Raw genomic sequence first — 68,991 nt, 5'->3', positions numbered from 1 at the left:
TGACACACCCCCCCCCCACACCCAGATTTCTGATTGGGCTCCCGGGGGAAGGAAGGAGGAGGGAAGGAGACGGGCTCCCTTCTCCCACTGCACCTGCCCCCTGGCATGCTGGGCCCTGGCAGGGAGCAGACGGGGTGGCCCCACCTGTCCGGTTGGGGTCTCTCTTTGGCAGCCGCTGCGCAGCCCGTCAGAGACCCAGAGCAGCCGGCATGAGAACTGGCTCCCTCCGGCCCCCAGCTGCCAGGGAGCGCGGCCAAGCGAGCTGGGGGGAGGCACGGCAGGAGAAGGACAGAGACACCCCCCCCGGGCAGGAAACTCTGGTGTGGGGAGCACAGCAGCCCCCACACTGGGCGCAGGGCAGGGGGTCACTGAGCTGGAGGAGGGGCCCTGCCCACCCCCACCCCACACTGCGGTGTCAGACACCTCTGGGTAGACACTGGGGCTGTGAATCCCCCAGGGCCAGGGCTGGCCCCAGACAGGCCCAGAGGCACCTGCACCCCCCCCCCCGTGGCCCCAGCCCCCCAGGAGCCGGGGGGGGGGATTGGCTGCCCTAGCGCAGGGAGGTGGGGCTGGAAGTTCCTCACAGAGGCGACACGTGGGGCGGTCACATGTCCCCCCTTTACACTGTGCCCCCAGAATCAGGAGGGGCGAGTCGTCTGCAGCCGGGGGCTCAGTCTGTAGAGACACACACCCCCAGCCCCACAGCCCCTGGGGTGCCCCTGTCCCCTCCACCCCCCCCCAGACTCCCTGCTCCCTCTGGGGCCACACAGCGCCCCACCCCCGCCACTGGCCGATGGCGCCGTCCCCCGTTACCTTCCCGCCTCTTCCTCCAGCAGTAAATGGCTATTGCGGCCGCAGCTCCCCCTGCGACCAGGATCCCCAGGGTCGCCCCGATCGCGGCGCTGGTGTGATCCGCTCCTGCTCCGGGACGGGAAAGGGAGGGAAAGTCAGACCCGGCTCACGGCAGCTCCCCGTGGGGTGTGGTGCCCTCCCCGCGCTGCCCCCACCCGCCAGGGGGTGCAGGACGGAGGCGCAGGGCTGCCCGGGCTCACTGGGCCTGGCCCTTTATGGTACATTTTGTCAGGCAGAATCGCAGCCTTGTTCTGTCCCAGCCTGGGGCCTGCGCAGAGTGTGTGTGTGGGGGGGGGGGGGGGGAGCTGGAGGTCAGGGGTGCCGGCTGCCCTGGCATTTCTGTTATAAAGCCACAGTCAGACCTGAGCCCTCCTCCGGCCTCCCGCTGCCCCCACTACTGTACTGGGCCCCTTCAGCCCTGGGGGTGCCAGCATCCCACCCCCCACCCCCAATATTACCCCATGTACCAGCATGGGTCTCTGCCGGGGTCCCATGTCAGACTCAGCTGAGTGCCCCCGTCAGCACATAACATCCAGCTGGGAGCCCAACATCCCTCACCTGTGACAGCCAGGGGGAACTCCTCCCTCAGGGGCTGGGCCAGAGCCGCGTGGGTCACGCGGCAGGAGAAGATGCTGCCGGAGTCGCTCGTGGTGGGGGTGAAGGTGTAGGTCAGGGTGAGGTTAAAGGTCCCGTCCGGGTTCCTCTGGGGGGCAGAGCGGGTGGCGTTGGTCAGAACCCGCCCGTCTCTCAGCCACGTGACGGTGACGTCCTGGGGGTAGAATCCCCACACGTGGCAGGGGAAGGAGGTCGCTGTGTCTGTCCCAGCCGCTCGCTCAGGGATGGAGAGTCGGGGAGCAGCTGGAATGAGAGAGACAAGATAAGATAATTGGAGATATACCAATCTCCTAGAACTGGAAGGGACCTTGAAAGGTCATTGAGTCCAGACCCCTGCCTTCACTAGCAGGACCAATTGTTGCCCCAGATCCCTAAGTGGCCCCCTCAAGGATTGAGCTCACAACCCTGGGTTTAGCAGGCCAATGCTCAAACCACTGAGCTATTCCAGATGCATAATTATGGGATACCCCCATGAACAAATCTGAGTGCAAGTTACACAAATATCCCCAATTCAGGACTGTGGGGCACGAAACAGCCTGGGTCACCTGTGAGGTTTTACCCCAGTAGGATGTAGGAAGGCGCGTCAGACACGGTGACTGAGACTAGGGTGACCAGGTGTCCTGATTTTATAAGGACAGTCCCGATTTTTGTGTCTTTTTCTTATATAGGCTCCCATTCCCCCCCACCCTGGTCCCAATTTTTCACATTTGCCATATGGTCACCCTAACTGAAGGTCCAGAGTACAGAAGGTGTCAGTGCCAGACAGGTCAGGAGGGCGCTGGGTTACGATTTCCTTGGCTCACATCTATTAGGAGCAGGACGAGAGTGGGCAGGAGAACCCGGCACTCAGCTGTGTGAGTGCACCTCATGTACCTGCTGGGCAGCTGGATTCCCCTGAAGGAATTACATCTGGGGGCAGGAGTCATTGATTTTACGTCCAGAAGGGACCATTATGATCATCTCGTCTGACCTCCCACATACACAGAGCTGAGAGTGCCCCCGTCATTCCTGCCGCCAGCCCAGCACGTCTGGCGGAGCTAGAGAGTGTCTGTTAGAAAGACGTCCAGTCGGGAGTTAGAGACTCGGGAGAACCCACCACTTCCCCAGGTGAGTTGTTCCAGCCATTGATTCTCCGCCCTGGGAAAGACGTGCACAGGGACTCTAGTCTCCAAGGAGAAACTGCTGAGCTTGAATTAATGTGCAAACTAGATCCCATTAACTTGGGTTTGAATAGAAGCTGGGAGTGGCTGGGTCATTACAATATTGAATCTATTTCCCCATGTTAAGTATCCTCACGCCTTCTTGTCAACTGTCTGAAATGGTGTCATCTTGATTATCACTACAAAATTTTTTTTTCCTCCTGATGATAATAGCTCATCTTAATTAATTAGCCTCTGAGAGTTGGTGTGGCTACTCCCACCTTTTCATGCTCTCTGTATGTGTATATATTACTTCTCCTCACTATATGTTCCGGTCTATGCATCCGAAGCAGTGGGTTGTAGCCCACGAAAGCTTATGCTCACTCTCAGGTGCCACAAGGACTCCTCATTGATTTTGCTCATACAGACTAACGTGGCTGCTATTCTGAAGTCTAGTCTGAATGTGTCTTGCTTCAACTTCCAGCCCCTCGATCCCATTCTGCCTTTGCCTGCGGGACTTAACAGCCATCTGCTCTCAGACATCGGGTCCCCAGTCACTCAGGTCCATGTGGCCTGTGATCACCTCCCCTCTGACCCGGCTCCCGGTCACACCGGTCGGCTGTGCACACAGGATACGGCCAGCGGTCAGTGCCGCCAGGGTGCCCGTGGTGAGACCTCTGTGGGTCTGACGTGCGCAGGGGGGCGCCTGGCCTGAGGAACGCAGGCCTCAGAAACTTGCTTATGGTGATAATTCCTGGGACAGGTACCCGTGTAGCTAACACTGCTCCTGAGTGATTAACCTGTGCACCCCCCGCCAGCTCCGCTCTGTGCTGACTGGCTCCTGTGTTCACACCCGCCGGGCGCTGTCACCAGTTCTGGGGCGCCCTGTGCTGGGCAGGTCACTCCCCACGGCTCTGCTTGCAGAACAGCTCCGGTGCCTGTGGCCTCGCACCCTGGCTGAAGCGTTTGTTACACACGTCCCTCAGTTCCCAGCCGTCAGGGCCCGGACAGATCCGGGGGGTGTGGAGGGTCCTGCTGACGGTTCTGCCCCTTCCTTTTGAGTCCCTGCTGAGGGCTGTTTGCCTTCTCTGGAGCGTCTTTTGTGCCCACTTGACCTCCCCAAGGATTTGGCTGAGAATCCATCCCCCAGCGTGTCCTGGTGGGACCCTGGTTCCTTTGCCAGAGCTCAGATTTCCACGACGTTCTTCTCACCTGCTGCACTGAGCACCTGACAACAACTGGACACGTCTCTGCGCTTTGAGTTTCTCCCTGTTCTCTCTCCTCTGGTGTCACACCTGGGTCTGCTTCTGGCTCTGTGGAGTGTCTCCTCTCCCCCCCGTGGTCACAATCTGCAGATTCTCCTCTTGGTTTTCCACCCTCCCCGCACCCTGGGAATCGATTCCTGTGTGTGGTGCGACGTGCAGCGATGCAGCCCGGCTGCCCAAGGACTCTGGTGGCTCTGATGTGACACGGGGCTGGTGGCGTCCATCAGCACCAGGAATCTTTCCCTGCACTCGGGCCAGCAACCTGCACGTCGTGCACAGGAAGAGTCGGTCGTCAGGCAGGAAACAGACCATGGCACATCCCTCGCATGTCACGACAGCTGTTCCAGCGCTGGCCACCACCGGTTACATAGAACTGAGCCGGAGAAAGAGCTCGTCCCTCCCCCCCGCCTCCTGCAAACTCCCTCCCTGCCCAACGCGGAGTGAGAATTAAATCCCAGACGGAGGCACAGAATTTCCACACCTCGTCCCAGGAAGGAACCAACCAGCTGCACCAAGTGCAAACCCCTCAGCACATTAACAGCCTTGAACGGAGTCACAGGCGGTCTCCTGGGACACTCAGATTCTCCCATCGCTGTAGTTAACCCACCTCCCCTAAAGGTGGTCGCTAGGTGGAGAGAAGAATTTGTCTGTTGACCTAGCGCTGCCTACACCGGGCATTATCTCAGCTTAACTCCGTCACTTGGCGGGTGGGTTTGTCACACCCCGGGTGACGGAGCTGGGTCAGTCTAACGTTTTAGTGTAGCCCAGGCCTCAGTTCCTTCAGTTTGGGGGGTTTATCCCCCTCCTGCCCTGTGCTCTGAGCTGCAAACTCCACTGATGGGAGGAGTCCACTCGCCTGACGCATCTTCACGGGGCGGGAGCAGAAACACAGGAAGCGTCATGAGCCCTTTTGTGGACGGTTTCTCAGTCCAGGTGTCAGGAGTTTCCAGCTGCGAGATCCAACCCTGCCCTGGCTGGTATCGGGGGGTCTCCTCTTTCGGGGTGGGAGGGGGCGTGCCAATGTCAGTGTGAAAGCAGCTTTTCCACTAACGTCCCTCTCTGGCAATTCCTACAGCCACAGAGGCTCCCACACTGCCCCCGCTCCAGTGTCACATCACAACACGGGACACTTGCAAGAGAGATTCATGCAGGCTGTGAGTTCACACCCCGCACACCAGCACAATAATCTCTGTACAGCCTGGGGAGGCATAGGTGCCGACGTCGTGGGTGCTCTGGGGCTGGAGCACCCGCAGGGCAAAAACCGGTGGGTGCTCTGCACCCCCCGGCAGCCAAGCTCCCCGCCCCCCCGCCCCAGCTCACCTCCACCCCCGCCTCCTCCCGAGCGCGCCACGTCCCTGCTTCTCCTCCCAGCTCTTGCCACTACGAAACAGCTGTTTCACGGTGTAACAAGCTGTAAGAGGGAGGGGGGGAGCATGGAGCACTCAGGGGAGGAGGCGGGGAAGAGGCAGGGCTGGGGCAGGGATTTGGGAAGGGGGTGGAATGGGGGCACAGGGGTGGGAGGGGGCGGGGCAGGGGTGGACTCGGGGCGGGCACAGGGGGGTGCGAGCACCCACCGACTCCAGGAGAAGTTGGCACCTGTGTGGGGAGGGGTCATTTGAAAACTAAGAACTCACTGGTCAGTAACATCCTGGTGAAACGTGTGTAGCAACATGACATGTCAAGCTCTGGATCCCCCCGAATAACGCTGGCTGCCACGTTGCAGCCCACGTAGCACCGGTTACACAGGCCTGGACAGGCAGGGCTCTAACAAAGGACTGTGAGTTTACCTCCATTTACATGTAAATTGTAAACAGGGGCCTCAGACAGCGCGAGGGGGAAGCCAGAGACAAGGAAAATCTGCAAACAGAGGTGAGAAGAAACAGCACGCAGCCCTCCCCCCGCCCCCAAGACACGGCACCTTCTTCACTGTCTGACTTTAACCAGGAGTGACCCTCAGGAAAGTGCCTTTCAAAGGGTGACTGAACTATACACGTGAGGGGCACAAACACCCCAAGCTCTCTTGTCAGAGTACATTCAGGCCTGTCTGCGAAGGCCTAGACTTTAAGAATGTAGGTGTATTCTTATCACTTAGCTAGTTATAGAGATATCAAAGAAAGAATCAAAAATCCCTGTCTGTCTGTGTAGTGGCCTTCTCTTACTGTGACAGCCTGAGGCCTGGTTCTTCGGCTAAGCAGCAGGGGCATCCACACATTCCAAACTAGTCCCATTGAAATAAGGTGCTATTGGGCTCTTAGGAATACAGTCCTGTCCTGATATTCCTGTCACCTCCAGAGAAAGGGAAGAGCCTAGACGATGGAAAAGGAAACTTAGTCTGATAGCAGCCTGTCTGGCAAGAACTCACTGATCAATAGCTGGGGTGTGAAACCCTAATTTCTGTATTGTTCTATCCCTGCCGTCTCCACGTCCCTATTGTCTGTCTGTATAATCTCTGTCTGGTTCTGTGAGTGTTTCTGTCGCTGTATAATTAATGTTGTTGGGTGTAAACCAATGAAGGTGGTGGGATATAACTGGTTAAATAACCATGGTACAGTATGTTAGGATTGGTTAGTTACATTTCAGTAAAATGACTGGTTAGGTCTAGCTAAGCAGAACTCAGGTTTTACTATATAGTCTGCAGTCAGTCAGGAAGTTGGGGCGGGGGGAATGGGAACAGGGACTGGGGGTGGGGGAATTGGGATCATGTTTTGCTAAGGGGGGAAATGGGAACAGGAACAGGGACACAGGCCAGGCTCTGTGGTGTCAGAGCTGGGAAGGGGACACTGAGGAAGGAAGCTGGAATCGTGCTTGCTGGAAGTTCACCCCAATAAACATCGAATTGTTTGCGCCTTCAGACTTCGGGTGTTGCTCTCTGCTCATGCGAGAAGGCCCAGGGAAGTGAGAGGGGGAAGGAATAAGCCCCCTAACATCTCTCCCTACCCAGCTCGCTCTGTCTGACATAGGCAGACAAAAGAAACAGTCTTTGGACACTGGGGCAGATCCTGGCCTGGGAATTTGGGCAGCTGAGTTACCAGGAGCCTGTGGGGAGAACCTCACCTTGAACCAAGTCTAGTTCGTTACATTCAGAAAACGTTTTATCTTCATTTCTCCTGTAGCCATTTCTGACTTTAGCGCCTCAGACTTGTGCTCACTTAACATCTCTCTCGCTGCAGTTAAATAAACTTGTTCACTCTCTAGTTAAAACGAATCCAGGGCTGTGAATTGCTGGGGTAATTCCCTGCCCGGCAGCAGACTGTTGTAGTCTGATCCCTGCAGAGGGTAACGGCCTGAGCTGTCTGGACTGCGCAGGAGAGGGCTGGACCGTGCAGAACACGGACTCTCGGGGGAACGTCTGGGACAGGGAGCGCGTTGTCAGTAACCACGTCTGGTGGAAGCCAGAGCGTGGCTGGGGTTTGCTGACAGGCTGCGGGGTCAGAGCTGCCGGCCCAGGGCTGTGGCTACACACACACACACAGGGTGGGAGCTGCAGGCTGTTGGTCTGGCTCTCAGGAGCCCAGGGTAGAAGCTGCAGCAGGAAGCACTGGGAGGCACCCCAGGGTGCAGGGCAGGAGGTGACACAGCTGCTGACCGGTCTGGACTCACGGTCCCAGCAATATTGACCCACAGGTGAGCCATGCCGATCCCAGCTCCGTCTCTGCCAGTGTTCAGCTGAGACGCGGGGACCCTGGCATGAGCTGGCACCTGCTCTGCCAGTGTCACTGTCACACCTTCAGGTGGGAGAGCGGCTGTGTGTGAAACCCGTCACTGCCTCCTCTGCCCGGGCCAGTGTTCGCACCCTCGCCTGCCCCGTCCACACACCCTGTCACTGGTTTAACTTTCGCTGTTTCACTTTCCCTTACACCCAACACTGATCAGCTCACCGTGCACGGCTGTACACCGGTCACAGCTGCCAGTAACAGCATCCACTGGGGGGTTGTGCTGGGTAACTGAACTCGGTTTCAATTCACGCCTTTATTTAAACCACAGCAAACCTGTGCAGAGAAGTCCTCAGCCCTCCCCTGAACCTCTCCTCCCACCTGCTGGATTGTGGGACTAACCCAGCACCAGCCAGCCCCGAGTTCCCAGCCAGGGAACGTCCGAGCTCGTCTCCTGTCCTTACCGAGCACATGGAGGGTCGTCTCTCCCTGCAGCTGCTCCGTACCGTAGCCAACGACGCATTTATACGGCCCCTCATCCGACACCGTCACACTGGATAGCAAGAGAGAGGCATCCCCCGTCTTCAACTCCTGCTCTGACACGCTCGCTCTGACCTGGGATTCTGCCCTGCCCTGGTCGTACTGCGCGATCCTCTCCTCAAACAGATACCACTGAACCCGCAGGGCGCTCAGATCGACCGGCCCCCCGACGTCGAACCGACATTTCAGCAGCGCCCCAGAGCCCAGCAGGGCCCGGGAGGAGGGATCTGTGACTAGCTGCAGCCGGGAACCTGCACAGGGAGAGAGAAAATCAGGCTCTGGGGCTCTGTGCAGGGCTGGGCCGTGTGGCGGGGAGGTCGCTGCCTGGGGATGGACGAGCCAGGGAGGGGAGATGCCGGCTGTGCCCTGGCTCCTCTGGGTGTATCAGTTACTAGACACCCCACCTTCTCCTTCCCAAATCGTCCCACACGGGGTCCCTCCGAGCCAGGACAATGCAGCAAAGGGAGGTTTAGCCAATAGCTCTGGGCTTCTTCCCACATTCGCTCCAGCCCTGTTCACACCCCTCGAGCGATCTCTGACCATGGCCCTGTCGGCACTAACCCGGCTCACCCCACTGGGGCAGAGCTGGGGCAGAGCTGGGGCAGGGCCGGGTTAGACGACACAGCGTAATAAACACCTGCCCCCCCCCGTCCACACGTGCGCTCCCTGCTGGGCTGCGGCACAGGGGGACCCAGCAGAAGGGCTCTAACCCCCCTGCTTCCTTCTGGGCCCGAGCCAGCCCCACACGGAGCGGTCATGGGGGGGGCTCCTCTGGGGGCAGGTTAGTCCGTGGATGTTCCTGTCCCAATATCGGGGGCCAGCTGCTGTGGGAGGCAGGACCCAGCCGAGAGGGGCGCTGGGATGCTCCGGCCTGGCTGTTCCCAAGCTCCTGTCCCCGGGGCAAGGTCCGGAGGTGACCGGCCGGGTCACCGCTGAGACGTTGTGCCCTGACAGACACCGAGATATTGGGTGGCAGCAGGTCCCCGGTGCCCTGTCTGAGATCTCACTGTGCCCGTCTCTTCGCTCAGACCCCGACCCCCCTCTCCTGCCCCCGGGATCCCCCGCGGCTCCCCCGGTCCCTCCCCGGCTCCTGTCACACTCTGGGGCATTCACACGGGCTCAGGGCAGACCCTGCGGCTGAGGCCGGGCAGAGCTGGGCAGTGACTGACCCCCCTGTACCCAGGCCCCATCCCCAGGACTTTACTCTGCCGGGGAGCCCCGGGGCCCTGCCCTGCCCCAGGGCACCAGGGGTCTGTACTTACCGGCCACCCCGAGGACGAGGAGGGGGAGGAGGAGACCCCCCAGCCCCATGGTCCCTGCCCTCCGTCCCCACAGAGTCACCATCTCCGGGGCTGGCAGGGCCCCCAGCGAATTCCCTTTCACTTTCCCTGGATCACGGGGAGCGGCTGTAACACGGGGCAAAGTGCAGCGATAAGAGTTTACGGTTACTGATCCCGTGACACCCAGACACTCACCGAGCCGGATCAGCCAGGGGAAGGGCCCAGCCCCGCCCCCTGAACCCCCTTCCCACTGGGCTGAGGGTGAATCCCCTGGGGTGGGGGGGGGCTGGGTCCCCCCAGGAATTGTGATGGGGCTCAGCTCCCATCCCACCCCGTGGTAACCAGAACAGCCCCCTCCGTCCCTCCCAGCACCCCGAAGGGAGGCAGCTCTGTGCTGGACTCTGGGGCTTGGGGAGCACGTGGGGGGTTTAACCCCATCTAGGGTTGCCAATTTGCTAATCCATGAAAACTGAAGAGCCTGGCCCCGCCCCTTCCCCCAAGGCCCCGCCCCTGTGCTGCCCCTTCCCCCTGAGGCCCCACCCCCCTGCTCCATTGCTTGCTCAGCTCCCCCGTCCCTGTCACTCACTCCCCCACCCCCAGTCGAAAAGGGACCTCGGTGGCTCCGGTCAGCACCTCCAGCCGGGTCATTAAAAGTCTGCTCGGCGGTGCTGCGGGGCTAAGGCAGGCTCGTCTCTACCTGTCCTGGCACCGCGCTGCACCCTGGAGGCAGCCAGACATTGCCCCCACCCCGAGCACCAGCTCCGCTCTCCCATGGGCCAGAAACTGGCCAATGGGAGCTGGGCGGGCGGTGCCTAGAGGCGAGAGCAGCGTGTGGAACCTCCTGGACCCCCCGCCTAGGAGCCGGACCTGCTGCCAGCTTCCGGGGTGCAGCGCAGTGCCAGGACAGGTAGAGACGAGCCTGCCTTAGCCCCCCCGCTGCACTGCTGACTGGGAGCTGATCGAGGTAAGTCCGAGCCCCAACCCCCTGCCCCAGCCCTGAGCCCCCCCAAACCCAGAGCCTCCTCCTGCACCCCAAACCCCCGCATCCCCAGCCACATCCCAGAGCCTGCACCCCCAGCCGGAGCCCTCACCCCCTCCTGTACCCCAACCCCCTGCCCCAGCCCAGTGAAAGTGAGTGAGGGTTGGGGAGAGTAAGCCACTGAGTTAGGGGAATATAGTGAGCGGGGGCGGGGCCTCTGGGAAGGGGCGGGGCAAGGGTGTTCGGTTTTGTGCAATTAGAAAGTTGGCAACCGTACCCTGGAGCGAGGGGCCAGGGTGGGGAAATTGGGGCATAGCGGGGGGGGGGGGGCGGTGCGTCCATCCCTGGAGCAGGGGCTGGGGAAATCAGGGCATAGTGTGTGGGGGGGGGTCTGTCTCTGGAGCAAGGGGCCGGGCTGGGGAAATTGGGGCATAGCAGGAGGGGTCAGTCCCTGGAGCAGGGGCTGGGGAAATTGAGGCACAGGGGCAGACAGGTTAACCCCTCCCCCCAAACAGCACCGGTCCCTACGTTGGAACCCGGACCAGGAGCCAGGCAGTTCTCGCCCTTGGGCTGGGGCCGGGAACAGCAGCCGCTAAGCCGAGCGGCTCCTCCAGGTCCCAGCCGCAGCAGTTCTTCCCGGCCCTGCTGCCGGAGGCTGGTCACTGCAAGTACCTGGTCCCTGATCTCTCCTGTGTCGCTCTCCAGCGCTGGGGCTGGGGGTGTAACAGCGGCTGGTGCTCAGGCCCCTCCCCGGCCTCGCTGACCCCGTCAGTCCCGATCACCATCCTGTCCTCCCCGTGTATCCGCTCCCACGTCACAGCCGTGTCCTCGGGGAACGTCCCCTCCATGGCGCAGCTCAGGGTCACCTCCTGTCCCAGGGGACACCGCGCCGGCCCCAGCACCTCGGAGACGGAGTAGGGGGGTCCCCTGCCTGGGGTCAGAGCGACACATGGGGTCAGTGTTGGGGGGTCTGGGAGACACGTCCGGCCGGAGCTCAGGGCCGGGAATGGCGGATCCCTGAGAGCACGAGGGTGAAACCTGCCCTGGGGATGGGCCCTGCTGCAGGGGGCTCAGTCTGTAGAGAGACCCCCAGACCCTGGAGTGTCCCTGGCTGTGTCCCTGTCCCCTCAGCCTCCCCAGACTCTGCTCCCTCTGGGCCACGCATCCCCCCCAGCCCCCCAGCCCCTGGGGTGTCCCTGGCTGTGTCCCTCTCCCCTCAGCCCCCAGAAACTGTGCCATTCGCTATGGCCCAGAGGGGCGCAGCATCTCCCCTCCTCCCCTCCAATTTTCTCTGCTCTTGTGCGTTCGGCCCCCTCTCTAGCTCACTCTCCTGTCCCACGGCCCCAGGAATCGCTCCCCTCTGGTGGGAGCTGGAGACTGGGGTGTGACGCGGGAAGAGTCTCCCCTGAGCAGTGACTGATCGGGGTGAGGGGACCCCAAGAGAACCAGCCCCCAGCCCAGACTCACCTGTGACAGCCAGGGGGAACTCCTCCCGCAGGGGCTGGGCCAGAGCCGCGTGGCTGACGTGGCAGGAGAAGATGCTGCCTCTGTCCCAATCCATGGGGGTGAAGATGTAGGTCAGGGTGACGTTAAAGGTCCCGTCCGGGTTCCTCTGCAGGGCAGAATATGTGGATTCAGTCAGAACCCGCCTGTCTCTCAGCCACGTGACGGTGCCGTCCCGGGGGTAGAAGCCCCACACGTGGCAGGGGAAGGAGCTCGCTGTGAGTCTCATTCCCGATCGCTGGGGGATGAAGATCCTCGGAGCGGCTGGAAATAAGGGAGAGAAGCAGAGTTGGAATCTGATGCACCGAGAGTCAAACTGCCCTGGTCGGTCTGAGCTCCCCAGGATCCTGCAGGAGCGAAAGGCCCATTTGCCTGGCTGGGCCAAGGACACTGGCCCTGACTGATCTTCTCCTGTAGGCAGGGCCGATGGGGGGGAGCCAGTACAAATTACCGGGGCCCGGCTTCCCCTCCCCCCTCACCCCCATCGGCCCTGTTTAGCCGGTCTGCTCTTGCTGGGGGGCCTGAAAAAATGTTTTCACCAGGGCCCAAACCCGCTCTCGGCAGCCCTGCCTGTAGGACAGAGGTTCTCAAACTTATTTTGATGGCAGATCCCTTTTCAAATGCACTGTTAATCACAGACCCCCGACAGAGACACTGACAAAATGTGCGTGTGCACTTCCTAGAAACACGTGTGGTCAATAATGCTTTAAGAAAGCTTGTATGAGCATTCACAGACATCAGGGAGCTGGGTGCCCCTGCTTCACACGGCAGAGCCCAGCCTTGGGCTGATGGCTGACATATGCAGATGTGCAGTGAGATTTTTTTTTAAATAATTTCATACTATTTTGCGGCCCCCTGTGCAGTCTCTATGGTCCCCCAGGGTCCGTGGACTCGTTTGAGAACCTCTGCAGTGTTGGAGACAGGCCGGGAATTGTTCCTGCCCTGCTGCTCCTTCTCCACAGTGATCAGTCTGAGATCGACAGCTCCCCTGTGCTCCTCGCATGCTGCTGGCTCTGCCTCAAACGCCAGGTCTCTCGCCCCCGACAGCAGCTGGCTGCCCAGCAGCAGCACCCCAGAGCCGGGCAGGACGTGGGGCAGGGTGGGTCATTCTGCTGTAGGAAAGTCCTGGGGCTCCCGCCAGGCAGCAGCTGCCAGGAGGCAGCAGGGTGGGAACAAGGTTTCAGTAACGATCTCAGGAGCAGCTGTCCCGGAGTGTGGATCTGACCTGAGCTTTGGGGAACTCTGGCCCAGGTCTAGCCTGGTTAAGAAGATAAGAACGGCCACACTGGGTCCACAAAGGTCCATCCAGCCCAGTATCCTGTCTGCCTACAGTGGCCAGTGCCAGGTGCCCCAGAGAGAATGAACAGAGCAGGGCGGAATAGAGTGATCCATCCCCTGACGTCCACTCCCAGCTCCTGGCAGTCAGAGGCCAGGGACAGCTGGAGCAGGGGTTGCGTCTCTGACCATCCTGGCTAATAGCCATAATCCTCCAGGAACTGATCTAGTTCTTTTCTGAACCCAGCTGTAAACTTTTGGCCTTCACAACATCCCCAGCAACAAATTTCACAGGTTGCCTGTGCGCTGGGGGAAGAAATACTTCCTTTTGTTTGTTTTAAACCTGCTGCCTGTTAATTTCATTGGGTGACTCCTGGTTCTTTTGTTAAGGGGGTAAATAACACTTCCATATTCACTTTCTCCACACCAGTCATGAGTTTATAGACCTCCATCATATCCCCCCTTAGGCGTCTCTTTTCTAAGTGGAACAGTCCCTGTTTTTTTTCTCTCTCCCATGGAACCTGTTCCATGCCCCTAATAATTTTTGTTGCTCTTCTCTATACTTTTTCCAATTCTAATGTCTCTGTTCTGAGATGAGGCCACTAGAACTGCACACCGTGTTCAAGGAGTGGGCGTCCCATGGATTTATAAAGTGCATGATGACATTTTCTGTCTTATTCTCTATCTGGTTCCTAACATTGTTTGCTTTTTTGACGGCCGCTGAACATTGAGTGGATGTTTTCAGAGAACTATCTACAATGATGCCAAGATCTTTCTTGAGGGTAACAGCTAATGTAGACCCCATCATTCTGAATGTACAGGTGGGATGATGTTTCCAGTGTGCATTACTTTGCACTTATCAACACTGAATTTCATCTGCCATTTTGTTGCTCAGTCACCCAGTTTGGTGACTCTCCGCAGTCAGCTTTGGACTTAACTACCTTCTTCTGGAATTTCGTATCATCTGCAAACTTTGCCACCTCTCTGTTTAACCTCTTTCCACATCAGTCATGAATATACTGAACAGCGCTGGTCCCAGGACAGATCCTTGGAGACCCTGCTATCTGCCTCTCTCCACTATGAAAACTGATCATTTATTCCAAACATTTGTTTCTATGTTTTAACCAGTTACTGATCCGGGAGAGGACCTTCCCTCTTATCCCATGACTGCTCACTTTGCTTAAGAGTCTTTGGTGAGGCACCTTGTGAAAGGCTTTCCTAAAACCCAAGTACACTCTGTCAGTGGGATCCCCCTTGTCCACGTGCTTGTTGACACCCACAAGGAATTTGGATAGACTGGTGAGACATCACTTCCCTCGATAAAAGCTGTGCTGACTCTTCCCCTACATATTGTGTTCATCCACGTGTCTGATCATTCTGTTCTTTACTATCATTTCAACCCATTTGCCTGGTGCCGAAATTAGGCCTGTAATTCCCAGAATTGCTTCTGTAGCCTCTCTTAAAAATAGGTGTTACGTTATCCTCCAGTGATCTGGTCCAGAGGTTGAGTTAAGCGATAGGTTATCTGCCACAGTTAGTAGTTCTGCAGTTTGATACTTGAGTTCCTTCAGACCTCTTGGGTGATACCTTCTGGTCCTGGAGACTCACTAGTGTTTAATTTATCAAATTGTTCCAAAACCACCTCTATTGACACCTGAAGGTGGGACAGCTCCTCAGATCTGTCACCTAAAAAGAATGGCTCAGGTGTGGGAATCTCCTGCACATCCCAGGCAGTGAAGACCGATGTAAAGGATTCATTTAATTTCTCCACAATGGCCTTGTCGTCCTTGAGTGCTAGTGTGGTACTGTGATTGCTCAGTGGCCGCACTGATTGTTTGACAAGCTTCCTGCTTCTGATGTACGTAAATTTTTTGCTGTTAGTTGTTGGTTATTCCCTAGTTAATCAGTTCTGATCGTTTATACCTCTTACCCCCACTCCTCCCCCATGGCAGGTGACGCTGGGGCTAGGGAACCCCTTCTCAGGGGGCATGGAGCTGTCTGACACCTGTCACACCTGTCCACAAACATTCACACCTCTCTTCGCTCGCAGACCACCTCGCTCACCCACCCGGCCTGGTCCCAGGATCAGTAACGTCAGCTCGTCCCAATGGCAAAGCATGGAAGGTAGGAATCGCTCTCTGGTCCTTACCGAGCACACGGAGGGTCATGTCGCCCTGCAGCACCTCTGTCCTGTACCCAACTACACATCTGTACAGCCCCTCATCAGACCCTGTCTCATTGGAGAGGGACAGGGAGGTGTTCCCGCGCTGCAGCCCCTGCTGCGAGATGGAGTCTGGAAGTCACCCCTCCCCTGATCACGTATAGCTATGCGCAGATCCTGGAAATGCCAGTGAACCCGCAGGGCGCTCAGATCGACCGGCCCCCCGACATCAAACTGGCATTTCAGCAGCGCCCCAGAGCCCAGCAGGGCCCGGGAGGAGGGTTCTGTGACTATCAGCAGTCGAGAACCTGCACAGGAAGAAAGAAACATCTGGTTTGACTGTAGGGGAAACTACAACAATTCCTGTCCCTCCTGGACGATGTGAGAGGAGCTGGCAGGGAGATACCTGCTCTCCCAGGTCCCCAAGGGGCCTCCAGACTCCCAGAGAGCTGCTGCCTGGTCTGAGGGGCCCCACATGGAGCGGGAGAGGATACTACTAATGCTAGTCACTGGGGAAACGAAAACCAAGTGCCGAGTGTGCTGCAAACTGGGGTGGGAGAGAATCCTGAGTGACTCTGTCACGTGTCAAGAGCAGCCACATGGACCCCTGGAGAGGCAATTTTTAATCTAGCCACACAAACAATAAGGAAGTGTTGTTTACTGCTTCTCATAACACAAGAACTAGGGGTCACCCAATGACATTAATAGGCAGCAGGCTTAAAACAAATAAAAGGAAGTATTTCTTCACACACACACGCAGCCATCCTGTGGAACTCCTTGCCAGAGGATGTTATGAAGGCCAAGTCCATAACAGAGTTCAAAAAACAACTAGATACATTCATGGAGGACAGGTCCATCAATGGCTATTACCCAGGATAGGCAGGGATGGTGTCCCTGGCCTCTGTTTGCCAGAAGCTGGGAATGGGTGACAGGGATGGGTCACTTGATGATTCCCTGTTCTGTTCACTCCCTCTGGGGCACTTGGCATTGGCCACTGTCGGCAGACAGGATACTGGGCTAGATGGACCTTTGGTCTGACCCGGTACGGCCGTTCTTATGACCCGGGGCAGGGGGTACTCAGGGGAGCTGCCCCCCTGGAGCAGGAGGAGTTAGGAGGAGGAGCCAGTAACAGGCTGAATCTGTGGGGCTTGGCCGAGGGATGGCTAAGCAGAGCCGGTGCTAGCCTGTTGGTAGGTGACCATTTTTCGCAAAGGGAAAACGGGACAGTGCGTGGGGCTGGTCTGAGAGCTCGCCTGAGCCCGCCCCCACCTCCCTCCGCAGAGCTGTCCCGAGGCCCCCTCCCGCACACAGCCCTGAGGCTGGCATCACTGCTCGCTTGAGCCCTGCCTGCACCCGCCCCAATGAGGCTCGGGAGGGTGTCGCTGATTTGCCCCACCCCCAGCATGTGCCTCTGCACCCCACTTTTTTTGACAATAGTGGACGTGTGTCCTGTTTGCTCTTGCCAACTTTTGCCAAAAAAGCCGGAACAGGGCTTAAAAAAGGGACTGGCCCAGCCAAACCGGGATGTACGGTCACCCTACCCATTGGGGGCCCTAAGCAGGAATATTTTGCCCTCCCCCCCCCACACAGTACTAAAAAAGCCTGGTTGCTCACCTTCTTGTAACTGTTGTTCTTCGAGATGTGGTGTTCATGTCCATTCCAATCAGGTGTGTGCATGTGCACGATGGCCGGAAGATTTTTCCCCTAGCAGCGTCTGTCGGGTCAGCCTGGGCGCCCCCTGGAGTCGCGCCCACATGGCGCCTAATATACATAGTCCTGCCGACCCGACACCCCTTCAGTTCCTTCTTGCCGGCTGCTCCGACAGAGGGGTAGGAGGGTGAGTATTGGAATGGACATGAACAACACATCTGGAAGAACAACAGTTACGAGAAGGTGATTAAGTGTTTTTTCTTCTTTGAGTGCTTGTTCATGTCGATTCCAATCAGGTGACTCCAAAGCAAAATTAGGAGGTGGGGTTGGAGCTGCCCACTGACTCGAGCACTGCCCTACCGAAGGCCGCCTCCTCTCTGGCCTGCCTAGTAACTGCACAGTGTGCAGCGAAAGTGTGCATCGATGACCACGTCGCCGCCCTGCAGATTTCCTGGGTGGAGAAAGCTGTTGATGAAGCTTGTGCTCTTGTGGAGTGCGCCGTTATTGGGGGCACTGGGATCCCTGCTAGATTGTAGCACGCGGTAATGCAGGCCACCGTCCATGATGAAACAGGCTGGCCCTTCATCCTGTCCATGACCGTCACAAAGAGCTGTACCGACTTCCTGAACGGTGTCGTCCTTTCTATGTAAAAGGCCAGCGCTCTGCCGACGTCGAGAGCGTGGAGTCTCTGCTCCCTGCTACTCGCATGAGGCTTCGGGTAGAAAACCAGGAGGAAAATGTCCTGGTTGATGTGGAACTGAGACACAATCTTGGGGAGGAAGGCTGGATGGGGCCTGTGTAGGGCGGCTCGGGCGTTAGGGCCCTGAGCTCAGACACCCTCCGGGCTGAAGTGATCGCCACCAGCAACGCAACCTTGTAGGAGAGGTAGAGCAGGGAGCATGTTGCTAGAGGCTCAAAGGGATACCCCATGAGCCTAGAAAGGACCAAGTTAAGGTCCCAAGCTGGAACTGGTTGGCGGACATGCGGGTACAACCTGTTGAGGCCCTTCAGGAAGTGACTGACCAGAGGGCTAGCGAAAACCGAGTGGCCCCGTGCCCCTGGATGGAAAGCCGAGATGGCAGCCACGTGTACTCTTATAGAGGACAAGGAGAGACCTTCCTGCTTTAGGTGGAAAAGGCAATCCAAAATCTGGGGCACTGAGGCTAGCGCTGGGGGAAAGTCGCGCTGAGCTGATCAGAGTGAAAATCTCTTCCACTTGGCCAGGTACGTGGTCCCAGTGAAGGGTTTCCTACTGCCCAGGAGAACCATCTGACTTGTTCTGAACAGGAGAGCGCGAACGGATTCAGCCATGGAGCCTCCAAGCTGTGAGATGTAGCGACTGCAGGTTCAGGTGCTAGAGCCACCTGGGATCCTGCGTGAGACGGTCCGGGAAGAGCAGCAGGGTAATCGGGGCTCCGACTGACATGGTGCTATGGGAATGACCCGAGCCCAGTCTCTGTGGATCTGGAGCAGGACCTTGTGGACGAGCTGTATGGGTGGGAAGGCGTATAGAAGCGTCCCCCCCGCAATGGAGGAGGAATACATCTGTTGTGGAGCCCAGACTGTTATTCTGGAAGGACCAGAACTGCTGACACTTCCTGTTGTGTCACGTGGCGAAGAGGTCAGTCAAGGGACAGCCCCACCAATGGAAGAGTGAAGATGTGACGTCCGTCAAGCCAGGGCAGCATACCAGTCTGCTGGATCCAGTGAAGGGATAATGGAGGTCAAGGAGACCATGCGGGACCTGAGTTTCCTCACAAACTTGTTGAGGTTGCGCAGGTCCAGGATAGGCCTTAGGCCGCCTTTGGCCTTTGGTTTTAGGAAATAGCAGGAATAGAAACCCTCGTTCCTGTGCTCCAGTGGAACCTCCTCCCCCGCCCCCAGCGCTAGGAGCGATTGCACCTCCTGAATGAGAAGTTGCTCGTGAGAAGGGTCCCTGAAGAGGGACGGGGAAGGGGGGTGAAAGGGCAGAGATTTGGATGGAATATCCCCTCTCTACCGTGCGAAGTACCCAGCAGTCTGAAGTTATACGGGACCATGCACGGTAGAATGGGGACAGTCGGGAGGAAGAGGTAAGGGGAGGTGAATCCAGTCTCTGGGCTGGTGCGCCGACCTCGACCGCACCTTCCAAATGGTGGTTCAGGGCCAGAGGGCGGCCCTGTCGCCATGACTCTTGTGGCAGTGTCTGCAGCATCTAAGGCTGCCGGCAGTGAAGCGCGGGAGACCAATTTCCCTTCTTCCACCAAGGCAGTGAACTCAGACCGAGAGTCCAAAGGGACGAGCTCTGTGAACTTAGCCATGGAGACTCCAGGTGCTGCTGACAGGCCGAAGGGGAAGAGAACTTGCTGAGCAAGAGCCGAGGGAAGTTCCCTGTCACTGGCGGTAAGAAGGAACTGAAGGGTCGGCAGCGCTATATATTAGGTGCCATGGGGGCGCGATTCCAGGGGGTGCCCAGGCTGGCCCGACAGATGCTGCTAGGGAAAAATCTTCCAGCCAACGTGTGCGTGCGCACACACCTGATTGGAATCGACACGAACAAGCACTCAAAGAACAGGCAAGTTCTTATAGCAAAAGCGAATGGGGCCCCACTGAGCTGCACAGGCCCTAAGCAATTGCCCAGTCTGCGTGTGCCTGGCGCTGGCTCTGTCCCCCAGGGCAGGGGGCAGGATTCTGGGAGGGGGGCCGGGCTGGGGGGATCCTCAGGAGGGTTTGGAGGGGAGAATGTCCCCCAGCCCCCAGGGGTCTGAGAGCCGGGGGATCAGTCTCCCCAAAGCAGCCCCCCCGCAGCCACCTCTTTGAGTGTCACCTGGGCCCCCTGGCAGGGTTCATGGTTCAGGTTCCCATAAAGAGGGAACTGCTGGAGGGGTGGGGAGCAGGGGGGTACAATCGAACCCCTGCCCATAGTGTGCTGGAGGCTGGAGCAGGGGCACTCACTGGGGGGGGGGGCAGCAACAGCTGCGGGCCCCCATCCCCAGCAAGGCCTGGGGGGCGGGATCCTGTGGCTGCAGGGGGATGGACCAATCAGCTGGGGACCGACAGGGAAACAGACCAATGGAGGCTCTGTCTGAGCCAGGGGAGGCTCTACAAATTTGGCCGCCCCAAGCAGTCATGCCCGGGAGGCGCCCCCGAGCCGCGGGAGCAGCGGACCTGCCGCAGGCATGACTGCGGAGGGTCCGCTGGTCACGCGGCTCGGCTGGACCTCCCGCAGCTGCGGGCGGTTCGCAGGTCCGGCGGCTCCGGTTGAGCTGCCGCAGGCATGCCTGCGGGAGGTCCAGCCGAGCCGCGGGACCAGCGAACCGTCCGCAGTCATGCCTGCGGGAGGTCCACTGGAGCCGCCGGCCGAGCGTCCCCTCCGCAGTCATGCCTGCGGCAGGTCCGCTGCTCCCAGGGCTCCGGTGGACCTCCCGCAGGCATGACTGCGGCAGGCATGACTGCGGCAGGTCCGCCGGCTCAACCTGCCGCCCCCCCGGGAAAAGGCCGCCCCAGGCGGGTGCTTGCCCCGCTGGGCTCTGGAGCCGGCCCTGGTCTGAGCTGCAGCTTGTCCACTCTGCAAAAACCTGGGACGTGGCCTGAGATTTGTAAACTCACACCCGCCCCTCCCTCCAGACAGAGACAGAACCTCAGACACCAGGCTTTGTGTCCAGGGACACCCAGACGCGAGCCCCCACCTGACCTGTGCAGCACGGTTTGCTGCTCCGCCCCAATGACAATATATATCTCCAGATCAGTGGCACCGCTATGGGCACCCACATGCAGTCATCAGCTGCCAAAATACTAACAACCGGTTCCCTCCTCCTCCTCACCCCAGGAGGGGTCATGCCCCCCCCCGGGACTCCTGTCCCATCCAACCCCCCCATGTTCCTTGACAGCCCCCCCCGACCTATGCCCTATCCACCTGTGACGGAGCGATTCTGGCGGGACCCAACTGAGAGTGCCAAATCAGGACCAATTGCTCAAACAGGGCAGTCACAGCCCTAGGCTGGGGTTTTTCCACCTCTAAGGCAAACCAAACCAGCCAGACAAAAAGGACTTTGGTCTCACCCCACTGGCTAACCACAAGTCACACAAGCAATTTCCTTAGACACTCCAGTCTCCCAGCATCACCACCAGTGCACTCGTCCTGGGGATGAATGGTTATGAAAACCAACACCCCAATAAAAGAAAAAGGTTCCCTCAATCCCAAAGGACCAAGCCCCAGACCCAGGTCAATATACACATCAGATCTTATCCACAAATCACGCTGTTGCCAATCCTTTAGAATCTAAAATCTAAAGGTTTATTTACAAAGGGAAAAAGGTAGAGATGAGAGGTAGAATTGGTTAAATGGAATCAATTACATACAGTAATGGCAAAGTTCTTAGTTCAGGCTTGCAGCAGTGCTGGAGTAAACTGCAGGTTCAGATTAAGTCTCTGGAACATCCCCCGCTGGGATGGGTCAACAGTCCTTCGTGCAGAGCTTCAGTTTGTAGCAAAGTCCTTCCAGAGGTCAGAAGCAGGATTGAAGACAAGATGGAGATGATGCATCAGCCTTATATAGACTTTTCCAGGTGTAAGAATCTCTTTGTCTTCACTGTGGAAAATTACAGCAAAATGGAGCCTGGAGTCACATGGGCCATCCCTGCATACTTTGCTGAGTCACAAGGCGTGTCTGCCTTCTCTCCATGGGTCAATTGTGTAGCTGATGGCCCTTAATGGGCCATCAAGCCAGCTATGCAGGGCTGACATCAGCTTGTCTGGGACACTTCCCAGAGGCAGAGCATAATACAAAATACCGACAGTACAGAGCCAATACTTATAACTTCAACTACAAAATGATACACAGACATACAGACCGCATAATCATAACCAGCAACCCAGAACCTGGTCTTAGACACCTTAGATGACCCCCTTTACCTAAGGTTTGGTGCCACTACAGGACCTTGGTTGCAACCCGTGTTCTATATGGTCCCCATTTATATCAATAACGTCACACCACCCCCTTCCCTGTCCCGACTGCCCCCTGCCACCCCCTCCAACCCCTCCTCTCATTCCTGATGGCACCCCGGGACCCCTACCCCATCCAACCACCCCTTCTCTCTGTCCCCTGACTGTCCCTGGAATCCCTACCCCTAACTGCCCCCCACTGCCCCATCCAACCCCTGCTCCTTTCTGACTGCCTCCCCCCCGACCCTTGCCCCGTTCAATCCCCCTGTTCCCTGCCCTCTGACCGCTCTGACACTAATCACCCCCCCAACTCCCCTGCCCTCTTCCCACACCGGCTCCCTGCTCCCTTACCTGCTACCTGGAGCTGGGGGCCCAGCTGGGCTGGGGCTGGGATCGGAGGCACCCAGCCGACGTCGGGGCTGGACCAGGAACCGGCCCGGGGCCGACCGGGGGCGAACAGGAGCCGCGCTGCCGGGCCGGACCCCGGGAGCCAAACAGGAGCCACGCCGCCGGGCCGGACCTGCCGGGGCAGCAACCGCGCCGCCCGGCCCGGACCCCGGGGACCGGACCTGCCCGGGCAGCAACGGCGCCGCCCGGCCCAGACCCCGGGGACCGGACCTGCCCGGGCAGCAACGGCGCCGCCCGGCCCGGACCCCGGGGACCGGACCTGCCCGGGCAGCAGCCGCGCCTGGGCTCCCCGATTAATCACTGTGACCGGGAGACAACAGAGACTGTGCGAGGGAAGGTTGCTTCTCCTCACCTCCCTTGTTGGCTTATGATGAAAATGGCTCAGCAGACTGTGACCTTTGCCTCTAGAGAGAGAAGGGCTACGTGGAGGGTCACAGTGAGCAGGGGCGGCTCTAGGCACCAGCAAAACAAGCTGCTGCCTAGGGCGGCAAAATACAGGGGGCGGCAAAAGGCTGGGGCCCCAGCTCATCCTGCCGCTGCGAGCCGAGGAGCGGCCCGTCCCCTGCAGCCGGGGCAGGGCCGCGCTACCGGCTCCGCTTGGGGAAGAGGGGGGGCCCCTGACCGGTAGCACGGCCCCGCCTGGCTGCAGGGGACGGGCCGCTCCTCCTCCGCTTGTTCGCTCGCCGGTCCTTTAAACAGCCCGGCAGCAGCTTCGCTGGGGGGGGGCTGAGCTCTTCCCCGCTCAGAGCCGCGTGGTCAGGGGGCGGGGCTACAAGCTCCGGGCCGAGGGGAGGCAGCTGAGTTTAGCCTGGAGCTTGCGGCCCCGCCCCCTCCCCACGCGGCTCTGAGCGGGGAAGAGCTCAGCCCCCTCCGGAGCCATGCGGCTGCCGCGCGGTGAGCCGGGGGTAAGCTGCCTGGGGTAAGCAGCCGGGGTGGCTGGCTAAGGGGCAGGGAGTCCCGGGGGCAGGGAGGGGGCACAGGTTCTGTGGGGGGGGCGGTCAGGGGCCAGGGAAGGGGGGTTGGATGGGGGGGTCTCAGGGAGGTGTTTGTCAGGCACCCCCTGATCCCATTACCCCCCAGGCCCAGCCCTGACCCCCAGCTCCAAGCCCAGCCCCTCGGACCTGAGCACACCCACAAACCCATCCTCCCCACCCAGCCCTGACCCCCAGCTCCAAGCCCAGCCCCTCGGACCTGGGCACCCCCCCGGCCCCATCCGCCTCACAGCCCTGACCCCCGGCTCTGAGCCCAGCCCCTCTGATCCAGACACCCCCCTCACCCCATTCCCCCCACAGCCCTGACCCCCAGCTCTGAGCCCAGCCCCTCTGAGCTGGACACCCCCCTGACCCCATTCCCCCCACAGCCCTGACCCCCAGCTCTGAGCCCAGCCCCTCTAATCCGGACACCCCCCTGACCCCATTCCCCCCACAGCCCTGACCCCCAGCTCCAAGCCCAGCCCCTCTGAGGTGGGCACCCTCCGACCCCATCCCCCCCCACCCCAGACCCCCAGCTCTGAAGCGAGCCCCTCTGAGCCAGACAACCTCCGACCCCATCTCCCCACAGTCCTGAGCCCAGCCCCTGTGAGCCGGGCACCCCCCAGAGCCCAGCTCCCCACCCAGCCCTGGGCAACAGCAGCACCACCTCCAGGCAGTGACAGCCCATTGGCACCAACCGTCACCATCACCCAGCAACAGCCCATTTTGTAATTGCAAATGTAGACAGACCAGTAAAGCATTTAATGTTTTTAAATAATGTATTTGGTGTATTTTCAAATTATTACAAATTAATTTTCACTAGTTATTTTTTACATTTCCAAATACATGTTACTATAGTATTGCAACTTTTTTTTATGGAAGGGGCCCCCAAAATTGCTTTGCCCTGAATCCTCTGGGCGGCCCTACCCAGTGTGTGTGAGGAGCCGGGGAGGGAGGGAAACGGGGTCCCCTGGAGCCGAGCCCGGGCTGCGATGGTAACGAGGGGCTCCTGGAGTGTGTGAGGAGGTGCGTGGCCGGCTGGGTTCGTCGGTGCTGAGCAGGTAGCCCCGCAGCCGGAGATCCTCGCCTTCCCTCCTGCCAGGGCTGGGCCAGGGCACCGTGAGGCTGAAGAGCAGCAGGTCCAGGGGGCTCTCCAGGTCCTCGGCCGCCAGCATGTCGGGGGTGAGGGCGGTGAGTGCGAACTGATCCACCTTGGCAACCAGCAGTGCTGCGAAGCCCAGGGAGGGGCCGTGTTCTTTGCACCACCCCGTAGCCGTGCCGCCACCTGGAAGTACCCCCGCTCCGCGCCGCCCAGCAGCTCCACCCGCATGGGGACAGAGTCGCAGCTGGGCCAGGGCTCGGCTGCAGTGTGCTGGTAGCGGATCCCACGTTTGGGGGGGAGGCCAGTGCTGGGGCAGCAGGGGGTGTGAGTGGGGGGCACTGGTGGGCGGGGGGGGGCGGGCTCATGTCTGGGGGCGGGGGGGGAGCCAAAAAATGTTTTGCTTGGGGCGGCAAAAACCCTAGAGCCGGCCCTGCCAGTGAGCCACTGAGGCTAGCAAAATCCACCAGGAAATGCAGGACCCATGGAGTCAAGGACAGAGCTTTGTCACAGTATAATAATGCCGGCATCTGTAATTTTCACTCCATGCATCTGAAGAAGTGGGTTTTTTACCCACGAAACCTTATGCCCAAATAAATCTGTTTGTCTTTAAGGTGCCACCGGAATCCTCGCTGTTTTTGTGGCTACAGACTAACATGGCCACCCCCTGATACTTGTAACCAGTTTCTTTAGTGAATGAAGCTTAGTTTACGTGTTTTGTTTAATTTGCTTAGTAATCTGCTGTGTTCTGTTTGCTACCCCTTTAACCACTGAACAGTCACCTTCTGTAGTTAATAAACTTATTTCTTCTTTGTAATATAACCCAGTTTCTGTAATTTCTAATTGGGGGGGGCACATGATGTTGTGCATATCTCCCTCCACACTGTGGGGAGGGGGGCGTGAATTTCATAACATCTTTGGGTTTGTACCTCTTAAAGAGCGTGGGCACCAGAGTGTTGGAGCGAACCCCGAAGGCTGAATCTTCCCAGAGCAGATCTCTGTCTCTGTGCAGCTGGGCATGGCCCTGCCTGTGTGCTTGGCTGGAAGAGGCTGGGGAGCCTCATCCAGCATGGCCAGGTAAAGGAGACCCAGGCTGGCAGAATAGGCCAACTCAGTGGCACCCCAGCACATTAGGGAGCATCCTAAGGGTGGCAACCCGTCACAGTGTCATTGAACTGGGATGTGCAGTCAGCGACCCCATGGGGCTGGCAGGGCAGCAGTGGAGGCCGTGGGAGTCATAACTGGGGGGGCGGGGGTGAAGCCTTTAAGTGCCCCACCCAGTTCTGACCCATAGGAGGCCTGTGGCAGGTCCCCGTTCCCCCAGGACACAGACATGCCCAGACAGGTACAGTGCCCTGTCCCCAGCCATCTCCTCAGTATTTCACCAAAGGGGGCGTGTAGGTTTCTGCCGTAAACTAAGAATTGGCTCCTTATCATGGCCATTGAGATGTTTCTATGGGAAATAACTGGTGAGCTACGGAACATGTAGAGTTTGGTTCCAGATCTGTGGGAAGTGAAACCCACCACCTGAGGACGGGCTGTCTGAGAGCTGAACCAATCAGCACAAGAACAACAGACATCCTAGCGCAGGGACCGGCTCCGGTCCCTCGGCACCGCCGAGCCCAGACGGAGCAGGGCCCCCGGGGCAGAGACCAGAGTCTCCGCAAAGGCCAGCTGAAGAATTTCTCCTGACAGCCGCAGCTCCCAGCACCTGTGGGACAGGCGGGCACCAGTAGCGTATCTGGTGGGATTCAGCGGAAGCAGCTGCTTCCCCTCAGGCCGGCAGGCACGGAAGCGGCGCCTGTCGGCTGCACAGCTGGAGAAGCTGCAGGCCGGCGCAGAAGCGCAGGAGGGAAGGTAAGCGGGGGGGGGGGGGAGGGGTTCCAGTCTGGGGGCGTGGCCACAGGGAGAGCCAAGGGGGGGTGCCTTTTTTATGTTTTGTGCTCTCCATAAGCTGAAAACCTGGCTACGCCACTGGCGGGCGCATCACACCCAGCCCAGGGGACACCGACTGACAGGACACGGGGACTTGCTAAGCATTTGATTTATTCACCTGAGCATGAGCCCCACAGTCAGACTAGGGCAGTGTGATGGAGACAGCTGCCAGGAGGGGCAGCCCAGAGCCCCAGCCACCCACACCCATCGCCTGAGCGAGCAGACCCCAGGCCAGCTCCAGCCCAGGGCAGGGCCCCGTGTCAGACACAGGGAGACCGGAGCCAGTGAGCGATGGCAGCAGGCAGCTGTGGCCACAGGGCCTGGGCAGCTGGTGCAGCGTGGTCTCTGCTGTTCCCTCGGAGCTGCCTGGAGAGACACCTGCTGTCCCATATGCCCCAGGTTCTTCCACCTGCTCGGCCCTCTCTGCATCTCCCCGGCGTGTGGCACTGGCCGCAGCCTCTGGATCTGGGCCCCAGCTGGTGGGGCACTGACCACAGCATCTGGTGCCACTTTAGTCACTGGGGTGGCACTGGCAACCATCTCCCTTCTCATTGCTTCCTGGTGCAGCGCTGCCTGGGCCATCCTCCGCCAGATTGCCAGTTGCTCCCTTATTGGCTGCATTGTCTCCCGCCCGCTCCTTCACCGACATGTCGCTGGTTGTGTCCTCGGCGGCTGCGTTGTCTCCCGCCCGCTCCTTCGCCAACACGTCGCTGCTTGTGTCCTCGGCTGCTGTGTTGTCTCCCGCCTGGCCCTTGGCTGACGCGTCGCTGCTTGTGTCCTTGTCGGCTGCGTTGTCTCCCGCCCGCTCCTTTGCCGACGCGTCGCTGCTTGTGTCCTCGGCGGCTGTGTTGTCTCCCGCCTGGCCCTTGGCTGACGCGTCGCTGGTTGTGCCCTTGGATGGTTTGATTTCTGAACATAAGAACAGCCGTACTGGGTCAGATCAAAGGTCCATCTAGCCCAGTATCTGTCGACCGACAGTGGCCAATGCCAGGTGCCCCAGAAGGAGTGAATCTAACAGGCAATGATCAAGTGATCTCTCTCCTACCATCCATCTCCATCCTCTGATGAACAGAGGCTAGGGACACCATTCTTACCCATCCTGGCTAATAGCCATTTATGGACTTAGCCACCATGAATTTATCCAGTCCCCTTTTAAACCCTGTTATAGTCCTAGCCTTCACAACCTCCTCAGGCAAGGAGTTCCACAAGTTGACTGTGCGTTGCGTGAAGAACTTCCTTTGATTTGTTTTAAACCTGCTGCCTATTAATTTCATTTGGTGACCCCTAGTTCTTGTATTATGGGAATAAGTAAATAACTTTTCCTTATCCACTTTCTCAACATCACTCATGATTTTATAGACCTCTATCATGTCCCCCCTTAGTCTCATCTTTTCCAAGCTGAAGAGTCCTAGCCTCTTTAATCTTTCCTCGTATGGGACCCTTTCTAAACCCCTAATCATTTTAGTTGCTCTTCTTTGAACCTTTTCTAGTGCCAGTATATCTTTTTTTGAGGTGAGGAGACCACATCTGTACACAGTATTCGAGATGTGGGCGTACCATGGATTTCTATAAGGGCAATAATATATTCTCAGTCTTATTCTCTATCCCCTTTTTAATGATTCCTAACATCCTGTTTGCTTTTTTGACCGCCTCTGCACGCTGCGTGGACACCTTCAGAGAACTATCCACGATGACTCCAAGATCTTTTTCCTGACTCGTTGTAGCTAAATTAGCCCCCATCATATTGTATGTATAGTTGGGGTTATTTTTTCCAATGTGCATTACTTTACATTTATCCACCTTAAATTTCATTTGCCATTTTGTTGCCCAATCACTTAGTTTTGTGAGATCTTTTTGAAGTTCTTCACAATCTGCTTTGGTCTTAACTATCTTGAGCAGTTTAGTGTCATCTGCAAACTTTGCCACCTCACTGTTTACCCCTTTCTCCAGATCATTTATGAATAAGTTGAACAGGACTGGTCCTAAGACTGACCCTTGGGGAACACCACTAGTTACCCCTCTCCATTTTGGGAATTTACCATTAATTCCTACCCTTTGTTCCCTGTCCTTTAACCAGTTCTCAATCCATGAAAGGATCTTCCCTCTTATCCCATGACAGCTTAATTTACGTAAGAGCCTTTGGTGAGGGACCTTGTCAAAGGCTTTCTGGAAATCTAAGTACACTATGTCCACCGGATCCCCCTTGTCCACATGTTTGTTGACCCCTTCAAAGAACTCTAATAGATTAGTAAGATACGATTTCCCTTTACAGAAACCATGTTGACTATTGCTCAACAGTTTGTTTTTCTATGTGTCTGACAATTTTATTCTTAACTATTGTTTCAACTAATTTGCCCGGTACTGACGTTAGACTTACCAGTCTGTAATTGCCGGGATCACCTCTAGAGCCCTTTTTAAATATTGGCGTTACATTAGCTAACTTCCAGTCATTGGGTACTGAAGCTGATTTAAAGGACAGGTTACAAACCTTAGTTAATAGTTCTGCAACTTCACATTTGAGTTCTTTCAGAACTCTTGGGTGAATGCTATCTGGTCCCGGTGACTTGTTAATGTTGAGTTTATCAATTAATTCCAAAACCTCCTCTAGTGACACTTCAATCTGTGACAGTTCCTCAGATTTGTCACCTACAAAAGCCAGCTCGGGTTTGGGAATCTCCCTAACATCCTCAGCCGTGAAGACTGAAGCAAAGAATCCATTTAGTTTCTCCGCAATGACTTTATCGTCTTTAAGCGCTCCTTTTGAATTTTGATCATCAAGGGGCCCCACTGGTTGTTTAGCAGGCTTCCTGCTTTTGATGTACTTAAAAAACATTTTGTTATTACCTTTGGAGTTTTTGGCTAGCCGTTCTTCAAACTCCTCTTTGGCTTTTCTTATTACACTCTTGCATTTAAGTTGGCAGTGTTTGTGCTCCTTTCTATTTGCCTCACTAGGATTTGACTTCCACTTTTTAAAGGAAGTATTTTTATCTCTCACTGCTCTTTTACATGGTTGTTAAGCCACGGTGGCTCTTTTTTAGTTCTTTTACTGTTTTTCTTAATTTGGGGTATACATTGAAGTTGGGCCTCTATTATGGTGTCTTTAAAAAGGGCCCACGCAACTTGCAGGGATTTCACTTTAGTCACTGTACCTTTTAACTTTTGTCTAACTAACCCCCTCATTTTTGTATAGTTCCCCCTTTTGAAATTAAAGGCCACAGTGTTGGGCAGTTGAGATGTTCTTCCCACCACAGGGATGTTGAATGCTATTGTATTATGGTCACTATTTCCAAGCGGTCCTGCTATAGTTACCTCTTGGACCAGCTCCTGCGCTCCACTCAGGATTAAATCTAGAGTTGCCTCTCCCCTAGTGGGTTCCCGTACCAGCTGCTCCATGAAGCAGTCATTTAAAGTATTGAGAAATTTTATCTCTGCATTTCGTCCTGAAGTGAAATGTTCCCAGTCAATATGGGGATAATTGAAATCCCCCACTATTATTGGGTTCTTAATTTTGATAGCCTCTCTAATTTCCCTTAGCATTTCATCATCACTATTACTGTCCTGGTCAGGTGAATTCTGCAGAATCTGTGTGTCATAGAATCATAAAATCACAGAACTGGAAGGGACCTCAGAGGTCATCAAGTCCAGCCCCGGCACTCATGGCAGGACAAGCACCATCTAGGACATCCCTGACAGGTGTTTGTCCAACCTGCTCTTACACATCTCCAATGATGGAGATCCCACAACCTCCCTGGGCAATTTATTCCAGTGCTTAACCACTCTGACAGTTAGGAAGTTTTTCCTACTGTCCAACCTAAGCTGCCCTTGCTGCAATTTAAGCCCATTGCTTCTTGTCCTGTCCTCAGAGGTTAAGAAGAACAATTCTTCTCTCACCTCCTTGTAACCTTTTATGTACTTGAAAACTGTAATCACATCCCCCCTCAGTCATCTTTTCTCCAGACCAACCAAACTCTTCTCTGGACTCTCTCCAATTTGTCCACATCCTTCCTGAACTGTGAAGAATCCCTTCTCCAGTGACATGTGGCAGGGATGGGCTGTTCTGGGAATGGCAGCTCTGTGCTGCGGTGTGCTCAGGACGCCTGTTTCCCAAAGAGGTTAGTCAGGTGGAGGCCTGGCCCCTATGGATGCATCTTCACAGTGAGCGACAGCCCGTCTCAGCGCCGGGTCGACCGAGACAGGCTCACACTACAGCATTAACAGTAGCTGTGTAGATGCAGCTCGGGCTCCGGAGCCGAGGGAGGTGGGTGAGCCTCAGAGCTGGAGCTGCAGTCAGAGCCTGGTGTCTACACAGCTATTTTTGGTGCTGTGGGGTGAGTCTGTCAACCTGGGCTCTGAGCCGCGCTGCTGGGGGCTGTGCAGACGTCCCCTAAGTGTGAGATTCACCTGTCTCATACTCCAGGTGTTTATCCAGCACCCAGCGCTCTCCAATTGGCTTCCTGACCCCTGCAGCACGTGGGCTCTCTGGGTACAGGCTCTGCCATGAATGGCCCTGTTTGCAAAGTCAGGGGCAGATTCGCTGCCCTGTTCCTCATTGTGGGATCTTGGCCCCTCGACCACAGACAGGCCCCTCCAGCAGCTCAGCTTCCCTTCTAAAGGCATCAGCCACTGACAGGGGTTCGGGGCGTTGGTGCTCCCCCTCGGGTCTGCAGGCAGCCTGTTCCTTCCTGACCACGGGTCCCAGCTGCGGCTGACTGACCAGAATGAGTGCAGGGCTCCCTAGCCCTGAAAATACGCTGACAACAGCAGCTTCAGCCACGTTAGCGAGAGCCACCACCGACCTAGATAAGGGATGAGGCTGCGCTCAGGTTTACACAGCTCTGAAGGGACCTGGTGCTCCAGGTCCACAGCTGCAGAGCTGGGAAGTGACTCCTGTCTGAGTGCCTAGTGCCGGGGCCTATCGGGTGCAGTCCATACACACACGATGAGGCCTGTAACCTGGCTGGTCCTTGGACAAGGCCTTGCACAGGCAAACACAGAATGAAACACCCCAGTGAAGAGCCTTTGGGGCTGCAGGGCAGGAAATTCAGAGTTGCCGACTGACCTGTAACCTCCAGGACTCGGGTGCGTTTCTCTATTGGCAGATTAAATAGAGCAACGTGTCCCACCCGGCAGACGTACTCGGCCCCCTGGTCTCTCTGCACCGAGGGGGTGAAGCTGAGTCTCATCTCCTGCTGGAAGCTTTTCCCGTCCTGTGTGTGGGGAGCTCCGGGCTGGATTCTATACTCGGCAGAGTCCTGCAGAAAAAAAAAAGTGTCCTTGCGCTTCTGGAGCCAGGCCACACTCAGCGCCCCAGGGAAATGCCCCGTCATGCGGCAGCTCAGGGTGATTTCCTCCCCCGCCGTCACTGACTCGGGCAGGGAGATTTCCGACACCTCCGGGGGCCGCAGGAAATCTGGGGAATGAAACATCCAGAGACAGTTACAGGCCCCGCAAGGGGGAGACGGGGCCTGGTGGGGGCTGCTCCCCCCTCCCTTCAGACAGGAGAGATCTGACCCCTCAGTGGGGCTGGTGCCCCATAAAATCACCCCCGTGTGTGACACTGTTACACCCCGACCCATCGGCATCTCCAGCCGGAAAGGGGGACGAGGGATATTAGCTCCCAAAGCTCCTTCATCCCTCAGGGACCCGTGGGGGGGCAGCAATTCCTGCTCATTCCCCGTCCGACCCCAGGGAGACCCCCGGTGACAAAGTGGGACTGTTCTTAATGTTCTGTCTGAATACTGTGTGGGTGCCTCAGTTTCCCCTATGCAGATCTTAGGTTTCTAGGTGGGGGGGATCAGGGGGTGTGATTGTTGCAGAGCCCAAGTGGGCCCCTGTGATATTATCTCCACAGAGAATGCACAGAGGTGCTGGAGACAGAGAGACAGAGAGATCAGCCCAGAGGAGATGGGGCTGGAGAGTTTCAGTTTGGGTCTGGCTGGGGACGAGGAGTGAAGGGCAGACGTGGGGGTCTGGCTCACTGCCCCCCAGAATGGACCCGGCCAAGGGGTCCGGTTCGCGGTACCTACAAGCTCTGTGTTAGACCCTGTTCCTGTCATCGAATAAACCTCTGTGTTACTGGCTGGCTGAGAGTCACGTCTGACTGCGCAGTGGGGGGGGCAGGACCCTGTGGCCCCCCAGGACCCCGCCTGGGCGGACTCGCTGGGGGAAGCGCACCGGGGGGGCAGAGGAGGCTGAATGCTCCCAGGAGAGACCCAGGAGGTGAAGCCGTGGGAGCTTCTTGCCCTGCAGACAGGCTGCTCCGAGGGAGAGGAGGCTCCCAGAGTCCTGCCTGGCTTGGTGGGGAGCAGTTCCAGAGCATTGCCCGTGACACCCCCTCACCTGTGTCTCTGATCTCTCTCTTGATCGGGGTATCTCGGGAGTTTTGCTGAACAGACACTCGGACTCTCAGCTCCGGACGGGTGATTTGTTGACTGGGGAGTCTCCAGACGCTGGTAGCACTGAACGTGAGATCCGGGTTCTCGCTGTAGTCGGTTGGTTCAGACTTTTCCCAAGTTTTCCCATCACAGCTCCACTGGATCCGGTGAATCCCCCCAGGGTAAAAGTTCTGGATCTGGATGGCAAACAGAACCTCATCCCGGGGCTCCCAGTGCGGTGACACCTGGATCTGTGACACTTCTGGCTGGGCTGGGGGGAAACAGCAGGAGCATTAGGCTATGTCTACACTACAGCCTATGTTGGCAAAACTTATGGCGCTCGAGGATGTGACTATCCCCCACTCCCAAGCAATGTAAGTTACACTTACATAAGGATTTGTGTTCACAGCACTATGGTGGTGAGAGAGCTTCTCTGCTCACAGAGGTGGGGTTTTTTGCTCTCTCCCATCGGCATAGAGCATCCTGACCCAACATGTCGCCGCGGTAGGTACAGCTGTGCCGCTGCAGCGCTTTAGGTACAGACCTACCCTTAGTGAGAGCAGGGCTTGGTTAGTCTGGAGAAAAGGTGACTACGGGGGAGAGCTGATAAGTCTTCAGATCTGACAGGCACTGTACTAAAGACAGTGACTGATTGTTCTCCATGGCCACTGACAGCAGGACAAGCAATAAGAGGCTTCATATACAGCCAGGGAGGTTTAGGTTCAATATCAGGAAACAGTTTCTAGCTCTGCAGGGAGTCAGCCTGGAACAGGTGTCCAGGGGAGGCCCCGTCACTGGAGGTTTTGAGAACAGGTTGGACAAACACCCATCAGGGATGGTCTAGGTCAATGGTTTTCAATCTTTTTTCATTTGTGGACCCCTAAAACATTGTGACTGGAGGTGCGGACCCCTTTGGAAATCGTACACAGTCTGCGGCATGGACCACGGGTTGAAAACCACTGATCTAGGGTTACTTGGCCCTGCCCCAGCACGGGGCTAGACCAGATGGCCTCTGGGGGTCCCTTCCAGCCTGACATTTCCATGATTCCAGGAGCTTCTCAATGCAGCAGTTGTGAGAATTTTTTAACATCGGCAGAACAAAATATTTTTCCTAAACTTGTTCATTGAAACAGCTGGAGCATTTTAGCTGAAACTTCCCCCCTTTTTCCTCCCAGAAAAAAAGGAGCCTGAGGCAGACATCCAGCCTGGGACATTTCCACCTCAACAGTTAAAGTTTGGCAATGTTACAAACAATTGAAAACAGTCTTCTAATGGAAAGTGTCGGGCAACTGTAGCTCTGGGAAGTCTCACCACCTGTGCCTAAAATTATTTGGACAGCACCCAGGAGTGTCCTGGGGTCTCTCGATGCAGAGAAAAGACATGGCCACTTCTTTGAGGCGCTCCCCACCTATCAACCATTCGGTTGTTTCACATGGATTGTTCCCCCTCGGAGTGACTTTGCCCGTGCTGGCAGAACCCCACCTGAGATGGGGCACTTGCAGTTTGTCCTTTGCTGACCTGCTGGAGACCTCCTGCACATCAATTCTCTCCAGACCTGACCACCCTCTTTCCCCAGCACTAACCTGCAAGCAGCCAATGGGAAAGTCCCCAAACATTCCAGGAACTGCCCCAAGAAATGGCCAGAGGAGGCTCAGCCCAAAGCGACGCTTCCTCTGGACGCTCCAAGTGCCTGAGGACAGAGACCTCCTCAGCCACAACCACCCCAGCGTCAGCGCGGCGCTGCCCGGCCCCGCTCGCTCGTACCTCGCAGCTCCAGCGGCCCTGTGGATTTTTCTTCTGGCTCCTGCAGGGTTTGATGTTTCACAGAACACAGGTACTCTGCCCCGTCGTCCTCGGGCAGCACGGGGGTGAAGTGGAGCTGGGACGTCACGCTGTAGGATTTCCCGTCTGAGGCGGCTGTGGGGTCTGGGGTGACAATCTTGTGGGTGTCCGGGTTGTCCCGGAACTCTGTCTCTCCTGTTCCCTGTCGGTACCAGGTCACACTCAGCTCCTTGGGGTAGAACCTGGATATGTAGCAGCTCAGTGTGACCTGCTTCCCGGGGGCCAGGACCTGCGGCTGGGAGATCTCGCCCAGAACTGGAGCCTGTGGGACTAGAACGTGTGGAAATTGCACGTCATAGTTACAGCACCTGGAGATCTGACACACGCCCCCATCACCATCTGGTCTGACCTGGCCCCGTGTCCCCAGCAGCCTCTGCCAGGCCCTCCCCATACCCAGCGAGAGCTCCCCTGAGCGACCCCTGTGACACCCACAGCCTCAGGGGTGCTGGGGTTACTGGGGAGAGGGCTCAGGAGTCAGTGTGGGGCCACAACTGCCCTGCTGCTGGGGGTGAGGTGAGCGGCAGTAGGCTGTTATCCTCTATGTGGATCAGGCACTACAGGGGGGATTGACACAGGCGCTGACTTTTTTTTTTTTCCTCTCCCAGTGGATGCTCCACCTCCACTCCGCCCTGAGGCTCCACTCTCGCTCCATGTCTTCCCCCAAGGCCCCACCCTCACTCTGCCTCTTCCCACCCCTGCACCACCCCCTCTCAGAGGCCCTGCCCCCACTCTGCCCCCTCCCCCAAGGACCCCCCCTGCAAGCCGGGCACTTGTTCCTCTCTGCCTCACCCGAGCGCCTCCTGCCAGGCAGTCGCTTCTCCACTGCCCCCCCTCCCCAGGAGGCAGCCAAACAGCTGATTGGTGGCCTGCCCCAGAGTACCCCCATTTTTTCCCAGGGGTTCTGGAGCCCCGACGCACCAGAGTCGGGGCCTAGGGGGACGAGACACACAGCACGGCAGTGAGTGTCACAGCGACCTGCTGACAGCAGAGGAAGGGGAGACATGGAACTCTGGGTTTCAATGTAGGGTCTGCAGAGGAGCATTATCTAGTGGTTGCAGACGCTTCTGCTCCTGTCTCCCAGTGCCTCCCTCTCTGACCCCGTCTCACACCCTAAGAACATAAGAACATAAGAAAGGCCGTACCGGGTCAGACCAAAGGTCCATCTAGCCCAGTATCTGTCTACCGACAGTGGCCAATGCCAGGTGCCCCTGAGGGAGTGAACCTAACAGGCAATGATCAAGTGATCTCTCTCCTGCCATCCATCTCCACCCTCTGACAAACAGAGGCTAGGGACACCATTCCTTACCCATCCTGGCTAATAGCCATTAATGGACTTAACCTCCATGAATTTATCCAGTCCCCTTTTAAACATTGTTATAGTCCTAGCCTTCACAACCTCCTCAGGTAAGGAGTTCCACAAGTTGACTGTGCGCTGCGTGAAGAAGAACTTCCTTTGATTTGTTTTAAACCTGCTGCCTATTAATTTCATTTGGTGACCCCTAGTTCTTGTATTATGGGAATAAGTAAATAACTTTTCCTTATCCACTTTCTCAACATCACTCATGATTTTATAGACCTCTATCATGTCCCCCCTTAGTCTTCTCTTTTCCAAACTGAAGAGTCCTAGCCTCTTTAATCTTTCCTCATATGGGACCCTCTCTAAACCCCTAATCATTTTAGTTGCTCTTTTCTGAACCTTTTCTAGTGCTAGAATATCTTTTTTGAGGTGAGGAGACCACATCTGTACACAGTATTCGAGATGTGGGCGTACCATGGATTTATATAAGGGCAATAATATATTCTCAGTCTTATTCTCTATCCCCTTTTTAATGATTCCTAACATCCTGTTTGCTTTTTTGACCACCTCTGCACGCTGCGTGGACATCTTTAGAGAACTATCCACGATAACTCCAAGATCTTTTTCCTGACTTGTAGCTAAATTAGCCCCCATCATGTTGTATGTATAGTTGGGGTTATTTTTTCCAACGTGCATTACTTTACATTTATCCACATTAAATTTCATTTGCCATTTTGTTGCCCAATCGCTTAGTTTTGTGAGATCTTTTTGAAGTTCTTCACAATCTGCTTTGGTCTTAACTATCTTGAGTAGTTTAGTATCATCTGCAAACTTTGCCACCTCACTGTTTACCCCTTTCTCCAGATCATTTATGAATAAATTGAATAGGATTGGTCCTAGGACTGACCCTTGGGGAACACCACTAGTTACCCCTCTCCATTCTGAGAATTTACCATTAATTCCTACCCTTTGTTCCCTGTCCTTTAACCAGTTCTCAATCCATGAAAGGACCTTTCCTTTTATCCCATGACAGCTTAATTTACGTAAGAGCCTTTGGTGAGGGACCTTGTCAAAGGCTTTCTGGAAATCTAAGTACACTATGTCCACCGGATCCCCCTTGTCCACATGTTTGTTGACCCCTTCAAAGAACTCTAATAGATTAGTAAGACACGATTTCCCTTTACAGAAACCATGTTGACTATTGCTCAAGAGTTTATGTTTTTCTATGTGTCTGACAATTTTATTCTTTACTATTGTTTCAACTAATTTGCCCGGTACCGACGTTAGACTTACCGGTCTGTAATTGCCGGGATCACCCCTAGAGCCCTTTTTAAATATTGGCGTTACATTAGCTAACTTCCAGTCACTGGGTACCGAAGCCGATTTAAAGGACAGGTTACAAACCTTAGTTAATAGTTCCGCAACTTCACATTTGAGTTCTTTCAGAACTCTTGGGTGAATGCCATCTGGTCCCGGTGACTTGTTAATGTTGAGTTTATCAATTAATTCCAAAACCTCCTCTAGTGACACTTCAATCTGTGACAGTTCCTCAGATTTGTCACCTACAAAAGCCAGCTCGGGTTTGGGAATCTCCCTAACATCCTCAGCCGTGAAGACTGAAGCAAAGAATCCATTTAGTTTCTCCGCAATGACTTTATCATCTTTAAGCGCTCCTTTTGAATTTTGATCATCAAGGGGCCCCACTGGTTGTTTAGCAGCTTCCTGCTTCTGATGTACTTAAAAAACATTTTGTTATTACCTTTGGAGTTTTTGGCTAGCCGTTCTTCAAACTCCTCTTTGGCTTTTCTTATTACACTCTTGCACTTAAGTTGGCAGTGTTTGTGCTCCTTTCTATTTGCCTCACTAGGATTTGACTTCCACTTTTTAAAGGAAGTCTTTTTATCTCTCACTGCTTCTTTTACATGGTTGTTAAGCCACGGTGGCTCTTTTTTAGTTCTTTTACTGTTTTTCTTAATTTGGGGCATACATTGAAGTTGGGCCTCTATTATGGTGTCTTTAAAAAGGGCCCATGCAACTTGCAGGGATTTCACTTTAGTCACTGTACCTTTTAACTTTTGTCTAACTAACCCCCTCATTTTTGTATAGTTCCCCCTTTTGAAATTAAATGCCACACTGTTGGGCAGTTGAGATGTTCTTCCCACCACAGGGATGTTGAATGCTATTGTATTATGGTCACTATTTCCAAGCGGTCCTGCTACAGTTACCTCTTGGACCAGCTCCTGCGCTCCACTCAGGATTAAATCTAGAGTTGCCTCTCCCCTTGTGGGTTCCCGTACCAGCTGCTCCATGAAGCAGTCATTTAAAGTATCGAGAAATTTTATCTCTGCATTTCATCCTGAAGTGAAATGTTCCCAGTCAATATGGGGATAATTGAAATCCCCCACTATTATTGGGTTCTTAATTTTGATAGCCTCTCTAATTTCCCTTAGCATTCCCTACTCTCAGTTCCTGTGTCCAATGGGAGCACAGAGCAATCGCAGCTCAGCCTAGCCCCAGGCACGCTCAGAGAGCTCAGGGTGGTGGAGCATGCCTGGTGCGGAGAGCTCAGCTGCTAAACTCTGGCATGCTTCTCCTGAGCACGTGTCACTGGTGATGGCAGAGGTGCACAGCGAGGCTAAATTTGGACCAATTTTCACACGGTGGCAAAAGCTAATTCTGCCCCTAGTAACCCCCCTGTCAAATTTCCAGTTTGGCAAAGTTACAAGCAACCAAAAACAGGTGCTTACAATGGAACGTGTCCGGCACCTGTAGCTCTAGGACCTGCCAACACCTGCACCTAACGTTATTTGAACAGCACCAGGAATGTCCTGGCTACGGGTCTCTCAATGCTGATGAAAGACATGGACACGGCCCCTCCTTTGAGGAGCTGCCCAGCTGTCGCTGGGTTACCATGTGGTTGTTTCACACGGATCGTGCCCCCTCGGCACAGAGTGACTCTGCCCAGGCAGGCAGAACCCCACCAGAGACGGGGCACTTGCAGTTCTGCCCTTCGCTGACCAGCTGGAGGCCTCCTGGGAACGTCTCACAGAGCTCCCAGCACCTGGCCCTGGTGGGCTGCACGTTGAACAATGTTCAGTTGACATGGGCCCCTTCCCTCCCATGTTACCCTCACCCCACTCACTGTTACCTCCGGCCTCTCCCTGGGCATCTTCCTCCTGTGCGGGATCCGGCACCGTGTTTGCAGCTGCTTCGGCCAGGCTGCCGGGCGCCCCCTGATCCTCTGTGCTGGGCTGGCTGCCGGGCGCCCCCTGATCCTCTGTGCTGGGCTGGCTGCCGGGCGCCCCCTGATCCTCTGTGCTGGGCTGGCTGCCGGGCGCCCCCTGATCCTCTGTGCTGGGCTGGCTGCCGGGCGCCCCCTGATCCTCTGTGCTGGGCTGGCTGCCGGGCACCCCCTGATCCCCTGTGCTGGGCTGGCTGGTGGGCACCCCCTGATCCTCTGTGCTGGGCTGGCTGCCGGGCACCCCCTGATCCCCTGTGCTGCGCTGGCTGGTGGGCACCCCCTGATCCCCTGTGCTGGGCTGGCTGGTGGGCACCCCCTGATCCCCTGTGCTGGGCTGGCTGCCGGGCGCCCCCTGATCCCCTGTGCTGGGCTGGCTGCCGGGCGCCCCCTGATCCCCTGTGCTGGGCTGGCTGCCGGGCGCCCCCTGATCCTCTGTGCTGGGCTGGCTGCCGGGCGCCCCCTGATCCCCTGTGCTGGGCCGGCTGGTGGGCGCCCCCTGATCCCCTGTGCTGGGCTGGCTGGTGGGCACCCCCTGATCCCCTGTGCTGGGCTGGCTGGTGGGCACCCCCTGATCCCCTGTGCTGGGCTGGCTGCCGGGCACCCCCTGATCCCCTGTGCTGGGCTGGCTGGTGGGCGCCCCCTGATCCTCTGTGCTGGGCTGGCTGGTGGGCACCCCCTGATCCCCTGTGCTGGGCTGGCTGCCGGGCACCCCCTGATCCCCTGTGCTGGGCTGGCTGGTGGGCGCCCCCTGATCCTCTGTGCTGGGCTGGCTGCCGGGCACCCCCTGATCCCCTGTGCTGGGCTGGCTGGTGGGCACCCCCTGATCCCCTGTGCTGGGCTGGCTGGTGGGCAGCATCGCCTTCCGACTGTGCTGGCTCAGGTCCGTCTCTCCCTCCTCCTCCCCAGCCGCGCTGGGCTGGGCTGGGAATGCCACCTCTGCCGCCGGCTGTGCCTGTGGGGAGGCTGCCCCCACTCGCTCCTCATCCCGGCCTCCCAGCTCCCCCAATGGCTCTGTGTTCGGGGATGGCCCCTCTGCCTCTGGGGCTCCCTGCGTGATGCAGGAGGACACCCCTGTGCCCACATCAGATGCTTTTGATCCAGAAGAATTGGAACCTGCTGGAAAACAAACCAAGCCGGGGTGGAGGGAGGGGGGAGTCACCGAGGGACCCCCCGGGTCAGTTCCTTTGGCAGAACCAGAGCCCCCAGGGCTACCCTGAGCCTGGGGGGCCATAGGCTGCCCCAGCCCTGCCTGGGAACAAGGGGTTAATTCAGGTCCCGGAGCCTCTGCCCAGTTCATCCATCCAGTCTCCTGATATTTAGGCCCAGACCCTCACCAGCCCTGGCGTCCACTGCGAGAACTGAAATGGTTTTAAGCCAGTTCCTGATTCTGGGGTGGCTGTACCTATTGGGTTCCCGGGAAACAATGCTAAAGGATCTCCCCCACCCCAAGCCTAAGGGGAGGATCCACAGGACCTGGGGGGGATGTAACTATTGGGTTTCTGGGGGGGGGGGTAGCGGGGTGAGTACCTGCTCCTGCCCTGAGGGGCTTGGAACAGCCCAGGAGGGGGCTGGGGCTGGGGCAAGAAGCCGGGGCTGATTGGGGGAAGCAGGCTCAGCTGGGGCCATGCCCCAGTCAGGCCCAGCTGGCCCCTTTAAGAGGCAGCGAGCCAGGAGCCCAGACAGTCTCCCTCTGCTTGTACAGGGAGAACAGCCGCTGCAGGGACCTAAGCAAGACACCCAGAGTGGGGAAGGGCCAGAGGAGCTGGGAGCTCCGGCCTGGAAAGCCCCAGGCTGTGGCCTGACTACAGGCCGAGTAGGCGCAGGGTTGTGGTGAGGCAGCAGGTCCGCACCCCTTTGCCGGTGATGAGTGGCTGATGCTGCAGCCTGCCCCAGGGAACAGGGGCTGGATGGAGGCTGGGCAGTAGCCAAGACTGAGGCTAAGTGGGGATAGTGGGTGGGGGTTCCCCTGGGAGGGGGAGACCCAGAGCTGTGGGGCACTGCCAGGGGGCAGCATCCAGTTAAAGGGGCACCGGGATCCTGGGAGGGACACGGGGCCCAGCAGTGGCGGCGAGACACCGGCCTGGAGAGGGCACTCCGGAGGCTGGATGCTAATTCCCGAGGACGACCAGCAGGAGGTGCCGCCAGCTGAGTCTGCACATGCTTACAGGGGGCCTGACTCACGCTCGAGCCGGGGGGCTGGTGGATACGGCTGACCCCATGTGACCCCCTCAGCCCCCCATGTAGTGACCCCCCCATCCTCCCACCGTGGGATCCACAGGCACCCGCAGCGGAAGGAGACGGACCCCCTAGCGTGACCCCTATGGAGTCGCTCTCCCCCCCTGCCCCTCACCTGTGCCCTGCGCCCCGTCCTGCTCCTGTGTCTCGCTCTGCTCCCGGCCCTGAGCAGGTAACAGCGGCTGCTGCTCAGACCCGTCCCCGGCGTCGCTGGCCCCGTCAGTCCCCAGCCCCACCGTGTCCTCGCCGCGCGTCTGGTCGCTGCGCCCAGCTGGGGCCTCGGGGGGCGTCTCCACTGCGCTGGGAGGCCCTAGACAGAGACAAGGAGACAGACGGGGTCAGAGCGACACGCGGGGTCAGTGTGGGGGGGTCTGGGAGACGCGTCCGGCCGGAGCTCGGGGCCGGGAACGGCGGATCCCTGAGAGCAGGAGGGTGAAACCTCTCCTGGGGATGGGCCCTGCTGCAGGGGGCTCAGTCTGTAGAGAGACCCCCAACCCTGCAGCCCCTGGGGTGTCCCTGGCTGTGCCCCTGTCCCCTCAAACTCCCCGGACTCTCTGCTCCCGCTGGGGCCACACAGACCCCCTCTCTGGCCAATGGCACCGTCCCCCGTTACCTTCCTGCCTCTTCCTCCGGCAGTAAATGGCTATGGCAGCCGCAGCTCCCCCTGCGACCAGGATCCCCAGGGTCGCCCCGATCGCGGCGCTGGTGTGATCCGCTCCTGTCCTTGGGACTAGGAAAGAAAAGTCAGATCCAGCTCATGGCGCTGCCCGCAGCCGGCAACTGGTTCCCCGTAGCAAGGGGACACTGGGGGCTCTTTGGCCGGGCTGGGCCGTGCCCCCAGCCTGCCAGGGCCGTTTGCTGTGCTGAAGATGGAGACTCCATCCGCTGGGAGCAGCTGCAGAACCAGCCAAAGCACAGGGTGCTGCACCAGGGGGAGGGGGTGAAATGGGGCCTCTCCCAGCACCCCTGAACTCAGATCTATGCAAGGGAGACCCCGCACCTAGCGGGCACTAGCACCCAGGCCGGGCTCCCCTTTCCATGGGGGATGAGGGGGAAGGTAGGGAGCAGCCAGCCAGAGACACACCTCCCCCCCGGAGCAGGGGTGTCAAGGTTCCTTCCCCACTCTGAGCTTTAGGGTACAGATGTGCGGACCTTCATGAGAACCTCTAAGCTTAACTACCAGCTTAGATGCGGTTTGGCTGCCACCACCCAAATCATTTAAGAGTTATCTGGGAAACTCTGTCTACCTTCCCCCCAGACTATCTCCCTCCCAATAGCCTTGAGAGACTTCTCCACCAAGTTCCTGGTGAGTCCAGATCCAATCCCCTTGGATCTTAACACAAGGAAAAATCAATCAGGTTCTTAAAAAAAAGGCTTTTAATTAAAGAAAGAAAGGTAAAAATCATCTCTGTAAAATCAGGATGGAAAATAACTTTACAGGGTAATCAGATTCAGAGAGCCCAGAGGAACCCCCTCTAGCCTTAGGTTCAAAGTTACAGCAAACAAGGGTAAAATCCTCTCAGCAAAAAGGAACATTTACAAGTTGAGAAAACAAAGATAAACCTAACACGCCTGGCCTGGCTCTTACTTACAAGTTTGAAATATGAGAGACTGGATCAGAAAGATTTGGAGAGCCTGGAGTGATGTCTGGTCCCTCTTAGTCCCAAGAGCGAACAACCCCAAAACAAAGAGCACAAACACAAGCCTTCCCCCCACCAAGATTTGAAAGTATCTGTCCTCTTATTGGTTCTTTGGGTCAGGTGTCAGCCAGGTGACCTGAGCTTCTTAACCCTTTCCAGGTAAAAGGATTTTGCTGTCTCTGGCCAGGAGGGGTTTGATAGCATTGTACACAGGAGGGCTGTTCCCTTCCCTTTATAGTTATGACAAGGGGCCTGTGGCCAGCCAGAGACTGTCCTGCAGCTCTGACCAGACTCTCTGTGCCCAGTCTGTTTCCTCCAGCCCTGCCCTCCCCCACAGTCTCTGCCCCCCATGCCACAGCTGCCCCTCTTCTCCCCTGCCTTGTCCCCCTTCCTTGGGCATGCCAATTAGCCAATCCCCTCCTAACTAAACCCACCTCTCTCTAGCTGCCTGCCTGTCCCCATTCCCAGACACACCCGTCCATCTGTCTGTCCTGGCACAACTGCACCAGCCGCATGCCAGTCACTCAATGGGCTTTGGTTGGATTTTACCCCTGAGGTTCCAAGGCCAGAAGAAACCACTGGGCTCATCTCATCTGGCCCCTTGGACACCACAGGCCAGAGACCTGCCCCCTAGTCCTTCCGCACAGAACAACATCCACATCTTGTCTGAAACCATTGTCCGTGCTGGAGAATCCCCCACGGCCCGGGGTCACCTGAGCAGGTAACATGAGAACCCAGGAGGGGGGAGAGGCCAGGTGACACCTCTGCCTGGGGAGCTGAACAAAGGCTGGGGGAGGACGCTGGGGAGTGAGAGGAGGTTCAAGGTTCAGGCTGGGGAATGGAGGGAAGCACAGACAGGGCTCTGACCCCCCAAGGGGGCTGTGGGGCTCCTGGGACCCCAACATGGGCCTAACTGGGGAGGATCCTGTTGTCTGTGCCTGCAAGTCCTGTCCTGGACTGTGTTCCTGGCGTCTAAATAAACCTTCTGCTTTCCTGGCTGGCTGAGAGTCCTGGGGAATCGCAGGGAGCCCGGGGGTGCAGGGCCTGGCTCCCCCACACTCCGTGACACCACGAGCTCTGCTGTATCCTGTGTTCCTGTGTCCAATAAACCTTCTGCTTTCCTGGCTGGCTGAGAGTCCTGGGGAATCGCAGGGAGCCCGGGGGTGCAGGGCCCCGACTCCCCCACACTCTGTGAAAGTTTAGTATTGTTGTTATCCACCACAACCCCAACACTTTCGCAGAGTCACTGCTGCGCAGGACAGGGTCCCGCACTCTTTGCTTGCGCCCAGCTGACCAAGTGACCCCGACGGCTCTGTACCAGGGACCAGTGATCCCCTTCATTATGTACCACTCCCTAAGGGCTGCCCCCTTCCCCCGCCTGGGGTCTGTCTGCTCTGGTTAGACTGGAAGCTGCTCAGGGCAGGGACCGTGTCCTCCTCTGTGTCTGGGCAGCACCTGGCACAATGGCCCCCCCAGGCGCGCCCATAATGGACAGGATCAGTCCCGACCAAGGCTCCATCCCTGGGCAGCAGACTCTGTGATGGCAGGTGGGGGTCAGGGGGGATGTGCTGGCTGGTATTTTGGGTACACAGGGATCTTCCTGCCCATTGGTTCCCCCAGCCGCTCCCCACTTCTCACCCCTGCCAGGCTGCCCCACACCCGGTGCCAGCTCCTCCCCCGACCATCCCAGCAGTCAGTCTGCTGCTGCTTAGGGGGCGTGGAGGGGACAAGGGACAATGTGAATCTCTCCCAGTCAGCGATAAAGGGGGGCCTGGACCCCAGGATCCTGCCCTCCCCCCAGCCCAGACTCACCTGTGACAGCCAGGGGGAACTCCTCCTGCAGGGGCTGGGCCAGAGCCGCGTGGCTGACGCGGCAGGAGACAGTGCTGCCGGAGTCGCGCGCGGTGGGGGTGAAGGTGTAGGTCAGGGTGAGGTTAAAGGTCCCGTCCGGGTTCCTCTGGGGGGCAGAGCCGGTGGCGTCGGTCAGAACCCGCCCGTCTCTGAGCCACGTGACGGTGACGTCCCCGGGGTAGAATCCCCACACGTGGCAGGGGAAGGAGGTCGCTGTGTCTGTCCTGGCCGATCGCCAGGGGATGGAGAGTCTGGGAGCAGCTGGAACGAGGGGCAGAGAACGTGAGTGCAGCGTTAGTTCAGTGACCGTCACTGTCCTGCCCGGGGCTGAGCCCCACAGCCACTGCACCAGCACCCGGCCCGTTCCTGTGGCTGGGGTAGAACACGCTGTGTCGGTGACGGGCTGCACCATTCTGAGACACACCGTGCACACACACACGCACACCAGGTCTTTCACATCCCCTTGCTCGCACACACACGAGCCTCGCAGGCCTGCCAGCCCGAGCAGCAGCAGGACAACGGCTACTCGCGGTTTCTAGGCCAGGACTTTTGTGCCATCCTTACCGAACACACGGAGGGTCGTCTCGCTCTGCTGCCGCTCCGCACCATAGACGACCACACATTTATACTGCCCCTCGTCCGACACTTGTACGTTCTCCATCCCCAGGGAGGCGTTCCCGATCAGTAACTCCTGCTCGGAGATGCTCACTCCTGGTGCGAATATTTCCTTCCCCCGATCGTACTGCGCCACGCTCTGATCTGAGAAATACCAGTGAACCTGCAGGGTGGTTAGATTGATCGGCCCCCCGATATTGAACCGGCATTTTAGCAGCGCTGCAGAGCCCAGCACAGCCGAGGAGGACGGCAGGGTGTATATCGTCAGTGGGTCACCTGTAAAGAGAAAGACACAGGTTTGCACTCCTGGGAACGGTCTCTGATTTCAGGTAGGACCCTGTGCGGACTGGGAACCTGCCGCAGAATCTGTTTCCAGCCCTTCCAGGAATGAAGGAAACCGTCCAAACATCTCCGGAGTGTGACTGACACATTGGTTTCTGCAGAGAGCTTGAAACGACTGCTCAGAGAGGGAGGAGGCACCCCAGTTCTAGCAGCATGTTGTTCACTCTGGAGCTGAATGACAACATGATCATTTATGTTACTATTAAGGGCTAGCTACCTGCTTGAGGCTGCAAAGCATCAGCCACCACGCATGACACTCACAGGCCTGGCCACCCTGTCTGCAGTCCAGCTGAGCCGTCACCCCCAGAGACCTGGCTCTGTCACAGCAGGAGCTGGGCTCCAGGCCCAGCTCTGCTGGAAGGGAGCTACCCCTGGGTAAAAAGGGGAGCGATGCAGGACCTCCGCAGCCCAGGAAGGCAGGAGACTTTGCTCTCTTATGCAGGGGTGAAAGTAACTGAAAGGACTTACCGGTACTCCAGAGTCCTGCGGAGGGGGAGGGGCCTCAATTGGAAGAGGCGGGGCCTTTAAATCCTGGGGCTTTTAAATCAGGATTTAAAGGGCTCGGGGATTCGGCTGAAGCTAGGAGCTGGGCCCTTTAAATCATCCCCGGAGCTACCAGCTGCAGAGGCGGCTGGGAGCCCTGGGGTTTGGGCAGGGGTGAAAGTAATTTACATTTCTTACCCATATGATCCAACCGCAAGCAACCCACCTCTCCTACGTACTTCATGGATCCCTCCCACTGCATGACATGGATAGAGAAGATAAAGCTGCTATTACTACTACCAGCACTGTCTGTAATAAACCTTTACTATGGGAATAAGCCTGAAAAAGTGAACACTCACTGTCACATTTTTCTCCGTGTCTTCCCTCCTCCTCCTCCAGCCAGGCTGCTGACGCTAGGCTCTGTGCTTTCTCCCTGCCTGGCACTCAGCAGCTGCTGCAGAGGCTTCCCTCTAGCTGGCAGCAGGGAGACTGCCTCCTGCACGAGAACAGTTTAAACTCAGCTGTTCTCTGATGGTTCAGCCCCCAGGGTTAAGAGAGGTTTCTGGCATCTTTGTTAATTTCACTCCCAGTTGTTCGGGGGCGGGGAAGCTGTGTGTGACCCTGGCAGGGGCGGTTCTTTTCTGCCCCCTGGATGAGGGGATCTCCAATACTACTAAAATACAGTAGTAGGGGCCGGTTGCTGGGGTCGGGGCAGTCGGCGGCAGGCTGCAGCTGCATTGTTTGTGACACACACATTCATACATACACATACATACTGTACATATGTGTATGTGTATGTGTATGAATGTGTCACATACAATGCAGCTGCAGCCTGCCGCCGACCAGCAGCGACCCCAGCAACCGGCCCCTGTGGGCTGCTGCCTGCAGAGAGCCAGCAGGTGCCGGTGGGCTGGGTCTGCCAAGGAGTAAGTAACCAAGGCAAAAACCACAGCCAGCCAGTCAGGGAGGGAGCCGGGGGGAGGAAGGGAAAGTCGGGGTGAATGAAGGACAACTGGAATAGCCTTCATGAAATAGACAAGATATTTAAAGAAAGTTTTATCAATTTCAGCCTCTGCACTCTGCAGGCAGGACAAAACAAAAAGAGATCTGAGATTGCACCCACTGTCCTAAGGACATTTCAGGTGTTTAAATCAATATAGAAAGAGGGTAGATTGGAATGAAAACTACTATTTCTTTCAAAGGAGGCACAATAATTTCCCTGAATATTCAGTTTTCCCCTCCAATCCCTTTGTGGTTTTGTCTATGGGGGCTATTTGCTTTCCCTGTAAATCTTTAGTTGCTTTAGCAAAATTGCTTTGCCCAAAATAAACCCTAATCATCATGACACATCTTTCTACCATGTTCTCCATGTTTTTTGTGTTGTTTTTTTTAAACAGTAACATTTCAAAGAGGATCTGCAAGCAGTTTGGACATCACAACCATGATCCTCTGCTGGGGAGGGAATGGGATAGATTTGAACTGGGAAATGGTTCCTGATTTTGATTGTGTTTAGGAGATCCCCTCATCCTGGGGGCAGAAAAGAACTGCCCCTGCCATGGCCACACACACCCAACAACAACTGGGAGTGAAATTAACAAGGATGCCAGAAAGGGCTCCTAACTCTGGGCACTGAACTGCACAGGGAACAGCTGAGTTTAAACTGTGCTTTTGCAGGCAGCAATAGCAGGCATCTCAGCCAGTCTACTGCAAGCTAGAGCCTAGAGGAGAACCCCTGCTGGGGGTAGTGGGGAGGAATTCAGAGCCTTGGCTGCAGCCTGGCTGGAGGAGGGGGAGGGAGGAGCCGAGAAACCAATGTGACAGTGAGTTTTCCCCTTCCACCTGCTTTTATTAGCTCAGGATTTAAACTGTGCAGCCAAATGCTTGTATTTGTTGTGTATATTAGTAGGCAAGATCCCCTCATCCCTGGGGCAGACAGGGACTGCCCCTGCCATGGTCAAACACACCCTCCCCCCAGCTACTGTGAGTGAAATTAACAAGGAGGCCAGAAACTTAGCCCTGGGGGCTGAACCATCAGGGAACAGCTGAGTTTAAACTATTCTTATGCAGGGAGCAGGCTTCTCTCTCCCTCCCTCAGTCAGTCTCCTTTTCTTACCGGTCCTCCATACCGGCACGTACCAGCTTACTTTCACCTCTGCGTTATGAAGTGTAGATAATTATTAACTAGAAGGCCAAAGAGCAAGCAGTGAACAAGGCAGCCATGTTCATTCTCAGCTAGCCTGGCAGAATGAGGCCAGAATCCGTGGCCCCTAGTGAGTGTTTTCACATGTAAGCAAGTGTTACCCACTGGTTGGGTGTTAGCCACGTGTCCCCCTGTCATGCCTGTTCACATAATAAGGCAAGACTTTAAGGCATGATTAGACTGTGGAACTCACTATAAGAAGATGTTGGTGTGACATTGCAGTCTATATGATTTTATAAAAACATGCTATGCTCCAAACTATGGTAGACTCCGAACCACCATTAATTGCCCACACTTTGCATAATTACAATAAGACCTCAGATTTATATTTCATATTTCTAGTTTTAGATACAAGAGTGGTACATTTATACAAATAGGATGAACACACTCAGTAGATTATAAACTTTGTAATGATACCTTACAAGAGACCTTTTGCATAAAGCATATTCCAGTTACATTATATTCACTTATTAGTAAATGTTTATAAAATCATATAGACTATAACATCACAGTTGGTCAAAAGAACTTAGCAAGATTCTGAAAGGGACTGAACATCCCCTTGGAGAACAGGAATAGCCAGAGTTGGAATGGTTCATGCAAACATTTTGGAAGGGACACTAAGCCTCCTGCTTCAAGGCTTCAGTTGATCTCTAGCTATTAGAGACCAGGATGTGACCTTCACAGGGAGCAGATTATCGACTGCTGGGAGATAAAGGAATATGCATGTAGCCCAGCTGGGAGAGATCTGTGCTGCAAGCAAGCCAGCAGGCAGCATGCCCCCGGGGCAGAGATCCAAGCGCCATCAGTCAGGCCTGTTCCCAGCTAGGGGTCCCTGCGTTTCTCCGCTGAGACCCGCCAGCTGTCTTTTCAGATAAGAAATGGTCACTCTTTGGAGAGAGGCGCTGAAACGAGCGAAGGGCTTTGACTTGCAGCAGGCGGGCGTTGGTGTCTGTGGACTCTGGGTGCTGTCATGTTTATGCAAAATGTCTCTGGGCAGTTTACAGCCTTGCTGTAGGATCCCAGCTGATACGGCCAGCAGGGCCCATCGTGCCCAGCCAGGCTGGCCAATTGTATAGCGCAGGCCGGAGAAGCACTCCAGGGATTCCTACGCCCAGCGGAGCTCCAGCCGTGCCTTCGGAGAGACGCCTGATCGCGCTTCGCTGACTCCAGGTGCTGGAGAAACACCTGTTCCCTGGTGAGTTGTTCCAGGAATTAACTCCCCCACCCTGTTAAACACGGTGACTCTTTTCTAGCTTGAGCATGTCCCGTTTCAGCTCCCCAGCCGCTGGCTCTGGTTCTGCCTTTGCTAGGGGACGGGCCCTCTGCTGCCAGGGTTTGTTCTCCGCGTGGGCACTTCTAGGCCAGGGTCCTGCCATCCCCTCTGAACCTTCTCTGTGCTAAGCTGAGCAGAGCGAGCGCCTCAGGGTACGTCCACACTGCACAGAGAAACCCCCAAGCGGGCCCACGTCTATTAACTCCGGCTCGTAGGGCTTGGGCTGCAGGGCTAAAAATGTTCCCAGCCGGGCTGGAGCCCAGGCCCTGAGACCTGCCCACCCTTGCTGTGTCTCCGAGCCAGGGCTCCAGCCCCATGGACTGGCTACCCGGCTGTTCTGTTCACGCGGTTTCTCTGGGACGTTGGAACAAGCTGACAAATCCTTGCCCGGTAAATATCAGCACCGAAACAGCCCCCACGCCAGTGAGCTTAGAGGCACTAGAGAGGAATCTAGCCATGGGATCCTGCTACTGAACAGGGTGTTACCGCAGCGTGAGCAGGTTACAGCGCCCGGGTCGTTTCCCACCCTGCTACTGGCGACCCTGCAGCACGAGCAGTGGCCGATTAATGATTTTGCCGCCCCTAGGCCCTGAAATAATTGACGCCCACCCACCCCGGCCTCGGTGACTGCACCCTTTCCCTGCCCCCATTCCAACCCCTTCCCCAAAGTCCCCACCCCAACTCTGCCCCTCCCTGCCCCTATTGGATCCCTTCCCCAAATCCCCACCCCGGCCCCGTCTCTTCCCCCAGCGCGCCGTGTTCCCCCTCCTCCCCGCCTGCCCTGCGAATCAGCTGTTTCGCGGCGCAAGCGCTGGCAGGGAGGGGAGAGAAACAGGACGCGGCGGCGCGCTTGTGGGGGAGGCGGAGGCGAGCTGGAGTAGGGGAGGGGAGCTTCTCCGTGGGTGCTCAAATTTGCCGCCCTAGGCCTAGGCTTTGTTGGCCAAGGTGATAATAGGCTGCTGAGTGTGAGCCTGGGCTGTGGGGCTCGGCGCTGTCACGGGGTCCCCGGGCGCTGCTCTGGAGCTGCTCCCCACCAAACCAGGCAGGGCTCTGGGGAGCCTCCTCTCCCTCGGAGCAGCCTGTCTGCAGGGCAAGCAGCTCCCACGGCTTCACCTCCTGGGTCTCTCCTTGGAGCATTCAAGTATCAGAGGGGAGCCGTGTTAGTCTGGTTCTGTAGAAGCAGCAAAGAATCCTGTTGCACCTTATAGACTAACAGACGTTTTGCAGCATGAGCTTTCGTGGGTGAATACCCACCTTGGCATCCGACGAAGTGGGTATTCACCCACGAAAGCTCATGCTGCAAAACGTCTGTTAGTCTGTAAGGTGCCACAGGATTCTTTGCTGCTTGGAGCATTCAGCGTCCTCTGCCCCTCCGTGCGCTTCCCCCAGCGAGTCCGCCCAGGCGGGGTCCTGGGGGGCCACAGGGTCCTGCTCCCCCCCTGCGCAGTCAGACGTGACTCTCAGCCAGCCAGTGACACAGAGGTTTATTCGATGACAGGAACAGGGTCTAACACAGAGCTTGTAGGTACCGCGAGCCGGACCCCTCGGCCGGGTCCATTCTGGGGGGCAGGGCCGTCCTTAGCCATAGGCAGAAGAGGCAGCCGCCTAGGGCACCACTAGGTCTGGGGGCACCGCTCTGCCAGGAGCCGGGACAGACGGGAAGCAGTGGAGCATGTAAGAGCAGGCTGCTGGGTCCTAGAGAGAGCCGAATGCAGCACAGGCTGAGGGAGGGGATTGGCTGCGGGGGTCTCTGGGAAGGGGAGGGGGAAGGAACCAGGGCCGCCCAGAGGGGGGGCAAGAGGGGCAATTTGCCCCAGGCCCCGCGTCCCGCAGGGGCCCCCACGAGTGTTTTCCGGGGCCCCTGGAGTGTTTCCCCTCTTCCCGCGGCTCCGGTTGAGCTCCCGCAGGCATGCCTGCGGCAGGTCCACCGGAGCCCGGGACGAGTGGACCTGCCGCAGGCATGACTGCGGAGGGGGCGCTCGTCCCGCGGCTCGGCTGGACCTCCCGCAGGCATGACTGCGGCAGGTCAACCGGAGCCGCGGGACCACGGCACCCGCCGCAGTCATGCCTGCGGCAGGTCCGCTCGTCCCGGGCTCCGGTCGACCTGCCGCAGGCATGCCTGCGGGAGCTCAACCGGAGCCAAATGCCGCCCCCCAGGGAAAGGGCCGCCCCACGCGCCTGCTTGGCGCGCTGGGGTCTAGAGCCGCCCCTGAGCGGGGGCCCCCCGCCGCCGAAGACCCCGGGCCCCCGGAATTCTCTGGGTGGCCCTGGAAGGAACTCACCTGTGAGTGTGACTCTTTCCCCCGGCGTGAGGTGAGGCAGGCTCCGCGGCTCTGGCAGTACCCTTTCTTGTCCCCCATAACGTCCATTCTTCTCCCGCCCCTGCCCCACAGAGCACTCCTCCTTTCTCCCTCCCCCCCACGGAGCACCCCTCTCTCCCCCCTCCCCTCCCTGGCTGCCTGCTGAGGAATGACAGTGAAAGTAACTCACTTCCTTGGCAGGCAGCCAGGATTGGAAGGGTCGCACAGGGCTGGGCTGGGGATAGCCAGATAGCATGTGCGAAAAATCAGGACGCGGGTTGGGGTAGGGTGAGCAAGTGTCCCACTTTTATAGGGACAGTCCTAATTTTGGGATCTTTTTCTTATATAGGCTCCTGATGCCTATATAAGGCAAAGCCCCAAATATCGGGACTGGCCCTATAAAATCAGGACATCTGGATCTGGTCACCCTAGCTGGGGAGCGCGTCTCCCCCGGGCTGGCAGCTGCCAGCGATCCACCTCATCCGGGGGGAGCTGCACTGGGCAGGATGAGCTGCTGTGGCTCCATGGGTGCCCCGTCCCTGAGATCAGATGCTGTGCTAACTTCACCATGGTCCTTTGGGCTGGCGGTGGTGCCCATTGGCGTGTGATCAGACCTGAGGGTTTGCTGCTGCTGTTGCCACTCTGCACCCCAAGAGGTGGATTTTGGGGTCCTACAGTTTTCCACCTATCTCCTCCTCTACTTCAGCTGTTGGACGAGCAGGCTGGGGGCGGGGGTGACCCAAGCATGAAAGCAGTACTGTGTTGCCATTTAGATTGTCATTTAACAAATTTGTTTGCCAAAAATGCTTGCTAACAATCCTGAATTCAATTTCAATTAAAAAAAAAAATTCAATATCTTAGCCAAAAACAGAAAATTAAGTTGTTGACTATTTGTGACAAGTTTGGTATGGGGAAGGCAGTGGCCCAGTTTTCATCAGAGAAGCAAAAAATGTTGCCTGACTTTCCTGTAGCCCTGTTACTTCTAAACAGAGCCCTCCAACAACTGTAAGATGCTCATCTCCTTACTAGTGTACAGAGCAGCAGTTCCCAAACTTTAACAGCTCGTGAACCCCTTTCACTAAATTGTGAAATGTCATGAACCCCCTCCTAAAAATGAATATATTCAGGGATTTAAGTTTAAATTTCCTCAGTGTGATGGATGCCCCAACTGCCCACCCCGCTCTTCCTGGGGATCAGGCTGGGGTTTGGGCTGCCGGCTCCCCCACTGACAGGGGCAAGGCTCAGGCTGCCAGCCCCACTCTTCCTGTTACTCGGGCTGTCAGCCCCGCACAGAGCACTGGGGTTCAGGCTGCCGGTTCCCTTGCTGACTCGGGCTGCCAGCCCAAACTGCCTGGCCCCACTCTCCCTGGGGCTCGGGGTGTCTGCCCTGCAACCGGGTCCCACCTGCTGTCTCCAATACCTGAGGTCCTCTGGCTGCCATTAGCGACATTTTTCTGGCGAACCCCCGTAACGTTCTGCAAACCCCCAGGGGTTTGCGAACCCCAGTTTGGGACCACTGGTATAGAGCAGGGGTCGGCAACCTACAGCACACGTGCCAAAGGTGGCATGCCAGCTGATTTTTGATGCTCTGGGGTTCTGGCTGCTGCCCCATTGCCAGCTGGGGTCCTGGCCGCCGGCCCCACTCAGCACTCGCTGCTGGCCTGGGGACCCACAAGGAACTCCAGGCTGGCAGCGGGCTAAGCAGGCCGGCAGCTGAGACCCCGGCTGAGCCACTCAACCCACTGTCGGCCTGGGGTTCCATTCATTCAGTTGGCAGCAGGCTGAGTGGGACTAAATTCAATGACAATGGCCATTGTACAGTTTACTCATACCAGCAAACTTGTTGATATATATATATCTATCCTAATATGCACATTGCCACTAGTATTCTACTGACAATTTCTGTAGCAGGAGCATCAGGAGAACAGTTTCTCTCAAAACTAAAGCTCATTAAAAACTATCTCTGCTCTACAATGAGTCAGGAACGCTTGACTGGTCTTGCTATTCTTGCAATCGAAGACGACATCACTTTGTCTTTGTCATACGATGACATTACTGATTTTGCAGCAAAAAAAGTCAGAAAGATTGCTTTTAATTAAAAACAAATCCTTGTTTTGTCCTGTTCATATACATTTCCGATAAAATGTTGACAAATTAAAAAAATTATATTATTTGCATCATTCTGTCAAATCAGAATTTTTTCTATATTGCTACTTCTTTAGCGCTAGTCCATCAGCATTATAGTGTGCTTCATTAAGTTAAACTGGTTTTAATAACATGCATGTGGCAAGTTTTCCAATAGTGTAAGCTTATGTTTGTGTTGCTCAGAGCAAGACAGGCACAGGGGCACCAGTTTAATAATCCCACCTAGGGCACCATAAATCCTAAAGACGGCCCTGCTGGGGGGCAGTGAGCCAGACCCCCACGTCTGCACTTCACTTCTCGTCCCCAGCCAGCTCCAGATTGAAAACCCCTCCAGCCCCTCCTCTCTGCTCAGCTCCTTCCCCGGGCCAGGAGGTCACCTGACCTCTTTGTCTCCCACACCTTCAGCTGGCACCTTTGCAGAGGGGGGGCCCAGGCCATCAGTTGCTAGGAGACAGAGTCCCAGGCATTTAGGTGCACTGGCCCCTTCCTCTGCAGCAATCACCCCCTGATCCCACCACCTAGATATTAACAACTGCAGAGGGGACACTGAGGCACCAACACAGTATTCAGAGCAAACATTCAGAACATTCCCAGTTCGTCACAGGGGCCGCGGGTTTTTCCTGACAATGCAGATGGACCCCAAGTCTCTGTCTGTGAGGCAGGTCTCTGCCCCTCCGGCCAGGGTCCAGGAGCGCCTGACCGTGCTCACCACCGAGCCCTCGAAGGGCCCTTTCCCCTGGGCTCAGCTCCAGGGGGTTTCAGGTTCTGCCTGCGGTGAAATCCTGCTGTTCCCCAGCTGTGCCCCGCATCCAGCACAGGCCCTGGCTTCCCGAGGACGGAGCTGGCCAGACCCCCCTCCCCGCACACGGCATCCGTAGCCAGAGATCCCCCCCACCCCCCGCACACAGCACCCGTAGCCAGACCCCCCTCCCCGCACACAGCGTCCGTAGCCAGAGATCCCCCCCGCACACGGCACGCACAGCCAGAAAGTGGCTCTCCCTCTTGCCCCGGTCTGTCCCCCCGCCTCCCGGCACAGCCTGTCCCCTCCCACCTCTCCCATGTACACAATCCCCTGCACCTCCAGGTCATTCCCACGGGCCCTGCTGGGGCGCCCTGCCCTGACCCAGGGCACCAGGGGTCGGTACTTACCGGCCACCCCGAGGACGAGGAGGGGGATGAGGAGATCTGCCAGCCCCATGGTCCCTGCCCTCCGTCCCCACAGCGTCACTGTCTCCTTCTCCGGGCTGGCAGGGCTCCCAGCGAATTCCCTTTCACTTTCCATGGATCACGGGGAGCGGCTGTAACACGGGGCAAAGGGTGAAGATCAGGGGTTCCGATATCGCCGGGCGAGGCTCAGACGCACCCAGCACCAGCGTCTCCCTGGGACCGTCCCTGCCCCCCACACACCAGCACTCTGGGGGCCCAGCTGGGGCAGGGCCAGCCCGACACAGACGCTGCCCCAGACGGGGTCCCTCGGCTGGGCCCAGGGGTGTTATTCTGCCCCAGAGCCACCTGGGTCCAGCTAACCCCTGCTGAGGCGCTGGTCGAGTCAGGCTGTAGATTACGGGGTCACAGGCTGTCCTGGTACCCCGCCCCGTCCGAGCCTGGCCCCGCTGTGGGGCAGGCAGCGCCAGGATCCCCATTGCCCAGAGGGGACCCGAGAGGCCGAGTGACGGGCTGTTACTGACTCCCAGGTTGGGCCCACTCGTGGCCCCATGCGGTCCAGGGGGGGGGTGCCCCTTTCAGTGCAACAGCCCTTCTCGGGGGTCCACCCTCTCCCGGGGTCAGGCCCCTCCACCTCCTGGAGCCGCACCTCTCTGAGCCTTAGCACGTCTGTCTCTGCCGTGGGCCCCTCAGGGAGTCCCCTCGCTCTGGGCCCCCGGGTGTGATTTGTTAAACTGTTATAGCTTATTAAAATACGTGTGTGTTAAACCCAATATGTCATTTGTAGCAGCAGTTCAAAATGGAGTCTGAACCACCGTTTTGTAAACTCCATCTTGTCCCCCCCTGTGCCCTGTCATCCCGGCCCGGCAACAACCGGATCAAACTGGTTTTTCCCGCCACAGGGCGAGCTCAAGAGCAATTTTACCTCAGCCCGTTTCCCGCCTTTGCTGGGACTGTACCATGTTTTCCCGCCACCGATGGCGGAAAAGGCCGGCGCTCACCGACAAGTGGTGCAGTGCGTCCTAGTGACTGCGCATGCGCGGCTCAGGCCATCCGTGCGACGTCTGTAGTCGGGTTTTACACGGCTATTGCTGGGGTGTTTGGGGTTCTGGGCCTGAGCTTCGTGCTCCCGTTGTAAGCGGCTGTTTCCCTGTTTTGTGTTAATTTATACAGTTACGGTTTATTCATGCTTCTCCCCTGCCACCATTGTCCTCAGTCCCGCCTGTTCTGTATTTGGTTGTCATGGTTTTGTTGCTATGGCAACTGAGTTAGATTATTATGGGTTAGCTCAACCGGTTTCAACCGGCTGAGAAGCTCTCTGTAGATATGTAAATAAAATGGAGGTTTTGGTTAGCTGCCTGCTCTCTGGCCTGAAGTGATTGCTTCCTACACCGGCTGCCCCAAGGATATAACACCGCCACACACTTACCCGTCGTCAGTCGTTATTTCTCCCACCACACACGGGGGCGAGGGAGGGGGCCTGTCTGTGCACCCGGCTGCCAGGGACAGACATGGGAGATACGGGGCTGCTCTTCTGAGCAAAAGGGGCTGGTCTGATCTCTCGATCCCTGCACCACTAGCCACAGAGTTACCTGGGCTCCCCTGCGAGGTGACACCTCCACCCCCCGAAGGGGACGATGCCCCCCCCCGCCCGTTCTCTAGCCCGGAGCGACTCTCCCCCAGCGTAACACAGGAGGTTTATTGAGAGCTGAACCCAGCACAGGAAACTCTCAGGGCCTCAGGCCTGGCCTCCCCCAGCCCAGCACATCCCAGTCCCCCTGCAGCCAGGGGGGCTCTGCCTGCTCCCCCTCCAGCCCTGAGCCCCCCTGCTCCCAGCTGGGCCTCCGATACCCCCGGCCCCAAGCCCCCTCTGTCCATTGGCTTCTCTCCAGGGAAACAGGGTCGTAAACAGGCAGGCCTGGGTCTCCTCTGCTCTCAGCCTCCCTCTGGCCCCTCTGGCTGGAGCCGGCTGGTCAGGTCACCGGGGTCCTCTCCCCGCAGCCCATTGTCCTCCCACTGGCCAGAACCGGCTGCGACTCCTGAGCTGGGTCTCCGGGTCACCTGGTCACCGGTCACTGGGGTCTCCATCCTCCAGGCCGTCGCTGGCCCTTTGTAACAACAAACTCCCTCTCCTGCCACCCCGTTAAACCAGTAACACCCAGGGACAGTGAGTCGTGTCCCCCGCATGCAAACCAGTGAACACAACAAAAAACCCCACAACTTCGTCACCCGGGCCCAGCCAGGCTGTGTCAGAGCAGGGAAGTGAGCCTGGCGCCCGATGCCCCAGCCCAGCACCCCGGCCATAACCCCAGCCCGGCCCAGCTAAACAGGGAATGGGGGATGGGTCTGACGGAGCACCCCGGCCATAACCCCAGCCCCCCCAGCTAAACAGGGAATGGGGGATGGGTCTGACAGCACCCCGGCCATAACACCCCCCCCCAGCTAATCAGAGAATGGGGGAGGGGTCTGACAGAGCACCCCGGCCATAACCCCAGCCCCCACCCACCCCCAGCTAAACAGAGAATGGGGGGGTCTGACAGAGCACTCCAGCCCCGCCAGCTAAACAGGTAGTGGGGGAAGGGTCTGATGGACAAGCAGAGTGTCCATGACAGGGACGGGGGCTATTTTGTGCAGTGGTGAGAGCAGGAGCCGGTATCAGGAATTACAGCCCAGGATAAACCCAGGGCCAGCAATAGGAACGGGGGTCAGGGTGGGGTCACCATGCACACCCAGGCACTGTCACAGCCACCAACCTGCAGCTGCTGCTGCTGCTGCTGGGGTGAGCTGCTGTCTGCTGAGTCTTCCCACCAATCAGGGGCCGGCTGCGCTCGTTAGGTGGCTCAGCCCAGACTGGCCCTGACCCCGGACACCCAGGGGTGGGGGTGGGTTGCAGGCAGCTCGCTGGCTCGGCCCTTTCCCGGCTCTTGTGCGATGAGGAGTTTTGGGGAGGGGTGTTGCTCCAATGGCAGGAACTGCAGAGTCCCCCGGGCAGCCTGGACCTTGTCCTGCCGGCCTGTGACTCTGCCCCGAGGGGGCCGGGCCGGGGGGGCTCAGCCTGGGGGTAGCAGGGCCCGGCTGGGCGCAGGCAATGCCAGAGACACTTGTCACTAACGCCAGGTTCGTTCTCTCCTGGCTATGCAGAGCGTGATCCTGAAGCTGAGCGTGTGAGACGCGCACAGAGACTGTCTGAGTTTTATTAACGCCGTGATCACTATAAGCAAACTCACAGGACTAGAGCGACAAGCATCGCAGCAGGATCTGCCCCGGGAACACTCACAGGGCCGCGGGTTCCCCTTCCGGGGAGATAAGCGTGAAGGGCGTCACCGCCCTGCCGGCCCGAGACCCCCCTGAGGGCCGGGTTTGGTTCCCCACCTGTCCCTGGTACCCCCTCTCTGAGACCACATGGGATTCCGTCTCGGCCGGGTGCCCACGTTTGCCGTTCCTGGGGCTTGGACAGCTGGAGGGGTCTCTGCGGCGCAGGTCAAGGGTCTGGCTGCATAAAGCGGTGGCGGGGGAGCCAGGCCATCCCGCGCCCTGTGGCTAAACCTTCTGGCCCCAGGCAACTCACTCAAGCTAAGGGTTGTTCGAGCTCACGTGGGCCGGCCCCGTGCTAACGCCGCCACCAGGCCTCCAGCGACACCCCGGCTGCAGGTCCCTGCCAAGCCCCTTGCAAAGGGATCTTGTTGTCCCGTCACTTCCTCCTACCTGCAGCGCAGCCTTAGTTTTATTTGCACGAATTTAACAGGCAGGGGCTGGGGCAGGGCAGCAGGAAGGAGGCTCTTGAAGCTGGGGAAATATTTGCACTGTTAGTTTTATTTGCACGAATTTATCAAGCAGCTGAACTCGTTCTGAGATATAAATGATCATTCGCAGATCTCCTGAGCTCAGGTCGTGGGTCAAAGGTTGACGTGTGTGTGCCCTGAGGATGCCAGGCAGGGAGTAGCAGGGCCCAGCCGGTCCCAGGCGACACCTGACCCGAGCGCTGGTTCCCAGCAGAAGGGTCCGCGGGGATCAGGGAGGGGTCACAGCCCAGTAACAACAGCTGCAGAGGGCGTGCAGAGAGACGGCTTCACTGCTGGCCTGAGCGCTGACCAGAGAGAAAACCACACCCCAGCCCCACACCGGACACAGCGAGGGGCCGGGGACACGGGGGCGACCACGCAAGTCTGTGACGGTAGCAGAGGGGACACAGGCTGCGTCTGTGCAGAGAGCTCCTGCTGCAGCCGGCAGCTCAGTCACACCCCGGAGCAGAAAGGGCAGGGTGCTGCACATGGCGGCTGGGAGGCCGGAGCGCAGGAGGCCACAGGCCGAGGGGGTGCGGGAGGCACGGACAGCGCTGCGGGGACGGAGAGTGAAGGTGCTGCAGGCAGCGGTGGGATCCTCCTATCTGCTCCATGAGGAGATCGCCTCCCGAGCCCGCTGGAACCTCTGACACAGGGGGTCCCAGATCCGCTGCGTCGCCTGCTCCATCGCCTGTTCTACCATCTGTGCGCCGGCCAGGGGGGAGAGCAGAGTTAGTGCCCAGGGGGAGAGGCGTGGGTCACAGCTCAGGGCCCCGTCTCCACAGGGGCCAGGCCCCTCGGCTGTCCAGGGATGGTTACAGGTGCTGACACCAGCACAGGGCGTCTCCCTGGACAAGGTGCTATGAACAAACCACCTGGGGGTCACTTCTCCCCGTGTGTGAGGGTGACACCCCCCACCACACCCACTGTCACTGGGGCAGGCCCCATTTTTCCTGTGCCTGCCCGGGAATGTCTCTCAGGGCACCCGAATCGTCCCGGCTCTTCGCCCCGCTCTGGAGCGTCTGGCCCCACAGGCGCCCAATTGAGACAAGGCTGCACGGAGCGAAACGGGCTCTGGGCCGGCCCTGGGAACGAGGGGTGAGGGAGGACGTGTCAGGCCCAGCGCAGACAGGGCCAGAGGGGTCTGTGTTAGCCGGGGGCGCGATGCTGGGGCCAGTGCTGGGCACTCACTGGGCAAACAGCCCTCACCTTCCTCGGCCGGCTGCCGGTGTCGCAGCAGAGCCAGCCCCCCATGGCCATGGCCAGCAGCAGTGACGCTCGCAGCATCCACAGCACGACCCTGAGCCCCATCTCCAGGCCACCAGCTGTTGGGGACACGCAGATCAGAGAGACGTCCCGGTCCCCCCGCGATCCCACCAAGCCCAGTGACTGCCAAGCCCCCAGGGGACCCCAGCGCCCACCGACTCCCGGGTTCTCCAGCCCCAACCCCAGCTCCTGGGCTATCGCACGGGCACCCCCTCGGCTCCCAGGGCTGTGGGAGATTCCCCAGGGTGGGGGCCACCCCCGGGCTGTGTCCGGCCCTGGAACCAGGGAGGCTGGAGTTCGGGGACCAGCACTGGGCCCGACCGATGGCCGAGTTACGGGGGAGAGGGCAGGGGCTGAGTCGCTCTAGACGGGGGATGTACCAGCCCGGCCCGGCCCAGCCCAGGATCGTTCGGTGGGGACGGAGCAGGGAGGACGAGGGGTAATGGGACCGGGGATTCCCAGCTGCAGACCAGGACCCGTCCCCCAGCAGCGCCGGGGGTGTGAGCCCGGAGAACCGCCCCCCTGAGCATGACGGAGGGGAACAAAGCCGGGGTGCTGGCTGGACGGGGCGGGCCGTGGGGGGGCTGATACCGCAGCGAGGGGCACCCAGGCCGGGGCGACCTGGCAGCCTCACCCCTGAAGCCGATCCGGAAGTCGGCCTGGCGGGACTGGTTCAGCAGGGGGTGTCGTGCCCGGCAGGAGAACAGCGCCCCCAGATCCCGCTCCGTGGGGGTCAATCTGTAGACGGTCACCAGGCTGAAGGTCCCGTCCCGGTGCCCCCGGCGCGCGGCAGAGACGAAGGAGGCGTTTAGCTCCTGCCCGTCCCGGAGCCAGGACACTGCGATGTGCTGGGGGTAAAACCCCCGCACGCAGCACACCAGGGCGCTGTCCTCGTCCCTCTGCACCACGGGGCTGGGCACCTCGACCCGCGGCAGCGCTGGGGGGGACAGAGACGGGGAGTCCAGAGAGCCGGGCGGGGGGGGGCTTCCAGGGCAGACTCGCGCCCACCCTGCCCGCTAACCATCGCCCCAGCCGTGTCCTGCCCTCGCCCTGCCGACCCCCTGCCCGCGCCCTGCCAAACCTCCACCCGCACCCTGCTGACCCCCCGCCCACGCCCTGCCGACCCCCCGCCCGCGCCCTGCTGACCCCCTTCCCGCGCCCTGCCGGACCCCCTGCCGACCCCCCGCCTGCGCCCCAACGACCCCACGCCCACGCCCTGCCGAACCTCCGCCCACACCCTGCCCGTGCCCTGCCGACCCCCTGCCCGCGCCCCGACGACCCCCTGCCTGTGCCCCGCCCACGCCCTGCCTGCACCCTGCCGACCCCCTGCCCCGGCAGCCACTGACCCTGGCCGAGGCTCTGGGGACGGGGCCACGCCTGGACCCCCTGCTCTGCCAGAGACCTGGCCCCAGCACCCCGGGCAGCAGGAATACGACCTGGGGAGGCCTCGCGCCCCTACCTGCCACTTGCACCCGGACCGTCCCCTCCCCGTGCTGCCCGGCGTAGCGGACGGAGCAGCGGTAGGGGCCCTGGTCGGCCGGCGTGACGCGGGGCAGGAGCAGCGAGGCCTGGGCGTGGCCCTGCTGCTGGGAGAACAGGATGGCGCCCACCCGGGTGCTGATGGGGATCCCGTCCAGCTCAGCCACTCTGCTCCCCTGGAAGTGCCAGCTGACCCGCAGCTGCCCGTCCCCCTCGCCCGCCCCACGCGGGGCCGCGGGGAAGCTGCAGGTCAGGAGCAGGTCGGAGCCCAGGAGCCCCGTCACCGGGGAGGGGTCGGTGGAGACGAGGAACGCGCCGGCTGTGGGGGGAGCACAATACAGATCTGGGGTCCTGGGGGGGGGCGGGGAAGGCCCCGTATCCCATTCCCCCCACAGCCTGCCAGCCCCCTGCCCTGGGGCGGGATTGGAGCCCGGTACCCGCCAGAGGGGACAGGCCCCTGCCCCATCCCCCACCCTGAGCCCGCCAGTCCCCTGCCCTGGGGCCGGATTGGAGCCGGTGCCCCCAGAGGGGACAGGCCCCTGCCCCATCCCCCACCCTGAGCCCGCCAGTCCCCTGCCGTGGGGCCGGATTGGAGCCGGTGCCCCCAGAGGGGACAGGCCCCTGCCCCATCCCCCACCCTGAGCCCGCCAGTCCCCTGCCGTGGGGCCGGATTGGAGCCGGTGCCCCCAGAGGGGACAGGCCCCTGCCCCATCCCCCACCCTGAGCCCGCCAGCCCCCTGCCCTGGGGCCGGATTGGAGCCGGTGCCCGCCAGAGGGGAAAGGTCCCTGTCCCAGTCCCTGCCCCCTCTCACCCCCGAGCCAGCCAGTCGGCCACCCCCAGCTGTTTTTTCACGAGCCCCTGTGGTTTGGGCTCCGGACCCCTCACACCCAGGCATTGGCCGGGGCAGATGGGGGTCCAGAGAGGCAGCCCCCCCCCCCTCGATTCCCCCCACACTCACCGGCGCTGCCCAGCCCCAGAAGCAGCACGATCCCCACGGCCATGGCGGTGAGGCTGGACTGAGCCTCCCCTGCTCGCTGGGGCCGTGGGGCGGGGGCTGGGTCACTCCCCGCCTGCTTAAAATACACCCGGCAGAGGTGTGTGTGGCTAAGAATAACACACACACACACACCCCGGTGTGTGAACCACAGAGCCCCGCTCGCAGCCAGCAGGCGTCAGGCTGAACGGGGCTCCGAGGCTGCTCTGGGTTACAGCCCCCCAACGAGTGGGGGGATCAGCCCTGGCCCCACACACTCTCCCCTCCCCTTTGCAGCCCCACAGGGGGTTGGGCAGTGGATGAGGAGCCAGGACTCCTGGGTCCAGTTCCCACCTCTGCCACCTACGGTCTGTGTGACCTGGGCCAAATCCCTTCCTCCCTCTGCGCCTGTCGCCCGGCCCTGGGTGTGTCGGGGCAGGGGCTGTGCCGCGCCGTGCGCGATGGGCCCCGGGGGTTGCTGAGCCGGCTGTGTGGGGCTCTCAGAGCCCAGCCCGCGCCAGCGCCACGCCGTGGGGACGCAGGAGCCGTGAGAGCCCTTACTCGGATGTGCTGCGTCTCCTCCATGCGCTGTGCACGTCCATCTGGGCGGCCTTAAATAGCAGGCCAGGGCTGCCTCGGACAGGCCTGTAACGCCCCTCCCCAGCCCCAGCAGCTGCTCCTGCCCGGCTGGGTGCAGAGCGCGGCAGATCTCAGCCGCCCGGCTCGGTTTCCAAGGCTCGCCCAGGCCCCGGGCACCGGGACAGCCACCAAGGTGCCAGCCGGGGGGCAGATCGTCCAGGCGCCCGCAGAGCCCTCAGTGGGAACACGGCGTCGCTGCCTCTGTGGCTGAGGTCCCCGCTGTCGGCGGTGGGAAGCAGCAGGCTGCCTCGGTTTCCCTCTCATCCCTCGCGTGGCACAGCGCCGCACGACTCCTCCAGGGGCCCCGCTCGCGGTTAGCTGCTGGCACGGGCGATGGCCGGGGGTCCGGACGCCCCAGCCACACGCGCTCGGGGCTGGGCAGTGGCACCAGGTCGGCCCCTTCGCTCAGGGCCCGCCTGGGACACAGGCCCCCCGGAATATCGCCAGGAACAGGAAGGCTCCCGGCTGAGTCCCCGACCTGCCCCCCCAGCGCCGGCGGCTGTTGAGGCAGCGGGGGTGGCCCCAGATCTCCTCCAGCAGCTGCTTGGCGTCGAGGGCACCGTCCAGCCTGGTGAAGTAGGTGTGCAGCTTCTCGCCGGCCTGCGCCTCGCCCGCCCCCACCTCCCACAGGCAGGGCCGCATGGAGACCACCCCGGCCGGCACCGTGCCCGCCAGGACCCCCTCCGCCGGCCCCAGCCCCGCCAGGATCTCCCGGGCCCGCTCCGGGAAGTGCGCCGGGGGGATCTGGCTCATGGCCTGGCACTGCGCCAGGTAGCCCGGGTACCGCCCCATCAGCTGGCGGAAGTCGTCCTTGAGGAACTGCACCAGCTCGTCCGCCGGCGCCCCCCGGTGGCGGAAGTGGGCAGCGATGCCGCGCAGCGCCACCTCCATGTCCTCGGCGGGCTCCCCCGGCCGGCTGCCCCGCCGGGCATAGGTCACCAGGAAGACGATGCCAACTGGGCCGTTCCTGACGCGCGAGGCGTTGAGGCAGCGGGGGTGGGTGCCACAGAACCGGCCCAGCAGGTGCCTCACGGTGCAGAGCCCGGCCCCCGGCCCCGGCCGGCAGTAGTAGGTGCAGGTTTTCTCGTAGCCAGCTGCCCTGTGCTGCCAGGCCCGGCCCCACGGCCCAGCCTCCCAGAGATAGTGCGTCAGCGCCCGGGTGCAGCCGATGTAGAACCAGCAGCCAGGGTCCCCGGAAACCTCCTGGAGCCGGGTCTCCAGCTCGCCGGGGGCCACCGCCTGCATCCGCCGGCACTGAGCGAACCGGGCGTGGAAACCGTGAACCGCGGCCAGGAACTCCTGGGCCAGCTTCCCCCGCAGGGCCGCGGCAGGGGTCCCCACGGGGCCATCCGCCTCCAGCGCCCCCCTGATGGCCAGCAGATCCGCGTTCAGGGTCCGGAGCTCCTCCGCCATCGCCGCGCACGGCTGCCGCTGCCTCCCTGGGACGGTGCCCTGAGGGGGACGCAGAGAGCAGGGTCAGTGCCCGCAGCCTGATCCAATCCCCTGCACCCAGCCAGACACAGAGCGGGCCGAGGCTAACAGAGACGGCTTCTGGGGGAGGTCCCCAGCGATCGCCCCCTGCGTTTGCTCCGGCCTGCCCCACATCCCACCTCGTGTCAGGCCGCAGGGGATAGATAAGCCTCCCTAATGCATTGCGGGGCAGGGGGAGTGCTGCTATCCCTGCTGGGGAAACTGAGGCAGGGAAATCAGCCCAAGGTGATGCAGCAAATCACTGGAAGACTGAGGATAGAACCCAGGAGTCCTGGCTCCCAGCCCCACCCCTGCTCTAAACACCAGATCCCCCTCCCCTCCCAGAGCCAGGGAGAGAACCCAGGAGTCCTGGCTCCCAGCACCCTCTGCTCTAACCCACCAGCCCCCACTCCCCTCCCAGAGCCGGGGAGAGAACCCAGGAGTCCTGGCTCCCAGCCCCCCTGCTCTCACCCACCAGCCCCCACTGCCCTCCCAGAGCCGGGAGAGAACCCAGGAGTCCTGGCTCCCAGCCCCCCTGCTCTAACCCACCAGCCCCCACTGCCCTCCCAGAGCCGGGGAGAGAACCCAGGAGTCCTGGCTCCCAGCCCCCCCTGCTCTAACCCACCAGCCCCCACTCCCAGAGCCAGGGAGAGAACCCAGGAGTCCTGGCTCCCAGCCCCCCTGCTCTAACCCACCAGCCCCCACTCCCCTCCCAGAGCCGGGGAGAGAACCCAGGAGTCCGGGCTCCTTTCTCAGCTTTAGCCCCAGACTCTAGTTTCTGCGCAGCCAGAAGCGCCTCAGCCCCTGGGACCCGCCCGCCCCCAGTACTGAGCCCCCCCGCCCGGTCCCGCTGCTCGCCCGTCACTGACCTGGGGGGGGGGCTGTGAGCCGGGGGAGCTGCAGGGCAGAGCTCCCCCCCCCCCCCGCACAGGGCGCAGCGAAAGCGAAAGCTGGAGAGTTGCGCAATGTTTGCGCCTCGCCTCGCTGCTGGCAGCTCCAGCCCCGCCCGGCCCCGGGGGCGGGGGGGCACCTCGGAGCCATCGGCAGTGACCCCCCCGGGCCCTGCGTAGCCCCCACCAGCCCCACCGGCCCCGGGGGGGGGGGCACCTCGGAGCCATTGGCAGTGACCCCCCCGGCCCTGCACAGCCCCCACCGGCCCCACCGGCCCCGGGGGGGGGCACCTCGGAGCCATTGGCAGTGACCCCCCCCGGCCCTGCGCAGCCCCCACGCCCAGCAGCAGCCATGGCTGCTCCCCCCCAGCTGCCCCCCCCCCGGTGTGTGACCGGCAGCTGCGCCTCCGGGCAGGGCTGTGTCCGCTCCCTGTGAGGGGGGGCACCTTGGGGGGAGCTGGGCACACGGGGACTCCTCGCCCGGCGCTGGGACGCGGCCCCTCTCGGGCGGGGGGGGGGCTGGGCACACAGGGACCTCTCGCGCGGTGCGGGGGACCCCTCTGGGGTGGGCTGGGCACACGGGGACCCCTCGCCCGGCGCTGGATGCAGCCCCTCTGGGGTGGGGGGCGCTGGGCACACGGGGACCCCTCGCCCGGCGCTGGACGCGGCCCCTCTGGGGGGGCTGGGCACACGGGGACCCCTCGCCCGGCGCTGGATGCGGCCCCTCTGGGGGGGCTGGGCAGGCGGGGACCCCTCGCCCGGCGCTGGGAGGCGGCCCCTCTGGGGTGGGGGGAGCTGGGCACACGGGGACCCCTCTCCTGGTGCTGGGATGCGGCCCCTCTGGGGGGGCTGGGCACACGGGGACCCCTCTCCTGGTGCTGGGATGCGGCCCCTCTGGGGGGGCTGGGCACACGGGGACCCCTCGCCCGGCGCTGGATGCGGCCCCTCTGGGGGGGCTGGGCAGGCGGGGACCCCTCGCCCGGCGCTGGGAGGCGGCCCCTCTGGGGTGGGGGGAGCTGGTGTTAGCCAAAAGGGCTCGTTTCCCCCTGGAGCTTACCTAATTACACCAAGGAGGCACGGAGACAGGAAGACGAGTACCACACCCTTTATTGATCGGTCAGCTGAGCGGGTGTTCCTCTCGGCTAGTGCCAGAGAAAGAGACACACCTTACATGGCCAGATGGGCCTACCTTTATACCCCGAAACAAACAACTTAGCCTACGTTTGTCTACGTCATTTGGTTGACCTGTAGAACCTGTACATGCATCTGTTAGGGAATAATTGGATATGCAGGATACATATATCATTTTGTGGGGGCTACAAGATACATACAGCTGTTGAGGATACATTTGTCTTTCTGAAGGGGAAACAAGATACACCCGTCGACCCTTTGTGCTATATACTTTGGAAACATTCATGGGAACACAGCTGCATTTACTGGGGAGCCAAATGAAACTGATAAGCAAAATAGCTGACTTAGGTAGATACACGGCCTTCAGTCTAATAAGTTCTGTAAGCTTTCCAACACGGTTTGGGCAAGCATAGCATAACTTTGGTTCACTCAGGCCTAATACAAAAAGGCTTCATTAGCACTATGATTTTCCAACACTGGGCACACGGGGACCCCTCTCCTGGTGCTGGGATGCGGCCCCTCTGGGGGGGCTGGGCACACGGGGACCCCTCTCCTGGTGCTGGGATGCGGCCCCTCTGGGGGGGCTGGGCACACGGGGACCCCTCGCCCGGCGCTGGATACGGCCCCTCTGGGGGGGCTGGGCACACGGGGACCCCTCGCCCGGCGCTGGGAGGAGGGGTCAGGCCGACTGGCTGGATCTGACCCCGGGAAGACCCTGCACCCGCTGCAGTGCTGCCCTCAGCTGGCTCCATGTCCACGCAACCCCTGGGGCGCAAGCTCCAGGGCGACCCCACAGAGACACCTCCCCCCCGGCCTGCTCTGTCCACAGCTCCTGTCTGTCGGCCCCTGTGACCAACTGGGAATGTTCCTAATGTTCCCTCTGAACACGGTGCTGGTGCCTCAGTGTCCCCTCTGCAGTTCTTAGTATCCAGGTGGTGGGATCGGGGGTGCGATTGCTGCAGAGGAAGGGGCCAGTGCACCTAAATGCCTGACGCTCTGTCTCCTAGCAACTGATGGCCTGGGCCCCCCCTCTGCAAAGGTGCCGGCTGAAGGTGTTGGAGACACAGAGGTCAGGTGACCTCCTGGCCCGGGAAAGGGGCTGAGCAGAGAGGGGGGGCTGGGGGGTGTCAGTCTGGGGCTGGCTGGGGACGAGGAGTGAGGGCAGACGTGGGGGTCTGGCTCCCTGCCCCCCAGAATGGACCCGGCCGAGGGGTCCGGCTCGCGGTACCTACAAGCTCTGTGTTAGACCCTGTTCCTGTCATCGAATAAACCTCTGTGTTACTGGCTGGCTGAGAGTCACGTCTGACTGCGCAGTGGGGGGGCAGGACCCTGTGGCCCCCCAGGACCCCGCCTGGGCGGACTCGCTGTGGGAAGCGCACGGAGGGGCAGAGGAGGCTGAATGCTCCCAGGAGAGACCCAGGAGGTGAAGCCGTGGGAGCTTCTTGCCCTGCAGACAGGCTGCTCCGAGGGAGAGGAGGCTCCCGAGTCCTGCCTGGCTTGGCGGGGAGCAGTTCCAGAGCAGCGCCCGGGGACCCCGGGACAGCCCCCCTCCCAGCCAGGTAAGGGGCAGCAGCTCCCCCCCCCCCACCGGTGGGCACGGGGTTTGTTCCTCACTGAGGGCTCCCACAGGCGGCACTGCCCAGGGCAGGGTGCAAAGGGGGATGCGAAGAGGAGCATTCGGGGAGCTCCCCCCAGTCCCCGTGGAGCAGACGGGGTGTCCCCTGAGGCCTGGTGCAATCAGCCTGGCCTGGGACCCCCACAGTCCAGGGGAAACGTGGGTAACCAGAGACACCCCCGTCTCCGTGGGGCGTGGGGCATTTCCTCCGTCCGGCGCTGCGGGTAAGCACACGCTGGCTGCCCGGGCACCACCCCCCGTACGCGTTGGCTACAGCTCTCAGCAACTGCTTGGCCATGCCCGGCCTGCACCTGGTGTACCCGCCTCTGCTCTGCCCGGCACCTCCTTCCCTAGCAGGTGGGGGGCCCGGTGCCGCCAGGGGGCTCTGGGCCAGGCAGACCCAGTGCGGGCTTCGGTGCACCCTGGCAGGGGCCCAGTGGGGAATCGGGGAGCATGGGTGGGGGTGAAGCCCAGGACAAATGAGTGTGGGGAGAA

The 68,991-nt window shown here is 59.1% G+C and overlaps 2 protein-coding genes across 2 annotated transcripts; both read right to left on the bottom strand.

The window, feature by feature from the left end:
* Window positions 1-26,362: 26,362 nt before the first annotated feature.
* LOC123369177 lies at window positions 26,363-55,440 on the bottom strand. The gene is made up of 10 exons (XM_045014538.1): window positions 55,236-55,440; window positions 45,293-45,619; window positions 44,690-44,989; window positions 41,851-41,967; window positions 41,353-41,547; window positions 38,910-40,118; window positions 34,387-34,734; window positions 32,588-32,893; window positions 31,308-31,658; window positions 26,363-27,157 (listed from the first exon to the last, which is right to left on the bottom strand). The coding sequence occupies exons 1-10, from the start codon at window positions 55,366-55,368 to the stop codon at window positions 26,760-26,762; spliced, it is 3,684 nt and encodes a 1,227-aa protein (XP_044870473.1). The 5' UTR covers window positions 55,369-55,440; the 3' UTR covers window positions 26,363-26,759.
* A 3,590-nt stretch (window positions 55,441-59,030) lies between these two features.
* Window positions 59,031-64,803, bottom strand: LOC123369176. Its single transcript, XM_045014536.1, has 7 exons — window positions 63,869-64,803; window positions 63,679-63,806; window positions 63,313-63,564; window positions 61,758-62,096; window positions 60,933-61,235; window positions 60,242-60,357; window positions 59,031-59,735 (listed from the first exon to the last, which is right to left on the bottom strand). The coding sequence occupies exons 1-7, from the start codon at window positions 64,801-64,803 to the stop codon at window positions 59,634-59,636; spliced, it is 2,175 nt and encodes a 724-aa protein (XP_044870471.1). The 3' UTR covers window positions 59,031-59,633.
* Window positions 64,804-68,991: the final 4,188 nt, after the last annotated feature.

This window comes from Mauremys mutica, chromosome 4 (genome assembly GCF_020497125.1).
Source record: "Mauremys mutica isolate MM-2020 ecotype Southern chromosome 4, ASM2049712v1, whole genome shotgun sequence".
Taxonomy (NCBI): Eukaryota; Metazoa; Chordata; order Testudines; family Geoemydidae; genus Mauremys; species Mauremys mutica.
This window is presented reverse-complemented; position numbering and strand designations above follow the sequence as displayed.

Excerpts from the sequence above, each read along its gene's own strand:
- LOC123369177 (XM_045014538.1), bottom strand. The coding sequence starts at position 55,368 with ATGGAAAGTGAAAGGGAATTCGCTGGGAGCCCTGCCAGCCCGGAGAAG. Across the intron at positions 44,990-45,292 it reads GACGACCCTCCGTGTGTTCG|CTGCTCCCAGACTCTCCATC; the intron begins GTAAGGATGGCA and ends CCCTCGTTCCAG. Across the intron at positions 27,158-31,307 it reads CCGAGTCCTGGAGGTTACAG|AAATCAAACCATCCAAGGGC; the intron begins GTCAGTCGGCAA and ends TCTTATGTTCAG.
- LOC123369176 (XM_045014536.1), bottom strand. The coding sequence starts at position 64,803 with ATGGCGGAGGAGCTCCGGACCCTGAACGCGGATCTGCTGGCCATCAGG. Across the intron at positions 63,565-63,678 it reads GCGGGGCCCCTGGAGGAGTC|GGCTCTGCGGGCGCCTGGAC; the intron begins GTGCGGCGCTGT and ends GTTCCCACTGAG. Across the intron at positions 59,736-60,241 it reads CCGGCAGCCGGCCGAGGAAG|ATGGTAGAACAGGCGATGGA; the intron begins GTGAGGGCTGTT and ends GCCGGCGCACAG.